We start from the raw sequence: 51,606 nt of genomic DNA, 5'->3' as shown, positions 1-51,606 counted from the left end.
CTAAGGAACCCATGGAAATCAGACGGTCTGAATAGAAGTAGACGCTGGTTCAGTGATGCAGGTGTGGGCTGAGACCACCTCACCTGTGTCGGGTCGAGTCTGGCCTGTTCCCTCTATATCCTCAGACAGCCCCCAGAGCCTGTGGTGAAATGCATGTGTTAATACAGTTTCTTTTCCATAATAATAATAAAAAGCAGTTTAAAAAGAGCAACACCTTTACCTGATTGAATAAAAGGATGTTCTTGACTGTACACTGGCTTCTGACTCATTCTTTGTATTTGTATTATGCAGTATTATTCTATTTGCATTGCATTGTGTGTTTTGATATATTAGATACAGGTTAATGGACGTTTCTAAAATGATCTGAAACAGGCAAAGGTATAATGCAGCATATATCGCATTTAGTGACTCTATAACATCTAAGAATATTTCATTTCGCCACTATTGTTTGTTTAGAATAAGACTGTATGTTGGCCTTAACTGGGATTGAGATAAATATCCAGATGACACGGTGGCACAGCGGTTAGGATTCTAGTCTCATAGCAAGAAGATGCTGGGTTTGATTTCCGGAACTGGGTCTCTCCGTGTGGCATTTGCATGTCCTCCCTGCGTTTTTCAAGATCGCCTCTCTCAGTATGAATGCATGATATTGTGCAATGCATATATTTGGTATGCCCAGCCCCCCCTGCTACCTGAATTTTACTTAATGATCTGGGATTGCTGCAGTTGGTCAAAAGTAGATTCAGCAACACTAATTTATGTGTCCAAAGAATGAGATCAGCTGACCACCTGAATGTCCTGAATGACCAGGTTATTCCATTAATAGATTTCTTCTTCTCCGATGGCACAGGCATATTCCAAGATGACAATGCCGGGATTCATCAGGCTCACATTGTGAAAGATTGATTCACGGTGGCACAGTGGTTAGTGCTCGTGCTTCACAGCTAGAACAGCGTATCTGTACACATACATACGTCAAATTTAATAGCTTTTAAAGACTTGTTTAAGATCCAGGAACCGGCAAATCTCCCTATTTCGACTGACTTCACAGAATTTTTCCCAGAATGGCGGTCAGCAGACACTGAGGAGCATGCAACTTTAAGTAGGCATGTAACGTCACGCCGCAAAAGCACATATAGAGAACATTTATATAACTTCACAATCAACTTTATGGATAAAAATAACAAGTCAATGCAAAAACAAAAATGAATACCTCAGAAAATCACTTAAAGACATTTTAATACTTATTTAATTCAAGGGTCCTCTATCATCTACTTTTTGGAGCTTTTAACCATGTTGTAATGATATTTTCCTATCAAACACACACCCACAATGGTTTTTGAGTTCATTCACGCATGCTTGAGTAATCCTCGTGAATGCTCCCTGAGCAGCTGCTCCACCCTCTCCTGGTAAAGGACTGACTTGTGCCCATTTTACATATGATTGTTAAACCAGACAGTGCCCAACGACTGAAATGTAATGCAGAATGTAAGGATGTCTTCCTTACAGCTGGATTATATTTTGTAAAACAGCTTTTTGATTATTTCTGTGCCTGACGTGTCGGCACTGCACCTGCAGAGTAGACATACACACCCAGTTTGTGTTTTTGCACCTACTCTGGACACCACCTGTACCATTTACCAACTCCTTCTAACTGCATTGTGAAGTAATTTCACTTATTGCTGCGATATTTATATTTCTACTACTGCTAATGTTGTATGGGCTGCATCAACTCGAAGAGGGGGCAGAGTTAACTGAATCCAAGTGTCTCGTTTAAATATCCCCAGAGAATACTTATATTTCTCACAAAAGTGAGTACTCCATAGTGGTAGAGGTACAATATATCAAATAAATACCTATAATTTACTTTTCCTGAAACAACTTTTTTGTTTGGAATTTTTATCAGTCAACTCCTGAACTAAAAACTCTGGAGAAACCTTAGCACCTGACAATAGATCAAGAAGGTCAGAAGGGGAGCCGGTGGGGGCAGGGGGATGAGGAGACTCTACCTTCTGAACATCCTGGGGGATGAAGAGAAGTGTCCTCAGATGGATGAGTGGGATCACCTGGGGTGGGGCGTGTCCTGATGGAGGGGAGAGAGGCACTGACTGCAGACAGCTTCCTGTAAGGAAGTAAAAACCAAGATTCATTCAGTTTAAACAGCTTTTACGTTGCCAACAGATGAATGTAGAGACACTATTTAAAGCAGAACACGCTAAAATGATACGCACCAGTTCAGTAGCAGCAACGTACTTTAAAAGTCCAAGTGAGAAGTGAACACACAGATCCTACGGTGACGTCACGTGGAAGTTGGAGATCTACATCGTGTTGTCATACCACAACGCATTATTTGATTAAGACTACAGTGATTTTTTTCCAAATAAACTAGAGGGGATTTTATAATGTAAAATCGAGTTAATGTTCACAGTACATTTGGAGGTGGACCCTAAAACATTTGGATAATCTCTATGGGAGAGCTGTTCCATGGCTCCTTTTTTTATACATATATAGTTTCTACGCTTCGTTTTTATTCTGTTATACATTTACCCGATTATTTAAGAATACAATAAAATAGAGCCTGTTCTCCCTGTGCCTGCGTAGGTTTCCTCCGGGTACTCTGGTTTCCACTACCTCTAAGAACATGTACAATAGGCCAGGGTGAATGAGTGTGTGTCTGAGAGTGCGAGTGGGGGACAACGGATGGATAGAATCCGGCGGGGCGTGTTTACATGCATGATTCCATTTATGTTCATTAACATGCACTGTCCCGACCAAGACAAATAAATGAGACATCATTGTCAGTCATGAATTGTCCAGAAACCAGATCTTAACCCCATTGAGAAGCTTTGGGATGTGCTGGAGAAGGCTTTGCACAGTGGTCACACTCCCATCATCAATACAAGAGCTTGGTGAAAACACTGGGTGGAAATAAATCTTTTGACATTGAAGAAGCTTACTGAAACAATGACACAGCAGTAATCAAAAAGCTAAGGACAGTCCAAAGAAATATTAGGGCATGTGATCTTTTTATGTGGAGACTTTTTGATCGGGCAGTGTAATACATCAATACTAACTGAATTAAAATGAAATCATAAAAGTATGTGTAGTTTGGTGCTACAATTTCACATAAGGATACCTCATTATATTTCAGTCTTGGGGCATCTATGAAGCCCTTCATTGAGTTTGAAGGACACACGGACACATGGATCACACTGATGTTTGGGCCAATGTTTGCAGGACTATGGAGTTACAGTAGCAACTGAAAACTACTCTACACCGTCTAAAAGTTATTTCCTCATCAGATTTCTGAACTCATTTTGTTTCGAAATGGTATCTCTGACCAAGCAATACACCCAACGCACACGCTTGTCTTGCATGTAATAAAATATGTGCTGGCTCACTCTTGCACTAAGAAGTCACAGTCGGAGGCCTGAAAGACTGATATTTAATGTAGCACAGCTTTATCTAAGATCATGTTGATGCTGTAGGACAGTCGGTGCAGCTCACACACATGGATTGGCTTTCACAATGAACACAATTGACATGCCATACACCCTCCCCAGTCTCAGACAAGAGTTACAGTGAGATTCTCCAAATATTCACAAACTTCTCGATGTGCCGAGGTACAGCCTTCACATGCAAATGCAATACAGATTATTTTACAGGCTGAACACTGTTAGTCATCTGGTGTTAGCGGTTTAAAGCCATCGACAGACTTAGGTGGGCAAGACTAACTCACACACACAAAAAAAAAAAACGGCACTAAAATATGGACAGCCCAACAGAACATTGAGAATAAAGTAAATAAAAATATAATGTTGCTTGCTTGGTTGATCAAACATTTTGCCCACTTCCTGCTAATGAAGCCAGCTAGTTCCCATGTCCATATAAGTGTAGAAGGAACAGTATCTTGGAGAAACAAATGGCATGCTACTATTTGGCGTTTCAATTCGATAATTCCAGGTGTTTTGTTAGGTGTGCAACTTAATTCTTTGATGTCACTTTTCACTTTTTCTTTGGCCCCAGTGAGCAGTACAATTTCTTTATTTTGTCAGTTTCTGCAGGTTGTGTATAGTTTATGTGTAATACGAACAATACTGCCATTTCAACTGGAAGATAATCAAACAGAAGCATTACTATAGGCATTTAAAGCACTGCCTGGTTTAACAGCCGTTCATACAAAATAGAAAGTTTACAAGTCAAGTCAGGTTTGCAAATAAGGAAGAACAAAACCATTTTATGTAGAGTAGGAACATGTATAATCATAGGTGTGAAATCTCTCTTTTTACCATGTTTTTTGTGTGACAAGATGTCGAGACTTTTCAGTATTAATGTTAAGCACATGAAGTCAGAAAACTGTGTTTTTCTGTGATACAGATGTGATTGAAGTGAAAAGAGAAGCAGTTGTCTTACTGGTCAAGACCATACAGTACGTTTGGATATACACAGGCAGCAGAGTCCTTCGATGACAGGGATATGATGAGGAGAATGTGCTTCTGTCCGGCTACAGCATGAACAGCCTTAGATAACGCTCAATGATTACGCTTTCAGCTTTAACTGCATTGCATCCATCAGCACAGGCACACAGACACTTGCTCTCGCTCCTCGCACCCTTTTCCCTAAGAATCACAAAGCGCGTCTAAAATCAAAGTAGAGATCTCCCCAAAACAAAGCCCACACATTCCATTGGAATTCCCGTGGATTTGACGTTTCCTCCATGATCGAGCCTTGTTGCACACAGTGTCCCTCTCCCCCTCCCCCCCACAGGCAGTGTGTGCTGGGGGCTGCAGTCTCTGAGTGGAGGAGGGAGGGCCTGGGGCTCAGTCGTCCTCCAGCCCCTGGTTCAGGAGGAAGTTGGCCGCCAGGTTCTCATTCTTCTCACAGGCGAAGTAGGCCTGGATCACCAGCGCCTCCGGGAAGCCCAGCGCTTTTAACTGTGTAGAAAGCAGACAGACAGTAAGGCAAAAGACATAAACGCCACCACCAAAACCATTTACTACAATGCAATTATCATTCAAAGTTTAGATATATCCGACACCAAGTCGAAAACCAAAAACCCTAGATGTGTCACCAGTGCATATTGTGTATTCAGTCTGCACAATGTACAGCCAAGTTATTGCAATATTAGATGACAAGAAGCCACAATATATCACAGTATCACGGAGGCCTCCGGCTTCACCGACACGAACACTGAACCAGATATTGTGCAGAATGATCTGTGAGAAGCAAAGTGTGGGCTAAGTAAAGCAGGGTGAACAGGCGTGTGTACTGACCCTCTCGATGGCCTCCTTCTCCTGAGATGTGACCTGGATGTAACTAACAGGTGCTCCCTCTTCTCCAGCTGCACCTAAGTCCCCGACCTCCGGAGCATCTCCACTTTCCCCCACCGGCTCATTCAGCATCTGGATGAACCGCTCCTGGTGCTGACTGATTTGCTAGGAAAGACAGACAGACAATCTTAGACATTCTAGATAGTTGTCCGCTAAGTCAGATATACTGTATACTAAGGTGCCTGAAATTTGTATAATTACAAACAGCACCTAAAACCAAAGTGACTAAACCTGAAAGCTGTGTGACACAAACCCAACATGGGCGAATGGTGATACTGTGGACATGCTGCAGTCCCCAGTGCAAGGGGATGTTACCTGTAGGAGCTGGGGGTTCTCGTGGCCCAGCTGCTGCAGCATTGTGGGCAGCATGGAGGGGTTCCTCTGGATGGCCTGTCTCATGTGAACAAACTGAGGCTGGGTCCGGAGGAACGCTAGCGGGTTTTCTCCTGGACACACAGCACAGACAGTTATTGTGAACGCAAGGCACGCCATTTCCACCAAGCAGCCCACTTCACTCAAATATTTTAAGAGTTCATAAGAGTTCACTCTTTACCTTCCGATGGTGCCTCTGTGGGTGCAGATGTGGGGGCCGGTGCTGGGGGGTTACTCTCCTGGACAGGGCTGCTGGGGATGCCCTGTGGACACAAAGCAAAGTTCACTGGAGGGTAGGGCATAAACCACCAATCAATTAATCTACAACTAATCAATTATTGAAATAGTAATGATCTTTTGTGTTTGTTTTTTTAAACACCATGACAATTACAAACTATTTTTTTTAAAGAGTAAGAAGAGTGTTTTTTTTATTTCATAAATATTGCCTGTTTGTGTCTCCGATCAGAAAGCAGAATTAGAAAAATCAATTCCAGCACCTGTTCCAGAACTCTGGAGGTTCTTAGCTTTCAAATGAGGAATGCCCAGTGCACTAATATATTGACACTCCAGATTAAAGGCTAAAAAGGGCATAACCCTTAACTGCGCAAAGTCAAGGAGTTACAAAATGGTACGCTATTGTCTGCGTTTTGAAACGCAAGATTGGGCCCGACGTCTGTAAAGTCTGTAAACAAACATTACATCTTTTTTCTAAAGATAGTGTTTCCTCCAACAACTCTGAGGGAAGTATTTTTAACCACGCTGGTTTTTATTCTCTGGGTTTTGCTAAGTTTGAGCTTTTGGTTTTGATTGACAAGCCCTGGAGAGCTGTGGATGCTCATTGCTGCTCCGCCTGCCCTATGAGGGGCCTGATTTTTTGCCCAATTTAGGAACATGCCCTGTATCATGAGCCCCATCATGTGCTGTTCCAGTGGCTGCCCTCTGGAAGGAGGCTTTGCTCTCTTAGAGCAGGAACTAGGAGATTCAACATGAGCTTTACCCCGCAGGCTATATACCTCATGAACACTATATTCTATATTCACTATATAAGGTGCGGCATCTTTATTTTACGCACCACATGGGCCCATCACCGTGAATGTGGAAGAATGGCCACTGTGGTTGAAAAACATGCTGGTGCTCTTTTGGTCATCAGCACTCTTTGATACCAGCACCAGAGCAGAACGTGACCATCAGGATATTCTCCCTCTCTCAGAACGGTGTGTCACTGTGGGCTAAACAAAGCAGTTTAGCCCACAGAAAGGCTGAATGAAAGTGCATGAGGATGTAGTGCAATGTTAAAGGAAGATGAGGCAGGATGAGATGAGGACATCTACTGGGAAGGGGAAAGAGAAGTGCTCTTTGTGCCTCTCCAGTGAACGCCACAGGTAAGGCGTGCATTTAACTAATTTAACTTTAGGCGACACTGATACTGTCAATCACACAGACTAAATGTAAAAAGTGTTCAGATTCAGTTGGTCAGGCCCATATGTCCCGATAGTGGTTAGGTTCTGGGTTTAGGGTTCAAACAGACGTGAAGAGGCTTAGGTTGGGTTGAATTTTTTTGGGCACTATTTATACTCTGATGTAATGTGAGTAAGGCGTACGGTGAGCAGGTACTCCACGGCTCGGTGCGGGTTGTTGAAGCTGGCCCTCAGAGCGGCCACCACTCGCTCTCGTTCATATCCCATCGACATAATCCGTGTCAGCATGGCCTCGTACTCCGCCCCCGTCACTGCATACACGCCAACAAGAACCATGTTAATAACACACAGGAAATGATATAGGAAGAAGCAGCTACATCTGATCGGTAACAAATAATGAAGTGACAATAATGGTATGCTGCTACAAGTAAAATACTTTCAAGCTTGATCTAATGAGGCTGGTTATGTAATACTGTACATGGGCACCTTTTTACCCTGTGAGCGAATTGTATGTAACAAAAAAAAGAGAAAGAGAAAAAGTGTGTGACCATATATCAGTGATCTCAACTAGTAGCTTAGGAACTAAAAGTAACTCTCCAAAAGCGTTCTATATTTCTACGCTTGATGAGTCACATTTTAGATGCATTTTCTTTACGTCCTAAACATTTTGATAATAGTCTATAGATACCTAGAAAATCATATTAAAGTGTAAAGAGAAATGTGATTTCCCCCCATGTTGAAATAAATTGAATCTTGGTGATTAAAGGCTCATCAGTGTTTGAAAGTCATATACACATGGAGCTTTCAGTCAGTCTTCTGCCTCGATCTGTCCGTGTACTCAATCAATCGCTCCGTTAACTCGGAACATATCGGAGTCATAGCAACAGAGCTATTCAAGTTCTAACTCGAAGGGCCATACCGCCTTTGCTATGCCAGATCCCGTCAGATGAGTGAGTGGTGGTGGTGGTCGGAGGGGCCGATGGCCCAGAGTAGTTGCCTCGCTTTCATTAGTCAACCCCAGTATGGAGTGAATGAATAATGATTACAGTGTAGCGCTTTGAGAAACTAGGTAATACAGGCTTGAAAAGCACAATACAAGTGTAAGCCGCCATTACTATTATTAATATTAATATTATTATTATAACCACTTGGGGCACGACTGCACACAGCTCAACAGGTGAAATACCGATCATCACTGCTTTACATTATTTTAGGCGGTGCCATATTTGTTTTGGTCACTGGGCTTCTCCGTTTTGAAACATTTTCTGACGGACTTCCAGCACCCTCTGGAGGCAACTTCCGATAACACAGACTGGGCTTTAGAAATGTGTGGAAGTGTAAATACAGCGGCGCTAACTACATTTGGAACCCATGGATCTGTTTACGAACAAAACAGTAGTATAAATGAGTCTCAACTCTCTCAAGTTTTAATACAACACAGTACTACAACCACAGTACATTATCATCGGAGTAGGAAGGTGAGGAGCTTGGACAGCAGCACCCATAGGGATAGCCCACTGCTCTTTGTGGCCGTAGAGTAATGAATAGCTCTCTTTTGTCACAGTCTAAATATAGGAGTGAGATGCATCATACAGCAGCATGTTAAGCCCTACACTCAGAGCGGAAAGGACATTTTTGGCACCAGTCTAGTGTAGCCTCACTTCATTAATAGCAGTCCAATTTGTCACAGTTAATGCACTATCCTCTTCAACCTCAGCAGCAGAATCAGTGACAACTAAGCACCATTCACTCTGTACCTACCCAGTGCTGACGAGGGGTCCATGCCCTGACTGCTGCCACTGGAGCTGCACAGACAAGACACGGTCAGAAAACACTAGGACTGAATTCTTACATGTTCATCATTTCAATGGTTTTGCTCCTATATCAAGCTTATCAACTTTTTTGAGCTTTTTATAACTGAGCTTCCTCAAAAACATGAAGCAGCATTTTGTTTCATTGCCATTTGAGTACTTCTTAAAAGTGAGGCCACAAAAGCCCATACTTTGCCCCTTAAGATTAATTCTAATTACCAATGTTTTGTTGAATTATCTCAAAAACTATAAGTACTTTTTTGTCTTTTGACTAACTACTTACTGGTAATAATCAACGGATTTTGTGGTAGGATATGTGGAGTGATAATGTCAAGTCTGTTTATAATGCACTTTTAGACAAAAATCCTTTATCCCTTATGATATGATAACCCTGTAGAAGACCTTTACCTGGCAGGTTGCTGTGGTTCTCCGGTGGCTGCAGCGCTGGGCTCCTCTTGGACCTCCTCGGTCGGAATGGGCACAGCGGCGGGGGCGGGAGCTGGAGCAGAGGCAGGCGCCGGGGCTGGGGCAGCTGTGGACGAGGACTCCTGTGATGGGGGCTTGGGCGCTTCTGAGACTGGAGGAGAGGCAGCAGCTGCGGGCTTAGTCTAGAACAGGGCACATGGGGTTAGGCTTTCGCTCACACTGAAACACAAACACTGTTCTAATGAGTAATAATGGTAAGAGCCTTACCTTAGACACCATAACGACAACAAAGTTCTTCTCGTCTATTTTGTAGTCCTTAATGGGCGTGTCATCTTGAAGAATTTTACCAGCATAAATCAGTTTCTGTCCAGATACAGGAAAGTTGTCCTTACCCCTTTCTGCTTCAATCTTCTCTTTCAATGCCTTGACCTGAAGCAAATGTTTTAGTAAATGAGCTACTGTGACAAAGTAATCTCTAAAGCAATCTATATTGTGTGATTTCATTTCAAGTACAGGTGGAAAACAATTGCCAACTACACCAATAATTACTTTGATATATGCATTGTAATACACTCATATCCAACGGAAGAACCACATACTAGCCATTGTTGCTTAAGTCTCGCAAGTGTTGTATGCATCATGTTATATGCAATAACTTCTATGAGACTATGTGACTGAGACAAATGAATGTCAGCAAAACCACACATTATAGTAACATAATAAATACAAGGAAAAAAAATTACAGCAACTGTTTCCAAATCACAACTAATTCCTCAACTTTGTGATTCACAACATTACTCCAGGCAAAATGATAGTCATGGCATATGCCAATCACATGACTGGGCATAATGACTGACATTACAATTTCCAGAGGACGGGTCTAATGTACACTTTCATGTTTTTGAACTAAATACATCGTAGATGGGTAAAAAAAAAAACACACATCAAATCACCCAAATACCAAAGACAATCAAAGCGTTAGATTGGCTTAAACTCTTGAGCTGTTTTACCTATGTAATAAGTTATTATTACAGAGCTGTTCGACCTTTTTTGTTGTTCTTTCCAAGTTTCCACACAAACCATCAAGTGGACACACCAACTCCGCTTTCTTTGCGGTCTGCTACAAATAAGGCTAATCATAATTAGCACAGTCATGCTATCAGCATTAGCAATTAGCGCATCCACCACCTACAGTTCACACAATAAAGTTATATTTCAAACAGCACAGTTCTTCAGAATTAAAAGTGGAAGTCAAACAGTGCCAACATCAGCTCAAATCAACCTTACGTGCATTTATAAGCACGTCGCATTTAGTTTACGTTGGTCGGCAGCACGCTAACATGCTAGGTTTGGAAGTTAAAGCTAAAGAAGCTCTCGCGTTATAAGCATGATATTTTTGACAAACCCTTTCAACGTATAGGCCTGCACCTTCCCGAAATGAAATAGATGAGTCAATGTCAGTGGTGGAAAACACGTCAATGTTGTCTGGGCAATGATTTATACGGCTATGTTTCATGCACTGTTGGGCTAGCTAAAGTTAGCATGTTAGCTTTTAGCCACTCACCGTTAGTTCGGGGTCTATCTCAATTTGAATTGTCTGCTGTTGCAGTGTTTTGAGTGTGATCTGCATGGTGGCGGCGACTCCCGTTTCAAATGTCAGTGAAACGAAGAGGAAACACTCGCTATGCAGTTATTTTCTTATCAAAGTTGGCAGTTCGGGTGAAATAACAAGTAGCCGAGAAATGTGTACATCCATGGGCACTCAGCAATTCGCCATCTTTGGTGACAAGTTAGTGGTGCGGCGAGAATGGGCGAGAACAGCTCCTTGGAACATGCGAGATTTTATGATCTAGGCGAGATGTTAGCGCTTACTTTGTTTTGTGTTTGTATTTTCACATTATGGGAGTGATTAAGGTTGAATAAATTACTGGTCATTTAGCAATAGAAATTTCTTTAACAGACATAAATAGCCTATTTCACTGATGTGATATTATACACACTACAATATACTAGCCTTCTGTACAATAATGGAAAGCTGCAGAACCTGTTGTCAACATATAGGCTAGTGCCTTTTTACGGTGGCTACAAAATAGTCTTGTAATAATATTATTAATATTATTCTTTATTTATACAGGTGGTGGTCTCTTGAGACTCAGTGTCTCATTTGCAAGAGAGACCTGTTAAAAACATACAATGTAGATAACAGTTAGTAATAAGGCAAAAGTAAGACAATTACAGCAACATTAACTTAATACTTAAAATACTTATAAAACTTTAAAACGAGAGCAGTCACATGGAGGATACTCCTTTACATGGGATTTAAACTGGTTAATTATCCACACTAAAAATCTTCTGTGCCCCATTCCAGACATTTGGTGCAAAGTAACAACAAAAGGCCTTCTTCACCTATTCTGTCTTTACACGGTGTGACTCAGTCAAAATGTCCTGAGACCTCAGCTGGTCACCATTTGACCTGACATTTATTAAATTTAACAAATCCTGACATTTATTCAATTTAACAAATAATCAAGCAGGACACCAAGAAGAGCTGTGAACAGCAGACAGTGCTGCTCCCTCCTTGCTTCTAGAGATTGCCATCCCACTTAAGCTTTTAATATGATCAAATCTCTGTGTTGATAAGATGTTGGTCATGTTAATATTACAGAAAGGTGCTTAAAACATTTCACCTTGCCTGTTATAACTTTGAGGACAGTTAATTGATGCCACCAGCAGAGGTCAGGGTTTGACCACTACAGTAATATAAAAGTCCAGACTGCTCAGCTCCCTCCATTCTGACAGGTTCTTCTGACTGACAGCGATGAGTAAACCTAAAATCCCTTTCCAACTACTACCCTGTTGATTTGTTTTTAGAGAACCACAGAATAAGATATTGACCTGTTAATTCACTATGGGCTATATGTTTACACGCCCTAAAAAGAAATAGCTATTTAAAAGTACAAATACCTAGCTGTATTGGTATAATGAGCATGATATGGGTTGACCAGGGAAAGTGTCCGGACATGGGGAAAACATGCACACTCTACACCAAAATGTCCACCTGTCCCAAATTGAAACAGGATCTTCTTGCTCTGAGGTAAGAGTATAACCACTCATCCACTAACACTGTCAGCGGATATGATTAACAATATGCCTAACATTTCTGATTTTGTTTGAGGTGTTTTTTACAGCCCTGAACCTGACTAGGAGGTTGAAAAGGGAGGTGCAGTCCTTTGTGTTTTAGTGGCCTGTATGTGTATTCATCTGGCTTAATTCTTTGGGACAGAACTATTAAAGATTAACAACAGAGTTCCCTAGATTTAGTAGGACTCAGCAAAGTCCCATTTTAAACACTCGTACACAAGACCAGGTTAATTTAAAATCTCAGTGTAATTTCACTATAACCTTTTATCCATGATGTTTGATTTTGTGAGAAAAGATTATGTTTATCATTGGACTTTCTGTGGCTGAAACTATCCATCTCAGAATTTCTAACATTATATAATTCCTTGGCTGTTCCTAAGAAAAAATCTGCAGCTTGGATGTACGCTTGTGGGTGCTGTGTCTATTTTTAGTCTTTCTTGTGAGCAGCCTCCAATTGTTTAAAAATAACAGCTCAACTTTCTCCGTAGAATGAACATATCTCAACAAATGTGTTTCCACCTATCACATGGCCAGCTCCATGGCTTTACATAAAGCGGTAATGACTATGTAGATATGGGATTGTGTCACTTCTTTATGTTTTTGATGAAGCTCCTCTATTCCTCATTCTCCTCCATCATGACAATCAATTATGACATCAATTATTAACATTTTGATCTTAAACTGATCCATGTACATCAGGAGTTGCTCCACTCTGAGCTCTTTCTAATATATCATTTCAGCCATTAGCAGAAATGTGTCCTCTGCATTTCACCCTTCCTTCGATGTGACTAGCAATCTGTCAGGAGCAGTGTCAGGAGCAGTGGCCCAGGGACCCATCAGTAGATTTTGCGCTATAGTTCAGGATCAAGGGTGCTTAGCTGGATAATTAGCCTATTGTGCATGTTTTGAGCTGGAGAAACCTTATAACTCCTGAAGGAAAAACACCTGAACTCACAGAAAGGCCCACACTGTCCAGGTATTGATTGTTCTTTCTTCTAGGCAAAGGTCAGATTATGGGGTGCTCCCCCAAAATGGAACTACATAAATCTGAAGTTTAGCTCATGAAGGTATATCTCTTGGCTGAGCGCTTGGCTATCCAGTGCCATGTGATGAACAGCACATGACATGCTTGCGCAGCTGAAGATGACACCCTACAGTGCGTCTGCTGGTTACCGCGGTGACATGGGCTGCTGCGACTCTCGTGGTGACAGCTACAACGTCCTGCTGGGTAAACATGAAGTCTCCAGAGAAAGGCCCAAGCAGTAATAACACCTCAGAGAAACATTCTCCAGTCAGCCAAAGAAAATCTCAGCACAGCGCTCTCCTCCCGCTTCATTTGTTTTTCTGCGTTTGAAAGACAAGGTGAAGTTCATTAATGAGAGAGAAGAGGATATAGATGGAGGCTTTTGATGAACCGGGAACCCTGAAAAGAAGCACATCAGCTTTATAGAGTCCCTCAATAAACCAATCTGGTTACACTTTAGAATACGACCTGGTAACTCCTAGTTAGTTAGTAGATACAGAAGTATATCCCTGGTACTTACAGAGATAGTTACCAAATACTTACAGTGGTACGTTTAGTTACGAGGTCGGCCCATTTGTCCGACGTCTCATTATTCCATTAGGGTTATATTTTCAGAATAATGAGATGTCGGACTAATGGGTTGTGGGACCAATGGCATGGCACCGGAGTTACCAGGCCATACCACTGTAAGTACCTGGTAGTTACCTCTGTAAGTACCAGGGATGTACCACAGTAATTACCTAGGAGTTACTGGGCCATATTATTTGGGTTGACATTATTGACATTATATTGAGAATGACAGCTCTGATGCAAGGAAGACCAGTTGAAAACACAGTGTGAACCATGCGTATTGCCTCTCATTTTAAGATGTTTAGAGAGGTCTCCTCCTGCTCCATTTGTTATTTCTATGTGTATCCTGCCCCTGACCCCTGCCACTGTACGGCGACTGCAATATTCAGCCTGATCCAGCCATAAGTGGGCCACACAAGTTCAACCTTGTCCCTGTTAGTGCATCTCTGTTTACACAGAGCTGAACACAAAGTAAATGAAAATGAAATGACTGTCGAACACTGATTATCGGCAGGCATACGTCATTGAACCTTTATTTTGTGTTCTTCCTATCCTTCCAGGAACTCGAGTTGACAGGTTTGAAGCAGTGGACAACCACAGTGGGCGACTTGACTGCCACGCCTGGTGATCTCAAGATCTTCAGCGAGGTTTGGATCCACACTTTGTTTTTCTGTTCAGCAAAGCAAAAGTAAAGCTGAAATTAGCTGCATGTGTGTGGAATCTTTGGTTACGTGTAATGGCATGGTACACAGAAGACGGCAATGTACTCATCTTCTGCTTAAGAGTGAACATGTTGAAATGGCAAAATAGCTGCACAATTATTGCATCATGATGCTAGCAGATGGATGTGACAGTAAAGGTTTTTAAAGTGGTTTTGTAGCATTTGTCGTAATGCAATAGTGCTATAGTGATCAGAACAAGTCACAAGATGGGGTGCAGACTTTAAATGAAAAGACCTTTTAATTAGAGCCATAATACAGACAGTTTTTGTCAGACTCTGCATAAAGCCTGGTACTCAAACCTGTATCTGAAATAGCATCACATACAGCGCATAAATGGTCAGGAGCTTTAAAAGTACAGTCTTCTTCTTGTGTGAACGCAGCTTGTTTGACAGTGAATGTGGATGCTAATTATCTCCACAAACAGGCCTGGGCATGCGATGGGGTGACCAGGTCTCTGCGCTGTTCACTAACTAATGATTTCACTGTGTGGCCTCATTTACGGAAATGAAGCCTGCCCCCGGAGCGACCCGCATCTCCCCTGCTTCTTCAACGAACGAGCGCCCAGGTGGGACATTAACGCTGATGTGTTCATTGCTACACGTCAGAATGAGATTGTGAGGCACGGAGGACTGTGGGATGGCTGAGATGGACCAGAGTTGTCCTTGTAAGGGCTGGAGGAGGTAGTGCTGGAAAATGGTTTTAGAGCATATGTTTGATGAAGCAGATCCCTTGTCCATATACAGCCAGACGTAGGGAACAGTCGCTGGAGGACATGGGCTGTGAGTGCCTTTTTACCAACAGAAACATAATTCACATGTTTTATTACAGACTAAAATGTATTCAGCGCATGAACAGGCAGTTTAATGTCCATAGTTGTCATATATATACAAGAAATAGTTTCTTGGCAGACAGGGTCATTATTTTTCTTTTGATATCATGGTGCAATTTCTAGGAATGTTTTGAGCTCATTAATAACGAGCCTTCACAAAAATCCATCTGTTTATTCCTTCACCAACATTTGACCATCGTCACATTGTATGGCACATTCATTTAGTATGTCACAGGAATAGAATGAACTGGACCAGGCCTGTGATGACCTGTTTTTGTGAATCTCAAAGCCATTGTGACCATCTGCTGTAGCCTACTTACATGCATTCCCCAGTTTTTGTGCGATTTGATAGAACACTTTATCCCACAGTGCCAGACAGTGATGGTCATACTTGGTAAAAATCAGATGTAGGGAGAGTGGAGGATGGAGGGGTGGAGGATTATGGAGGATTAGGAACCGCTTTTCTGTCTAGTACATGTACATATAAGGTTTGAGAATATAACGGCATAGCATTCATCTTGTGGAGCCTTCATTGTTGAAGACATGTCATTAGAATACACTTTAGATCACACATTCTAGCTGTGATCTTTGAATATAATGACTTTAGTTCCTACTTTTAAGGGTAGGGTTTGCACGATTTTAAGTAAACATTTCATGAACATTACCTATATGTCAACAGTGTTGTGACAAGTTTAGCCAGTTAAGCTGGTTAACCACACTGGCGTCCTGTCGCTGGATCCCCTGCTGGGGCCTCTGACTAAACCAGGTAGAAAGACCGGCTTCTTCCTGTGCTCCAGACGAGACCCTCACACCTCTAGACAATAGGGCCCAAATGGCCCGTCTCCTCAACATGACAAAGATCTCCTTCTGTCTCCAAACGCCACCTTGATGCATTACCATGCAAAGCGCCTTTTGGTGGCCTGCATGGACATCTCCAACTGTATTACCATTTCTATGTGTATTCTGTGCTTCCCTTGAGGTGTGCCTTTGGTGTCTTTTGTGTGTTCACCTATAAAAGGTGATGCCAAAGCTAACTAGAGCAGAGCTTACTCGCAACTTGCGTTATGTGTAACCTCTCCGCAATGCATTGTGTAATAAACTTCACATCTTGACTAGACAAACATCTCTTAAGCTTTATTAAGCAAGAAAATCCAGGTATAAGGTAAACATTCAAATCAAATATGGTTTGTAATGCTTTCGCCAATCCCCATAAAACATTGGACTTCAGAGTATGTGTACTGAAATCCATGCTTCTTTTAAATTTCATTTTTGTGGCAGACAGCTTTATTACTCTTTCTAAGTTATGAACAATTGGATGATGTATTGCCCCACAGTCAAAGTGGAAGAACTGGCGCATCTTTGCTTTTCTCAATTGTCTGAATCGCTTCACAAAGCTATCGTAAAGCGGCATTTAACGTCTTTTCATTGAAATCCTGAAAAGTACATTCATAGTAAATCCGTGTGATGCTCCTCCATGATGGATTAGTAGTGTTTTCATTTTTTGTTTTGGTTCTCAAGTCAATTGTCTAAAGAATAAAAACGAATGGGCCCAACACTGCGGGGTGCCAAACAGGCCTGTCACGATAACAAATTCGAATATCGATATATTGCTGCAGAAAAATATCGTGATAAATAATATTATTGACTCTAACAATACAATATACTGTCAACTCTAAAGCGTAAATAAACCTTTGTTAAAAAGTGCTAAAAGTGCTGAATCATATCTTAACTTATCTTATCTTGTCTTAAAGGGATATTTCATGATTCTTGACACAGAGCCTCATTTCCTTGTTATCCAGAGTGTTGCTGATTTCTGGAGATATTTTTTTTGTAATTCATTCAGTTCTTATATTTGAAGAGTTTCGTGGCGCTAGGCTAGTGCTAGGCTAGCACATTTCTATGGTAGCTAGCCTGCATTAAAAACAGTCTGACCCACTCCACAGTGCACCTGAGGCAAATCACTTATAATGCCAGACTAACAATGTAAATGTCTGTGTCGATAGAATAATATTTGGAATATAACTGACCTTGCATCACATGAATGATCGCATTTTGAGGGACTATTTTCTAGCAGATCACTCCGCCGCCACGTAGCTTAAAATGATTCTATCGACACAGACATTTATATTGTTAGTCTGGCGTTATAAGTGATTTGCCTCAGGTGCACTGTGGAGTGGGTCAGACTGTTTTTAATGCAGGCTAGCTGATACCATAGAAATACGCTAGCCTTGCACTAGCCTAGCGCCACGTAGCTCTTCAACTATAAGAACTGTTTGAATTACAAAAAAAATATTCCCAGAAATTAGCAACACTCTGGATAACTAGGCCCTATGTCAAAAATCCTGAAATATCCCTTTAATCATACCACACAGGCGGCAATAAACATGAAACTGAATGTAAACCCAATTTGCTTCAATGTACAGACGATAAATATTGAGCCCAAAAATGTATCGGTTATCTGTTATTTATTGAACGATAAGTCGATAGTTATTATCGTGACAGCCCTAGTGCCAAAGACTCTCTTCTACTTCTCTAGTCAAGTTCTAAATAGTGCTAGGGCAGGCCTGCAGTAGTTAAAGCCCAGTGGGTTCTTGGTGTTTGTTTCAGGTTCCTCATACGGCAAACCAAGCTCACTTGTAGTTTTAATGCCTTTTTTTGTGTTCAAACCAATGCATCAAACACAGCAGACCACCACCCCCTTAAACTCGTCCCTCCCCTTAGATCTGACCTCCTGATGTGATGGATATAAAGCTTATGGACGTGCACTCGGGGTCAGTATTGATCTCGGCTGTGAGCAGAGGTAATCTAGCCTCAAACGATCCGCTGTTGTTGGAATATGTCCCATTGCAGATATTGATGGGCTACAGTTACATGCTGACTAGTGCATTTGTGCAGTTATACATCACCACAAGTATCTGCGGTGGTATGAGCAGTTGTTACGAGTGTTACGAAAGTAGTAAGCAGTGATTCCCAGCAGTGTGCCGTTGATTTAGCCGCTACTTCTCCGGATTAACACTTGCTTTGTAATGAGTGTTGGATGGACCTGAGTGATCCATAATCCCACCAGTAAAACCAGCTCAATCTGCTCACTGGTGCACTCTGCGATAAAGACTTGACTGGGAACGGGCACTAAGTGTAACTGAAAGTGATATTTATAACCAAGAAAGGTTTCTAAGTGATGGTTTGACGCTATAGGTAAAGATGTGTTTGTGTACTGAAATCCATGCTTCTTTTAAATTTCAGCTTTGTTACTCTTGTTGCTACTTCTAAATTATGAACAACTGGGTAATGTTTTCCCCCGACAGCCAAAGTGGAAGAACTGGCACATTTTTGCTATTCTCAATTGTATGAATCGCTTCACAAAGCTACTATAAAGCTGTCAAAAACGGCATTTAACGTTACATTTAGGCCAGGGGTTTCATCTTTTCATTGAAATCCTGAAAAGTGCATTCATAGTAAATCCGCGTGATGCTCCTCCATGATGGATTAGTGGTGAGATTATAGGAGGCCATGTGGCGCCGCAGCAGCAGAAAGAGCAGTCACAGCGACACTGGCTGAGAGCAGACACATTCACAGATTACCACCAGCAGAGAAAGCATAAGCGATTAGCCCATAGCTTCTTTTACCATTCAAAAAGTGTCAGTGTTGTGGCTATATTCCCCTTGATAATCCTAATCCCTGAATATACTAGTAAATATGAAATGTTTCAAAGATGCTAAATGTGATATTTGTGAAATAGTCTCTGAACAGATCATTTTCAAGTGTCTTGCTCTGGAATCTTTAATTTTGTCGTTTGGCTACTCATGATTTCGCAATTTTTTGAATGAAATCCCCTTCCTGTTGCATACCGTCACACAACTGTAACTGTAATAAAGGAGGATCAGTGTCTTAAGGTACAGGACACCACAGTATCTTCTGATTTCCAAGGAGACATTTTTGTTGTTGTTTTTAGTACTTCTTAGGGTCCTTAGGGATCTTAGGGTCATCATTGAACCAATGCTGCCCCAGCCCTTACAGTCAATAACATCAATGAGACTTTATTTGGTTTGTTGTTCAGCACTGGTTCTAGTCTGTGGAAACGAAAGCTTTTACTTGACTGTACAACTTACATCTCGTGTTCAACGGATTCTATTTTTTAAATTGATTTTCCATTAAAGTGTAGGGGTGAGAATCCACATATTCAGCATGTATATAGTACAGCGAGAGATGCACACACACAATGTATATATATATATATATATATATATATATATATATATATATATATAGCGCAGATACATACTGCAAGCTCAAAGGCATGCTACCCCACCCCAACCATTCGGACCCAACTCCCGCCCCCCATCCCCCACCACCCCCTGGACCCTGACCCCATGTTTTCTATTGACAAAATTCAGAGTTGACATTCGATGGTTATTTGTACTGTCCATTTCTTACCCTTAATTGATTGAACCAAGATTAAACAGACACATAGATACTGAAATATACTAGTAAAAATTACAATGAAATCAAGGATATAGAATAGATGTTCAATGGAACATCCCAGGATTTATAGCAGTAAATACTTTGTCCTAGAAAATTATATTTTTTGATTTTGCATTATGCATTTGTGAGGCCCATTGTTCCAGTTTTGCCAAATCTAAGAAATCTCTAAGCCATTTTTGCATGGTGACCAAGTGTGGTGTCTTCCATCTACAAGCAAGTATCTGTTTGGCTGCTGTAAGACCAGCTGACCATACACGCTTCTCCATTACATTGCGGTCTAGAGTGGAGCTATCATTGAGGAGTAAAACTTCGGGAGTGCAGGGAATATTCTTTAGCAACAGGTCAGTTAGTGTTTTCAAAACACCCGTCCAAAAAGTTTTAACGTTTTGACAGTCCCAAACCATATGCATAAAAGTGCCTTGGGGTTTGAGATTGCAAAATGTACAATTAGGGGAAGGTAGCACTTTCATTTTGAATAGAATGTAGGGAGTGAAAAATGTTCTATGGATAAAATTGAAATTAATAACCTGATGATTAGGATTTCTTGACGATAACTGCATATTTTGCCAAATCATATTCCAATTTAAATGTGTAGGATGAGGAAGTTCTTCTTTCCACAGTTGGAGAACACGCATAGGCTCATCATGTACTGATTGAAATAGAGAATATAGTTTAGAAACTGTTCCGTGAGAGGTAAGTAGAGTTGAGTACAATGAGTGAGTAAGTGGACAACTGTTCCATGGGACCCCATAAGTGCGCATTGCAGTCCGCAATTGGAGATAGAAAAAAAAACTTGATTCTGGCAAATCATACCGTTGTTGTAAGTCTTCAAATGACGGATTCTATTTTTGACCATCAGTTTGTTTTACCGTGGCATATTTCCAATTGATGCTACTCAGGTTTTGCTGACGTTTTCATGCGCTCTTGCTATCAGCGATAACACGGATATTGTAATGTAGATCCTATAACGGGCCAGTGTCCTGTGATTCCTGTTCGATTACATGTCACCGTTATTGCCGATCATCATCGAGGAGACTACTGGAAATACACTTTCAAGGGGATGCAAGGAAGAGAAAACAGTAAAGATGACTGACATGACAAACAATGAAGCAATTTCCATATCACCAAATAACAAATAAAGGAGACAGAGGTCGGGTTAGAGAAGAAGAAGAAGAAAAAGAAGAAGTAGATGTAGATGAAGAAGAAGAAGCAGTAGATGAAGAAGAGGAAGAAGAAGAAGAAGAAGAAGAAGAAGAAGAAGAAGAAGAAGAAGAAGAAGAAGAAGAAGAAGAAGAAGAAGAAGAAGAAGAAGAAGAAGAAGAAGAAGAAGAAGAGGAAGAAGAAGAAGAAGAAGAAGAAGAAGAAGAAGAAGAAGAAGGAGGAGGAGGAGGAGGAGGAGGAGGAGGAGAGGAAGAGGCACTTTATAGAGTGGCCTATTTCAACTCTGGCTCCTCTTGAGGGGAGTCCTGTCATCACCCCACATATTTCCTTGAGGAACAGTATGATTTATTAGAACAGTCTTCGTTCTGGGGAGGGGCAAAACTCAGTGGTCCTTCAGTCCCATTTGCATTAACAAAGCCCTGCTGCTCCTGTGATTTGAGGAGTCTATAGAAAAGGGGGGGACAATTTACTCCTCAGCCCACATTCAGGGTCCTTTGCATTAGATGTGGTCCAATTGTTAATCCTAATCCCTAGCATGTAGCCTACATATAGACAAGGATGTTCCGCCTTTTTTCCCCGAGTGCACAGGGAGGGTGAATTGTAATCTGAGAGTGAATGGTGGGGGCAGAGGGCCATTAGGCACTGGCAGTGCATTAGGCCCTGCAGCAGACAGTCGAGTGGAGTATGTCTGTGTGCACGAGCGCTGTTGGTCTGAGGAGCATTTCAGGGGGGAAAGGACAATGGGGCTGGGGATTTGCAAGAAGAGTGAGTGGGATTGAGTGCATTACAGAGAGAGCCAGTGTGTACGAGTGTGTCTGTGCATGTGGCTGACCCATAAACAGCAGATGGGCACGGCCGGAGAAAAGTTTCATCTGAAAATTGGTCAGTTGTGGTTTTGTTGTCATCAAAAATAGCAGCGACAGTAAAGAACAACAAATGGATGCAATTCAGCGACAATCAAGGCGGCTTTGAAGGAAACGATGTACTCTCAAGATATTCTTAAGTGAAGGATCTTAATGAGCCATAGAGTGGACGGCAGGATTAATAGTTGTCAGAAAGTCCTCATAGGTCTCAGTTCTTTTTTAATTAAAACTGAAGACAAATACTGTGCAGCAACTCACCTTACAGTAAACCCAGTTTATATTAGTATCAAATATTTGTTGAATTTTAGGGTATCTCTTGTTATAGATTTTCTGTTTTTAGAAAATAAAAAAAATAAAAATCTAATGTCAGCTTTTATAAAAATATAATGTCCCCTCTAATAATAATAGTCTAATAATAGCAATAGTCCAAAAAATAAAATTCTTAGCAATATATTTATCCCAAATGTTAGGAACAAACTAGACTGAATTGTATCTAAAAGGCTTTTCAAAAGCATACCGTAGATTGCAGATGCCGTGGTTTGAGCCTCTTTTGAAGGGAAAAAAAAAAGTACCATAAATCAATTGGACCAATGAGTTGTGATAACATCAATCCCCAACCATTCGGACTGAGATTATAGCCTATACTGCAGCCAGAGTCAGAGCATATCAGGAGATGCAGAGGAGCGTATATCTCGACTGGTGCATTATTTATAAATGCAGAGATTGTAGAGAGGATGGAGGAGGACACTTTATCTTTCATTTTTCTTTCTTGGGTAACAGCACTAGTCATTGAGCCTTACTGCCTTTGTATCCCTTTTATTCCAAAAATGACTCCTATCAGGTTCAACTGACCCATAGCCTCTGTGATCTGTGATCATGGTGGTATATTAACATTTACACAATTATGAATTTGGAATTTTGAGATCTCACTGGCCCATACGTTTATTTCCAAGAGACACTGTATTTCTGTACATAAACATAGGCATATTTTAAATCTCCAAATAACCCTCTTGCACCAATAGCATTATACTACATTCACACTTCCATCTCCTCTTTTTTTGTTGGTTTGATAATAGATTAGTTCTATATCAAAATTGATGTTTCATGTAATTTTAAAATAATAATAATATACATTACTATATAGCTTTGCCAAGAGCATTGGTAATTTTGTCAGCTCTCTATGCGAAATATAAAACAAGAAACACAAAGATCCACAATGAAACAAATCCACACAGCCAGTGTCCAAAAATCCTCTAATTTATTCAATAAATGTTTGTTGTAAAACATTCAATAAAAAATGCTTCTACTTTATTGCTCATTTTCTCCATTACACTAGGACTTGCTCTGATGCATAATATTTTTCCATAGCACTCTCACAGGGAATATGCTAGTTATACGCCTTAATAGTCATAACATACATACGTAAAACACAAATTTCAGAACATATCAAAATGACATTAAAACATAAATAAATGGACTTGGGACAGGTCCGCTCTACATCCGTCAGACATAGTGCTTAAAAGTGATGGGTATTGTAAGGGTTTAGGTCAGTTATGGCACCACAAACACTGTCATTCAGCATTTTCAAGCCACTAAAAAAAGTCCCGGATCATGCATTTACAATGAAGCTCTCTTGGAATGTCACATACAATCTAATCATAAAACTACAGCTCCAGTGTTGACACTACAAACTAAACTAGTCAAATAAAATACCACAGATAAAAAGCAGGTAAAGGCCAAGTGCATATTTGCAAGAGTACAGTACTTCAAAATGCAGGCTAACAAACAGCAGGACTTGAAATGGAAATGACTAAATATTTTTAGTTGACATTATGATCTTACATTACGCAATCATTGGTCTGTGGGGATATGGGTCACGCAGAGTAAAATCTGCATAATGAAAGTGATCCGAGAGAATGAGAGGCTTCCCTGTCCCAAGTCGTTTGGAGAATCCCACATTCCCTTCACAGCTCGCCTCATACACATGCTCAGTCGGGACAAGTGTGAATGGGCTGCCTCAAATGGTGCGAAAGCTGCCTATGCGACGCAAGATAAGCCCAGTTTCCACCAACAGTCATTTAATTTATCAAGTAGGACGAATACACTTGAGCTTGAAAGATAAACATAGTCATATAAGCGGCACATTAAATGTTGCCCTTACAGTGTTGTTTCAACCAAACTGAGCAGTTTAAAATGTCTAAATATGATCTGATTTCTACAACCAGAGCACATTAACAGTCCCTTGTGGTCAAGGGAGGATTTTTCCCATAGACCTCCATTTGAAAAGAGACATCTGGTTATAGGCTGCACACACCTAGTAAAAAGCCACCCACCCACCTCATTACTGCCGACAAGCACTAGTCAAAATCACTCATTTAAGAGAAGTACTATAAGAGACAAAAAGAGCTGTTTAGTTTTTCCCACATACCGTCCCTGAATGGAAAACTGGTGTTGAGCCCGACTCTGGACGTGTTCCAAAGTGAGCAGACAAGGCTGCAACTCCTGGCACAACGCCCCTTCCCTCTCGGAGAGCGCAGAGTAGTGAAAAGCAGAACATTGGGAATTGTTTTTGATTTATATCGATGTAAAGATTCATCGCATACATTGCAGTTGTGTGGTTCTTCGATGGTGGAAACTGCGCTTGGTGCAAATCAAACACTACGTCATCTCCAAAAGAAATCAAAATCCACACTCACACAGAGCAGTTGGAGGTCAGCCGTGATGGTCATGCCACATATTTACATTCTGCTTAAGGAAACCGTGTACAAGGCAGTATATCGGACGTGACAGTGTGTGGAGTAATGTAGGAAAAAGTGAGGGGGGGGGGGGTTACAGAATGACTGCACTCACAAGCTAAAGATGTCCTCAATAAATAAATAAATATTCAATAAGTTAAAGGGCTCCGTCTGTACATGAGAGCGCTGTTGGCGTGTGTCTGTTTGCCATGTTGGTTCCGTTTGTGTTTTACAGCACACCCCTCCGGGGCTGTAGCTAAGGGAGGGACAGGAACAGTAAAAGGGACCCAACGTCAGGGGGCACCCGTGGGACCTCATTCCGACTCCCGACAACACAAACAGAGAGCTGCTAGGACACTCTCCCGGAAATACATAGTGACACACAAGCAAAACAGCGCAAGATCCCGTTGTTGTCATGAAAAAGTTGCCATAGACCATGCAGTAGTGTCGGATAAATATATATGAATGGGGGACCAGCTCGGGCCATGCAATTTAATATTAGGCTTTTCTTGTTTGGTCATTTAGAATAGACTGATGAAGTAAGAATTGAGAATGAACACCCTGTGAGCATAACAATGACAAAAAAGATAACCCTAGGCCCTTACACCACATAAGGCATACTTGGATCTTGAGGCAGTTTTAATGCATTGAATAAACTTAGTGCATTATGAGTATCCATGTCATTACATCCAGTCACTTTAAGATTAATAGTTGAACGCCGGAAAATTTCAAAACTCAAGATAGTTTTAGTTGTGTTGGACGAAGGAATTAACCAGCTTCATCCTGGCTCCTGTAATGATACATAATGTTTCTATGAAGTATTTAGGTGCTTTTTAATTAAGCATTAAGCAATTTGTCCCATCTTGCAATGCCAATACCTATAGCAGTAGGTATTGCCCATTAGGTTTTAGATTGCTGGGGACAACAGAGGAAACCCAGCCAAACATGTTTTTACAGGAAAACTCCACACAGTATGTTGAGTCAAGCCCAGGACCGAATGGTTGTGGGAACTTTGCCATTTTGATTACACGATTGTTTTAAAACTAGGATTCTCAAATCTAAGCTTGCATGATCATTGTCAAAAAGCCGGCGTAGTACCAAAACTGATCTCAAAACGTGTGCAGAAGAACCAATGACAGAATGAAGCTTCAAGTATCAAAACTTGGCGATACCTTTAGTAAAAGATTAATCTTAACTTGGCCCAAAACTTAACAATGAAATAAGACTTTTTTTTCTTTTTTACCAGTGTGTGCATAAATATCTTATAAATCCATACACCGTCATATCAACGCAAGGGTGTGTTGCCGTATCAGCAGAAGTGCCAGTGTCCATACTTTGTGTACAAGTGTTTCGAGGATAAGAACTATCAGCTGTCGTACATTCAAGGTGAAAGGTTACAGGAGGCAATGTCCCAGCAGCGACTGGGGACAGGGGTTTTGGGTGATCTGCAGGTGTGTGTGTGGGGGGGGGGGGGTCATCAGCAAGGTCTCAGGGAACTGGGGCGGAGCGTGTCCTAAAGGATGATGCACTTTCCCTTCTCCACCCAGGGGTTGTTCTTCATCAGCTCCGGGTTGAGGAAGGGATCTTCGGGGACGCCCTCCTCAATCCACTTCACCAGGCTATTTTGGGACGCACAGAGACAAACGCGTTAGAGATTTATGAAGTCGGAGCCAACAGTTCAACATCCCTGTTTTCTTTTCCATACTGGGCCAAGAAGTGAGTGGAAAATGGAAGAAGTTGCTTCAAAGTCTGCTTCTAAAAAAAGAAAGGTGTCAACTTGTGTGTGATCGCTACATTATTAAAGCTGTTCTTATAAAAAGATTTTCTTTCTTTCTTCTTTTTTATGTGGATTTTTTTTTTTGAGACAGTATTTTCTAAATTCAGGAAATGAAATGACCAATGCTCCTCTTTAGGTAAAGTTAGATTTAGGCGAGATAGCGCCAGCGGTAACATTTATGAAATGCAGTTAGATTTTTATTTTGGCTAGTAGATCTTTTTTTTTTTGCCCTCTTTTCCCTCTGATGACATGTCGGTGTTTGTTAAACATAGAATTTAAAGAAAGGATTATACAAAAGAAACGATCCGTTGAGACGACTGCAACACTGATGAGGCCTGTCTCATCAAAACACCAATTAGCTACTAATACTTGAAAGGGTCTGGCCACAATAACCAGGGAACCGCATGTTGTTGGGCCAAGCTTTTAAACTAGATGTTGTTTTACATTTGGTGATCCATATAAGAAATGCTAAAAGAAAAAGCTCCAATGTGTGGGAATATAGAGCCAAATCATTCGACGTATTCATCTTACATTCATTGAATATGCAATATTTAGAAAATTGGTAATATTATTTACAATAGCATAGGATATTTGCTGTTCATAGCTTTATCTTAAGTTGCCATGAATGAATATATTGCCAAAACAGCCATGTCTCTAAGTATCAGTAGATTGTGGGCAAACCTGTTTACCGATAAATATACAATTTCTCACCATTGTTTCCCAGTGAATATCAAGTGTCTCCTATGTTAGCAAAGCACTCACGTAATTCATAATAATGAGGCTGTGATGCGCTTTGAATCATATTGAAGTTCAGTGTGAGTTCATTCTCATGAATTGACGGTAGATGAGAGGATCAATGCTATTTTCATCATGCCCTTGAACACAAAGCTAGTCCATTCGCGGCCTCTGAGCGGTCATAATGCATCTCTATTATTGGGATGGTCAGATGAAGGCTTCATTTCTCATGTTTAAACGGGGTCTATCTTTACACATTCTAACACTGTCATTCTTAACGTTTCAATTGCAACTTATTATAATACACGGAAAATGAATAACCTAAAATGAAACATGAAATGGTCCAGTGGTTAAGGCTCTCAGAACTCTCAGTGTTTATGAAAATTAGGGGAAAATGTCATTCGTATTCACATAAACATCCCTGTCTTTCTGTCAGCATGTGTCAATTCCATAGTAGATACTGCATATCTCAATTTACTTTTTTACTTTTTTTACTTTCTCTAATGAATGTATCTGCAGAACTCACTCAGTGACTGTTTTGGAGGACTTCTCCCTCTTGAAGGCGAGCTGGTACTTGAGGCTCTCCACCTCCTTCTTCATCTGGGGCAGGTCCATCTCGTCCATGACTGCAGCTGAATGTAGGCCTCTTCCAACTTGGACACAAAGGTAAAACAATAGCATCTTTAGAACCCCACTAAAAACGACAGGGTTTTCACTGACAAAACACACAATGTGGCCAATGTATCTGGTCATAAACCAAACTCTTCCCGCAGTCATGATTTACACCGTGTCATATCGGCTACTATTGACATGCGTATGTCCTTAGTGCTGGCATGACCACAGTGGGACATATACTGATGAAGGGCCTTGATTTAAGTGCCTTATATAAGAGCTCTGACACTGAGGTCAGGTATAATTTAGTACTTCATGGATTCATGACTTTGGATTTCCAATAAACCATATAGTATAAAATAAAAAGATACACTAAAACACAATGTAGTTGCAGTCACTTCAATATGATTAGCATTCCCCTCAGACTCGCGGCATGGATGAATGTGTCGGTAATATGCACTTAACTGACCATATCCATTTCATCCACACTGCAAGTTTGTGGGAGGAAATGCAATTAGCCACAGACTGAAGCCAATCTACGGACGCAGACAATGTCAGAAGATCCTGGCTGTAAGTTTCCTTAAAGCTTGTACGTGCATCACACATCGGATAATGTGATTGCATGATAAAATAAAGTGCAGGTGAGGGAGCCTATAGAACTGAACGGAAAACTTTCAACAAAACTCTGGCTTACAAGACACTATATCTAACCCTGTGACAGTCTATTTATCAATGATTTGCAAATGACAGAAATATTACGTGGATGTGTTCCTAATGCAACTGATTTTAGCCACAAAAGTTTTCAATTTGATTTCGCCCACGCCTTGTGTTGTATCCCGTCAGTGCTCAGACTGTTCCCAGTTCCTCTGTCTCTCCTCTCTTGTTTTAAGTGTGAATGTGTGCGAGTCGGTGAGGAGCGGAGAGGTGCTCCAACACCAACAACAGTATTATTGTCAAAATTATGCAATCGTGTTTTGTGACAAAGAGCAGCAATTCTTCTGTAACATGTAAAACCAAAAAAAAAACACTGTGCAGTTATCCTACATGTCCTGGAGGAAAAACTGGAGTGCTTTTAAAGGAACAGGCCCCCCTCTTTCCATACTGAGATATGTACATGAGCTTAGATGAGTTGATGCGTACCTGTCTGGTCTTCGTGAGTGCGCCCAGTCATATTTGGCCTCTCCCAGTATATTCCTATAGCTCCAAACGGGGGTGAAGTTGGAAGTGATCAAGTTCTTCCACGGGCACACACAAAGCCCAGACAGGTACGTATCAACTCGTCTAAGCTCAGGTAAGAACATATCTCAGTATGGAAAAACGGTGGCCTGTTCCTTTAAGGCAACACATCGACTTGGGAGAGACGTTGAAAATCTGCCCACCTTTCACAGCTCACGACAGTGGAAAAACAAAACGGGATATTTTTGTTGCGTTTGCATGCATGTAAATGTTCGCTCGCTTTTCATTACAACAGCGTTTGCAGCGCGTTCGCCCGTTGCTCATTTGCATGTGGGCGTGCGCAGTCTTTTGTAAGTACAGAGGGAATCACCAGGTGCGTTACTACATGACAATACAGTACTGTGTGTTTGTGTTTGATATTGGACAGAGAGGGATGGCCGGTGTGGGGGATCAGGTTTCACAGGAGTCTGCAGCATCTCTGGGTCCGTGTTCACCATTGAGAGTAAGACTATAGTTTTAAGAAATCCCTAATCTACTGCTTCTTATTGAAACCCAAAGACTCGAAATGAAATGATCCTCTATGTAAAATGTGGTCATAGATAACGTGCTGATATAGCAAACTGCATATATGGTGAATGTTTTGTTGAACCCTGTTTTGAGGATGCTTTTGAAACAAAGGGTAAAAAAACAGTGCAATGAACCACAGTCTGCAGCCCTCTTTTATAGGTACGATATTACTGATCATTAAACAGTGTTGTCCTTTTTTGTTCTTTAGTCGTCCGTTATTGTCTGCCTGTGTCAGACTTTACAACGCTCGGGCGACGCGCTGACATCCAAAACCAAGCAATATTTTTGGATGCTTCGTGAAACTCACTTCAGCATGAATCTATTTGTACTTTGCTTTGATTAGTCGTCTTTTCCTTTGTCCTCTAAATCTCAGACGACACACTGCCATGCTGTCTAACCCTGCACATATGTCTGTTTGTCTTCTCCATCCCCGACAACATTTAATTAAAAGCTGAGCAAACCCAACTCCAGTGTCCTCTACTGTCTCCAGCAAATGGAGCAAGATGAATGGATACATGTCTGCCACTAACAGCCTGTTCAATATGGCATTCACAAAATGAGCAAAAAGAACATTTAACTGGGGTTTAATGCCAAACATGTTGCTGTAATCATATGTTGGGCATCTTACCTCCCACAGACCAAAGGGATAAACATGTTACTAGTGATATATATTTTTCCTCTGGCATTTCACCGACTGCCATTAGGAGATTTGCATCTGGCTCACAGGATGTGGAAAGGGTTAGCATTGACTGGGTTTCTACTTCAATCTGTTGGACAAATATGCTTACTCTTTTCTGTCTGAAGATTTATGTCATGCCCTGTCAAATTATCTAGTAGCATATTGTAGAAGACTATAAATGGGACATAATAGGTTATATAATATGGTATGTTTGTTGACAGCAGCCTACAACGTGTCTATAGATTTACACAACATACTTTTACATGAACAATAATGCCAGTATTTTTTGTTTTAAATATAGTGGTACATCATATGGACATTTTTGTGTGGTTTTGACGACACAATCTCTACCCTGTTCTTGAAGTGATGTTTGCGAGATGATTACGAATTACGGTGTGTATAGTTAAGTTCTGTATAAGTTTAATTCAATCAGTTGATGCACAATCATCAGCATACAATGTGATCCTGCTATTTGATTAATAGATAGAAAGGAAGCATTGGAGCTTTTATCATAGTGAAAATACAATCTTGGGGATCTGGTCGGGTTACTGGTGATGGGGTATAAAAGGGGGGGACGGGGTGTATGTAGGTCACGTGTTGATTCAGGTCAAAAGTGGCGGCAGATTAACCTTTAGCCCCTGTGCACACGTGATATAGTGTCCATGGGCTGAGCAGGTGGCTTCAGCACTTACACTTATGTCAACTGGCGACGGCACAAAGAGGAGAGAGAGGGGATATCAAAAACGTGTAAGTCTGGCTGAGCTTTCTGACTGCAACGATAACATGCGAGTACGGAGAAAATACATTTACATATCTATACGCAGGCTGATGTAGTTTGCGAAGGACAGGAGGACTTTACTGTTAAGTTATTCGCCCATCAGAGCTTTCCTTTGTGCAGCCATCTTGTTTATATTATAATGGACTGCTGTTTTATCTGTCAAAGATGCGCTCTCTTTACACCCACCAGAATGTCAAAACCTTTTGTGTAGCTGACTTTGTGAAATTTTCTTGAAACACAAAAAGTGAACAAAGTCAACTCAAAGTCCTGTGGTTAGTCTACCTTTGCCGATTGCATTTCCCATAGCAGTTCTCATTTACATCATTTACATTACACAGTCAATGGTTCAGTTAGTGCGATTGTTCCTTTGCAAGTGGTTTGGTCTGACAGGCCATAGGCACAGAATGATAGCCCTGTCTTCACCAGTCAGCCCCAGGGCAGCTGTGGTAGCACCTCCCACCCCCTGACTGTGACTGATGAGTCGAACTCTGTAAACCTGTTGCAGATTGGTGGCCATTACTCATTTTCTTTAAGCATTTTTCTCGCTTCACTGCACAACACGTTTGCCAGAACTGTGCTCACACTGAAACAGTAAAACCAACGCAAATCACGTGCTATTTTTAGACTAAAACGCTCCATCACTCACAATCACCGTCTCACCAACGGACAGCGCGAATCAGAATTACTGCGAAATGTGCCCAGTTCTCCAAAATATGTGTCTGATTGTGAACAGTGTAGAAGCATATCCAGGTGAGAAGCAGACTCCCCTGTCTCTACAGCTACTGCATTGTAAATAGAGGCTAAAAATAGCCCACTCCTCTGACCGGCTGAAAAAAAGGGAAGAAGACGGTGCTTGGTGCTGCTAATCTGAGGAGGATCGTAAACAGCAGCAACTTACATTCTTGGGGCTTTTTCAATTCTTCACTGCGCCTTTCATGTCGATAAAGTCAAGAGTCAAGTGCACCTGACCGTGCAGGCTGGAGGCGTGAGTCAAGGCAGGGTCACTGAGTTAATACAAGCGGCTTACTTTTAGAATAATGCAATCAACTTTCATTTGTGAAATCAGTTTATTCATGTCTAAGCTCTGCACTACATACTATAGGCTCTTTGGTATAGGGTAGCATCCTTTATTTTTGGGTGAAGACGGTGCAAAGATCAATCAATGAAAGCAGTATTTTTAGGCTACTCAAGAATAGATTCAACTCATGCTTAGACTAGAATAAATATGCTGAATAACTGATCTAACTCTCCTATTCTGGGCTTTTTAGGTGGACATTTCTGGGGTGATGGAAGTCTTGGCATCAGAGTGCTGCCTCCACTACCTCCTCCCGGATAAATGGAAGAAAATGGAGTACTGTAAAGTTTTAGGTCTGCATCACGATCATACAGTCATGTCAAAGAACAATGCCCCCTCCCAAACATAAATAAGTGGACCTAAATGTACATGAGAAGTTAAAGTTACACGATATGCAAAGAGAAACCGTGAAATGAATTGTTTATTCCCATATGCTGTCATACGTGTGAAGCAACCTATAGGGTTTGGACACGGTGATGCGGCGGTGAACAAACTTAGGATTGAAAATTGTTATTTGCACGATGTAGTTATTGCAGGCGGCGTATAACAGTGAGGAATATCTCACTGGGGGGAAGAAAAAAAAATCTCATTCACATTACCTCACTGATGCTGAAGGCTGTCGCTTATCTTCGTCTTATTTTGTAATTCCTAAATCGAAAAAAAAAAAAAGCACGAGCGGCAGTGTTCTGGTCGCAGTTCTCCTCCGCACGGTGCGCAACAGACGAGGGGCTCAAAAGCTGCAGTCTCCGGAGGGGAAAAAAAGCGACGTAACGAGCCGGTGTCTGTGTGACGCGGTCCGGTGTCTTTAATGTTCCAACACGCGTACCGTGCGTGGACAGGTTACTGTGCGTTCTCGCAGTCACGTCGGTAGAGAGCTCCCGCTGGTCTGTTCTGCCACTGCCCGCGTTCACAGCCTCGGATAAGAGCGCGCGCGGGAGGCAAGTGTGTGCGGGCGTGCGCGCGCGTGGAGGGGAGAGATTAGTGAAAGGAAAGACGGAGTGGTTCCCCGAGGATGCGTTGAGTGCAGGAAGCGCAGCTCAAGGGGTGGGTTGATCCGAAGAGGGATAGAGATGGAATTGAAGAGAGTATTCGAGCGTCGCAGCGGCGGGACGCACAAGTTCTGGCCTAATATGGGCACTTAGAGGAGCGTTAAGTTGATCTGATCTAAAGTGCCACATGGAAAAGGGAATAGCTACTTTTTTGATTGTATTTTTATAAAGGGTTAGAGCGGTCAGAGTAATGAACTGAGAGGCAGTTTAAAAAAAAAAAAAAAAAAAATATTTTATTAATCTCATCACTATAGAGCCAAAAACAAAACAATACAACCAAATAACGCCATATTTCATATTGCAAAGTTAAAAGAAATATTATGCTAACTGCCTACGTTGTAGCCTGCAGTACCGAGCAGTTGGCTAGTGATTTTTTTGCTAAAATATAGTACATTTCTCTAAATACTGTACCCAGCTTTCTTTAGTTTGACAGTTTTTGTTACGTTTATAATTTCATTTCCTTGTTGTACACCGACAGGAAGTGACATAGATGAAACCATAGATCAAACCATTTTAAACTGTTGCCATGTTATGTCAATGGGAAATGCTATGGAAATTTACCTTTATCTATGTCACTTTCTGTCAGCAGCTTAAAAAATGAAATTATTTTCTGCCAAACAAACAGGACAAGATCGCGAATACAGGCGGCCGAAATGAGTTTCCTTCGCAGGGTGTCTGGGCGCACCCTTCGAGATCGGGTGAGGAGCTCAGTTACCCGGGAGGAGCTCGGAGTAGAGTCGCTGCTCCTTCACGTCGAAAGGAGCCAGCTGAGGTGGCTCGGGCATCTGTTCCGGATGCCTCCTGGTCGCCTCCCGCGGGAGGTGTTCCAGGCATGTCCTAGTGGGAAGAGGCCTCATGGAAGGCCCAGGACACGCTGGTGGGACTATGTCTCCGAGCTGGCCTGGTGTCGCCTCGGGTTCCCCCCAGAACAGCTGGAGGAGGTGTGTGTGGATCGGGAAGTTTGGGCATCTCTGCTGAGACTGCTGCCCCCGCGACCCGGCCCCGGATAAAGCGGAAGAAAATGGATGGATGGATGGATGGATTTCTGCCCAACATTTCTTCATTAAAATTGCTGCTTCACTGAAATAAAATGATAATTATGCAACTGATGAACTTCTAAACTTCTAAATAAGTCCTATTTTCAAAAGCATTAAAATCTGTTACACTTCAAGGATGTGTCTGGGGAAGTTGGAGACGATCTGGAGATACATGGATGGATACTACAGGCATATATTCTGTTGAGTAAATTATATTAACAATATTGTAACACCTGGACGGAACGTTATTATTATTGTTAAATGGTCAATCCTATTCCCCCTGGGTCAGACTGCATGATGGGAGATCAGGCAGGCACACCCTTTCCTGGAGGTGTGAAATGGTGGGGAAATTGGCTGTTCTCACCTTCTGGGTAAAAAGAAGTGAAACATCTTTGTCCCTGGACACTGTGTTCTATACAAAAATAGGATGGGTGGAATTACGTTTCAAGAGGATTATAGTGACACACCCTTACAGGACATGCAGATCTGATGTTGGTCTCTGTAAATCTCATTTTACAGAAGCGTATTGACAGGACATTAGAAATATTTAACACAGGACAGGAGTCTTCAGTTTCCCCACTAGAGTCTAAGCAGTCACACTCATTTCCAATAAATCCACATACTCTTACCATCCTTGTTAATCTGAAGTCGCTTCATATTTAATGAGGAGGCCTGGATTATGAGGCCCACTGTGCTAATGTATGACAGTGTTCCAGGAGCAGATTATAGGTGCTCTATTAATGAGGAATCAAGTGCTCTCCAGGGAACAATAATAACAAGCATACAGTATTATAGATCAACAGTTCAAATATGTACTGCACACTTAATAATTGACCATGTAGAAGTAGACAAATCAAGAAAGTTGAAAAAAAAAAAAAAAATCTGAGCAGGCTTTAATCTTTACCTGGTCAGGAAAGTTCTGAGATTAGGAACTTCTTATTCAGTCCTGGATCCCGAAAAGGCATATACTGTATGTTCATATTTTTAGAGGTATAAAACCAGAGCACCTGTAAGAAACTATATGCATCTATGAGAAGAGCAGGCAAATTTGCACAGAAAGGCTGGATCTTTAAGGTAAACCAGAGCACAAGATGAAGGTGTTAACTCCACAGAAATGCTCAATAGAGGCTCTAAAGTGAACAGTGAATTCTGTTTCCTATTCCAGTGTCACCTACTGAAGGTATGCACAGGCGCATCCTTCAACTTTCCGCACTGATGGGCAAAATTAAACAATAACAAATATCCTAATTCAACAGTCCACACAAATAGATGTTATGACGTCAGGTGTATACCCTCTATTCTTATTACAAGGAGCCGCTGAACTTGTTAAATATAAAAGTCTGTGTTGTTAATATTGGTTTTGTTCATACTGCATTCCCACAGTATATGCAAAAGTATTGAAAACAATGATGTCAGTTACTCCAGACTGTGGCGTGAGTTTGCGTGCAAGAAGCTGGACTGTGTGCATAGAGCCAGTATGGTGTGGGTATACCGGCAGCACTTAGAGACTTGCCCTTACTCAGCAATCATTATTAATGCATAAATCACATTTCAGATCAGAGATTGCGGCTGTGGATTGGGCTGGATAGACAGACTTTATTTGTAAGACAGAGTAATTAATACAAGAGAGTGGACCTACATGGAACTTTCCACTTCTTCCTGACTGTAATCTAATCTAATACAACAATCGCATGTATTTCAGAACATTTTTGTACAGGGTTAGCAGCTTTTCATACATAATATGATGTGAATCATGGAAACAGGAGGTTGCAAAGGATTAAATACAATACACTATTTAGCATAACAGGAACGCTGTAGCATCATCTGAAATGCAAAACAAATCTATTCTTTCTATTTTTCACTAATGTTTTTTTATTTATTTTTTTACAAAATTCTGAAGAACAAAATATTTTCATTCCACTGAATTCTGGTATATGGCCATTCATGAACATGCATACCCCCCTTTCTCTGTCTGTAGCATGTCCCTTGTGTGTGATCTGGGCCGCTGTCTTTGTCCCCTACAGCATGTGCCTCTAATGGCAGAGTAAATGGGAGAGGTCCGGCCTGTTGTGTGGATCCAGGTCAAGAGTGTGCACACGAGCAGAAGTGAGTGGAGGCTTAAGATTAAGTTAATGCTGCTTTTGTTTACCTTCATATCTGTGTGGAACATTTGTATTGACCTAAATTTAAACACATCTTCCACAGTCCACCAAAATGTTCATGTCAATCAAGTGGATTATGGAGCATCAGCAGTGAGCGCATATGCTTCTTGTTTTAAGGCACGCCACGCAGTGTTAATTTTGACAACATATTTTATTTTAGTTTTAGTCTTAGTCTTTTGACTAAAATGTAATTTAATTTTAGTCGAGATTTAGTCAAAAAAAGCTTTTCAATTTTAGTCTAGTTTTAGTCGACTAAAATTGCATGTCAATTTAGTCGACTAAATTTAAGACTAATTTAGTCGACTTTGCATTAATAATTTTCTTTATAATCATATTTAATCAAGGTCCTCTGCTTCATGGAGCTGCTCCACATGAACAAAGCACAGACCTGTTCATTTGGCGGTGAATTTACATGATCTGAGGCTCTTTCAGACGGTCAATAGAAGTTTGGATGATTTTAGCCTCTCCTTTTCATTTTTATTTAGTCCAATTTTAGTCGTCAAAAATATCACTTTGACTAAAATTAAGACTAAATATTTTAGTCGACGAAATTAACACTGACGCCACGCAACATTTCACCAAATAAATAAATAATGCAAGCCTTTTTTATCATGGAAAAATACCTTTAAACAGCCAGGTGTGTTTGCTGAGAGTGGGACGTCTCCAGCTTGTCTACATGGAGATGTTGACTAAAGGCAGCCAAACATGAGATTTAAACAGGTTTGGTCCTTATCCAAACCCATTTGATTAGCCAATACAGTAATTGCATTTTCTGTGTCTCGCTGTTCATTAGGAGCATGTTTTGTATTGCTGACAACAGTATGCTCCAAAATGTTACGCAATGTGCCTTTAACTTTCCATTATGCTTTTTCAGGCTTTTATAAAATAATTTTGGACATCTTTGCTTCACCAGTAATTTATTTCACAACAAATATTTGTGGAAAGAAACCCTGGCCGTCTTACAGCATTGAATAAATTGTGTGAAGCTATTGTTTTTGCATGGGAATCTTGGAATAGATGTCGTTGTCTTCTTCTGGCAATGGTGGGATGTGCAGAGCCTACAATAGATAAGCTATTGCTTTTAGTAATGAGACTGATGAAATGACTAGAATTAGTCCAGTGGAGGTATATTCAATTTACAAATGCAGGAGACTTCCCAGTGCCTACACCAAGCTTTAGCCCATCCCTATTCAGAAAGAGACACTATTGTGTCACAGGAATGGGGTAAATCAACATTTTACATCGAACAGGACCTTTAAGATGGAGAGGGAGCTGAGCTTATTGTAGAGTCGCTGCTCTATTTGGATACTTCCCAGACACCTACCTGCACTGTGGGTTGGCCTGGTACTTTATTCTGAGATGGTGGAAGAAGGTAAATCTTTGCTTAGACATCTGCCTCCACAATTCCGCCTGCTTTAAACACAATCAATATTATATTATAATATATTTACTCAAATATGGCTGGGCTGAGTTTTGTGCCCACTCTCATCTGCCACATATGGGAAAACTTGCACATTTGTTAGAGCCATACACTGTCAATTGTCTTCATTTCTACCATCTCTAAAAAGTTATGATACTGTCATGCTAAAACGCCATCTGCTTGATAACTGTGAGGCTGGAGGGATAAAAGTCACGTCAACACAAAGAAGATAAAACGACTAATGGCCTGGCCCCGCTCTAATGGAACCAGCTGTGTATGTGGTGTGTGTGTATTGAGCATGTCTTATTCATAGGTACTTTCAGGCCAGTGCTATCTATGCACTTCTTCTGTCTGTGGCTCTGTGTACCAACATGTGGGGGCCCATTCACAAGTGAATACTGCCTCTGAGCATTTTTGTGCACATGCAAATACCTCAGGAAACTGCACTCGCTCTAATTTTTGACTATGCAGTATTGGAAAAAGCAAGAGAAATGTGATAACTATGTTAAATAATGCCGTATATACCTATTTTCTCTTGCAACAACCACATTGCTATTGCCATTGTTAAACAATTGTAAATGTATTGCCATAGAACACATGCGGTTGAAGATTTGTTTAGGATTCAAAAAGATTATGTTGTCTTCAGTAGCTTTCAATGTTCATATTTTTTTATTAGTCTTGTGGACATTTTACGTCCAAAAAAAATAAAGTTTTTCAATAACGTTTTGTACTATAATGGGGGATTACAGCCTTTCTGCTCTGTGGGGTAATGAGACCTATTGTTGGAAAACAGCATCCTCTTCTGGCCATAGTGAAAAATGACAGAAATCCAGTATTGGGAAAAGGGCAACTCATTCTTAAAAGAAAAAGCTATGCACTGGATAAAAGCAATGAAGAAGTAAATGTTTACACAAATAGTAATAGATTTGGAAAGGGGAGGGTCATTTTTGCGTGTAGATAATAGATACAGACTACAGAGTGATCTTAATGTTGTTTGTGTATTCATGTATGTATTCATTTATTCATTTAGAGACCCCCTCTACAAGTAGAGACCTTTGTTTTTGGGGTCTCCCTCAAATAAAATGAGTAAAGTGATAGTTTTAAAGAACTACAATTAGTTGGCTCCATTTACCAAGACCGGGTAGGAATCATTAGAGGTCTGAACATGAGGAGAATAAAAGATGTTGTAGCATCACGGTTTTGCTCGTGCAGTGATGATAACACTTTGCAGAGGTGCTCCACAGCTGTATGCTCCCCACGCAGCATGAAAGGCCTTCTTCCAGGGCTGTATTTCTCCATCACACCACCGCACACGTGCCATCCTCTAACGTGACGCTCCGTGTCGCACGATAGCTCGGTCCAACGGGGATCCAATGGAGAAGGAAAAGCGGGAGGACTGTGTATATATTTGGGAATAATTGCTCGCAGTTGGCTTGTGAAACGCACTAACAGCGCCTGGACCAATCGGCGCTCACCAGGAAGAGTGTGGGTAATGTAGTTTAACCAAAACGATAATTGTTTTGCGTAAACGGAACGCTTTTACGTCGTACTACACATCCCACAATGCAACGCGTGATTTTCGCTGTGTATGTGAAGCCGTGCGAATGAGGGGGGGGCAGAGAGAAAAGATTTGGGGAATCATCTGCAGAGTTGAAGCTGCGCTGTGGCCATAATAATGGTAGGGAGACGTTTTAATGAACAATCTCCGAAACGTTAGCGTCAGCAACGACACAACAATGATAACTTGTTCCGGTGCACGCGAGAGTTTTACCTACGTCTGTGATTGTTGTTATATATGCCACATTGGCTAACTTTAGCTAGCAAACAAGCCACTTCTACGAGCTAATTATGGGGCTTGATTGTTATTACTCGGTGTTCGTGGGCACGGATCGGCTTTACGGCGTAATACACGCTTTATAAACTTACACTGTTGTGAATATCACGTTTTGATCGCTTGGTCAACTTTGTGTGTGTGTTTGTGCGTGTGGGCGTGCTTTTACTGGAACCTCCGGAGTACGTGAGAAAAGCCAGACATTGACAGAGGATTCGTTGGTCGGTTTTTTTTCTCCGTGGACCCGGAGAAGCTCGTGAGGGGTGCACACGAGCTGACAGTCTGCATGCCTTTGAGTTGACATCAGGGTAATGTCAGGGTCAGTGCCCTCACTCCTGCCCTCAGCTTTTGTGAAGTGCCCACCCACAGTTCCGTCATTAATTGTGATAAGGCGGCAGTAAATGTCTTGGGTAAAAAAAAAAAAAAAGTGCCTTGGGTGATTTCCACACTTGCTCAACACATTTTGTAATAAACACTGTCCCAGGGTGTGTTAATTTCATAATGTCCGAGGAAACCACTTCAGCAAATGAACTTCTGTATTTGCTGAATTAACTCAATAAAAGCTACATTTAAAGAAGTGCAAATTGAAAGGATTAAAACCACACACAAAAAAAGACAATAGTATTTCCCTGACGTCCAGATTAAAGCTGTGTCTTTTTAAAACATAGTTAAAATGTCCCTCTACTCCTCATACTGTAACCTGTGTTTTTGAAACCAAAAAATGCATAATGAAAAAGAAAAAAAACATATATTATACATATATACAAGTTGCTTTGGAGTATAAGTCACACCAGCCTTGGCAACTACCTGGGCATGGAGGCGTAACTGCACCCTTGACAAAACTCTCCCGGCAGCACTTGGTTCAGGCACCCATTTGCAAACTCGTTCCTCTCACTGTCGCAATCTAGCTTTTAACTCGTGTTTAGCTTTTTTTGTTTTCTTCATTGCAGTAAGAGTAACCTCTGCTTTTCACAAGTTTCTCGCTTACTCCAAACGTTTTTTCTGCTGCTCGTTTTATTTGATTTTTTATCTTCGGTGGTACAGAAGTAGCAGATACTGGTACACAAGCCTAGAGCGCCCTCTAGCAGCTGTCAGTGTGAAAATAGCAAACATGTGAAATTATATATTTTGAAGTCGGACCCCCAGCCAAACTATGAAAAAAGTGCCACTTATAGTCCAAAAAATATGATGTATACTTGGATCTGCCTCTGCCTTTGGTCTTATCTAACTAATCTAACCTCTGTTGCTATTCTTAAGATGCGTCAATACAATTCTTTGACAGTAAAAACGTCATTTTCTAACACAGTAGCAGGGAAGTGGTTGTTTTTCGCAGCACCACCACAACAGTGTGAGCTCTGTGTGGATAATACTCCACATTGAGCAGCTCATGCTTGTGCTTTAGACCAACACTGATGTCTCTCACTCAGTCTTACTGCTTGGCTAAGATATCTGTCTGACTGTGTAGCTGCATCTGTCTCGTAGCTCTAACTTTGTTAAATAGAAATGACAATCATCTTTTTATAAGCTACTCTACAATATTTGAGGGATATCTGGCATGCCTGATTTAACAAAAGCTGTCCTGTGAATATTAGGAACTGCATATTTAATAAACAAATAGAGTAAATTATCCTGTGTTGGATCATCTGTTTGATCTTTGTTATGTAATGATCTGAACTGATTTATGGCATCCTTTTGTGTCCCAAGTTATGATCAACTTTTTAAGGAGGTTTTCCCTCCATCAAGGGTTTAAGTTTTTATTCCGTATAGTTCAGATTTGATTGATACCGGAAACTTTAAAATACAGTTTTATGAAAGGACTATAATGTGTCACAGTCTTGAATTAATTATTTTAACCCCCGCCCCCAGTGTTTGACATGAACAGGTCCTATAATGTAACATTATGAGATGTCCAACAAATACCAATTCTAACCTCAAAGAATCCGCATTACATCAAATGCACTGTCAGTGAAATCCTTAACATTACATGCGTTTTCAACTGCTTCTGCAAGTTTAACCGAGGAGAAGGTTGTCATCTTTGGATATTCTGTTTTATTGTAGAAAACTTTATTTGCGTCAAAACTTCTTGCATATAAATTTCATAACTTGTGCCTTGCATTTATTGTGTTTTGTAAAGAATAGGTCAAACTTGTAGAGTAGAATGATAGTTTGCTTGTATGGGTCATTTGAAAAACAGCAGTGTGCAGAGGCACATATTGCTCACTGCTTGGCCTCTCTTCGGGGACTCTTCACTGCATTAGCGATTCTGGCAGGCGCTGGCATTTCTCTGGCCAAGTGTAGGCGTATTTTGCTTTCTCGAACATACAGCCAGCTTAACATTATGGATTTATCCCCAGGCGCTGCTATGGCTCCGTATTTGAAATGCTTTTCTTCAGATTGTGTTGTTTGTCTCTCTTCCAGGCCTAGCGCTTTGACATGTGCCAGTGTTGTGGGTAATGAGCAGCAGTAAGACATCACACTACAACAAATACTCAGAAGAATCAGCCACACCAGCTTCAGAGCCAACGTCCTCCACCAGCCCATCCACCTGTGGAGACTCCACCAGCACGGTCAGATACTTAAAATATATTGATAATTATCAATCTGCCCTCAGCTAATAAAGACACATTCATTATGTTTCATCTCTGCAGACCAGGATGGAGGCCTCCTTTGCACCCACATTCGCGTCTGTGGCGGCTGGAGCTAAAGGTGAATGTACTTCATGTTTAAAGTCTGGCCAATATCACAATATGGGCAAAAGGAAGTGAGCAAAATGGTGACGTGTGAGACTAACCAGTGGAGCAATATCCAGTTTAGCAAAGAATCCACCCTTAATGCAGTGTTGTGTGTGTATTGATCTAAAACTACATTTCTTTTTCTTACTAATGTCATAATTATTGGGAGAATTGTTAATTTACATACAATTCATCGTTTCTTAATTTTAGCTGAAGGAACCAGCAGTTTTAAGCAGCACAGAAGAACCCCCTCCTCTTCCAGCACTCTGACCTACTCCCCACGCGACGACGACGACATGGTAGACACGCGCTCTGTCTTTGCTCTTTTTTAACACGAGATATAAATCTTAAATCTAATCTTTCTCGCCCTCTCCAGCCGCCTATTGGAACTCCTCGGAGGTCCGACTCTGCCATCTCAGTGCGGTCGCTCCACTCGGAGTCGAACATATCTTTGCGCTCCACCTTCTCTCTCCACGAAGAGGAGGAGGACACGGTACGACATGCCTCTACTCACAAATACCAGCCACCCAAAACTAGATACTTTAAGCTAATACCCACCACTTCAAAAACGGATCTTGTTTATACCACATATTTTGTACATGTGGTAATGTCTTTTTCCGTACATGATTTTAAATATCGTTATTGTCTCAAAAATATTAGGTTGGGGTTCAAAATGTATTCAAAACGCCTGAAACCAGTTGCAGTTTTGACAACGTCGCATTAATGAACAACATGAATGTACGTTTCTCCTCAAGGAAGCACAAGTGTTTGCTGAGCCGCCTTCAGTCAAACTATGTTGCCAGTTGTGCTGCAGTGTCTTCAAGGACCCCGTCATCACAACCTGTGGGGTATGTTACACAAGAAATGTATCAACTACTCTATTCTTTATCCATCTTTTCACTGTACCGGTGTGTTCAGAAAATAATCAGAAAATCACACCAATCTAAAATATATACAGTCATAATGATTTGGCTCCAGATTCACAGTAGGTTTGTGGGAACAGGACTTGATTGCTTATTGTTGTTGTCTTTTTCCAGCACACCTTCTGCAGACGATGTGCCTTGACTTCAGGTGAGGCTTTGACATAAAACCCCCCTTTATTCAATTCTACACCACTGACAGGACGTCCTACTCATGTGTGTAGCTCTTAATGTGTAATACCCTCATTACTGCACATTCAAGTTTTATCTCGTCTTTCTTGCTCATGTTTTTTCTCATTTTCTGTCTCATTTAGTCATCATCTAAACCCGACTATGTGTTACAGATAAGTGCCCGGTGGACGCGGCGAAGCTAACAGTGGTGGTGAACAACATTGCTGTGGCAGAGCAGATCGGGGAGCTGTTCATCCACTGTAAATACGGCTGCAGGGCCACGGGGAGCGCGGCCGGTGCTGTGGCCGGGAAACCTGGGACCTTCGAGGTGGACCCACTGGGCTGCCCCTTCACCATCAAATTGACCTCACGCAAGTAAGAAACACACACGTCTCTGTGTGAGCCATTCAAAGAGGAGAGATTTAAACATGCAGAGACAAAGCGAGTGAGGTGTGGTGATGGAATAATAGTCGTAGGTGGATAATAAATTATTTCTGCTGCTGAAGAAGATGATGTGCATTTGTATGACGGGTTGGAAAGGTTATTTTTATAAGGGCAAAAGTAGGAGGTTATAATGACAACAACAACAGAGGATTATCATCATCTACAGTATTTCCCTCTTTCCCTTTCTCTTTTCCTATCGCGTATGTGTGTCAGTGCGTCTGCGGCTGCACCGAGGAGAAATAGGGGAAATGGATGCTTTGAAAGCCACAATAAGTTTGAGGCATGTGGCTGCCAAACATATGTCACAAACACGTTATTATTCACAAGTCTATCTCCAGTCTCATCATTGCGAGGGTGCATAAGTCTGTCTGCCTTGTACATCTGTTTTAACACAGCACCAATGACCTTTGACATTGTTCTGCATCCTGTAATGCCTATAGAATTAAATTATGTTGTTTTGTTTTATTTTCCACATTTTGCTCAAGGCGTTTTCTGTATGTTTTCTCAGAGAACACGAGGTCAGTTGTGACTACCGGCCAGTGCGCTGTCCCAACAACCCGCTGTGCCCCCCTTTGCTCACCATGAACCTGGAGGCCCATCTCAAAGAGTGTGAGCACATCAAATGTCCCCACTCCAAATATGGGTGAGTGTTACAGGTACGTTTAGACAGGATGGTGCGTGTGGCAAAAGTCTAAGCCAAGTGTCTGTTCTGAATGGCCACAGCTGCACCTTTATCGGGAACCAGGACACTTATGAGACACATCTGGAGGTGTGCAAGTTCGAGGGCCTGAAAGAGTTCCTGCAGCAGACAGATGACAGGTTAGTTAGCCTATAGCTTATGTCGATGAGCACTGTAACGGATCTTAAGTCATACCTCGTCCTCGTTAGGTTTCATGAGATGCAGTTGACCCTGGCGCAGAAAGACCAGGACATTGCCTTCCTGCGCTCCATGTTGGGAAAACTTTCAGAGAAGCTAGACCAACTGGAAAAAAACCTGGAGCTCAAATTTGGTAAGAAACAAACTTCAGTTTACTGTTTGACATTTATGTGAAGAAAAAAAGTTATGTGCCTATAAAGCCGTCCCTGTGACAAAATACAATATTTTTCCCAGACGTGTTGGACGAGAACCAGAGCAAACTGAGTGAAGACCTGATGGAGTTCCGCAGAGATGCGTCCATGCTCAATGTATGCTTTCTTTCATTATCTACGGTGCATATGGTAATTTACACATCTAAATAAAACACTCTTGTCTCAATAGGATGAGCTCTCCCACATCAACGCCAGACTCAATATGGGAATACTGGGCTGTGAGTATCTCGTTTAATTGATGTTCAAAGTCACGATCATGAATATAAGCAGACTATATTCGTCTTGTGCGCAGCGTATGACCCGCAGCAGATCTTCAAATGTAAGGGCACGTTCGTGGGACACCAGGGTCCAGTGTGGTGTCTGTGCGTCTACTCCACCGGAGACCTGCTCTTCTCTGGCTCCTCTGACAAAACCATCAAGGTACTACTCAACTAACTGAAGAACAATTTAACATTACGTTTTTTCTCATAGCAAAGAAATAAACACTGTTGAGTAGTGAATCCTTTTTCTTGTGCTCTGCAAATAAACTTGATACTGTAGCGTACGCTCTTGTAATGTTCGTGTTCTTCAGGTTTGGGACACGTGCACCACTTACAAGTGTCAAAAAACTCTGGAGGGGCATGATGGCATCGTCCTGGCTCTGTGCATCCAGGGGTAAGAAAATACAATTACTGAGTGTAATCCATTTTATCTTCTGTTGTTGAATCCATGACTGGTCCTCTCCTCTGTCTCCATAGAAACCGCCTGTACAGTGGCTCTGCTGACTGCACCATCATTGTAAGAGTCTTCAACATGCTCTTTTATGAAACCATATATGCAATAAAGAATTGTGATCATTAGATTGACTAATATTATTCAAAGATAATATGGGTTAAAAAACTACAAAAGAAATGCATTTACAGACGTCTAACCCAGTGCTTTTGTCTCATGTGCAGGTGTGGGACATCCAGACCCTGCAGAAGGTGAACACGATCCGAGCCCACGACAACCCTGTGTGCACACTGGTCTCCTCTCACAACATGCTCTTCAGCGGCTCCCTCAAGGCCATTAAGGTACACAACGCATAACTCCATAACACCGCCAAATGTCACGCAGGAGAATGTGCAGGCTGGAAATGATTATCACCGAAGCATTCCAGCAGAATGAGAGGAGTGCTTGATTGGTCAGCTATCAGCAAGAGAAGTTACACTGACATTCCTCAAAGTAGGATATATAATAACAATATTGCTGTGATATTATACTAAACCATTTTAACTTCAGGTAAAGGTGTTTGCTTTCTTAAATGATACTAAAATAGACTAAACCGGGAAAATGAAACTGAACATTTGTATATCTTTAAGTTTATTTTAGGACGTTAGAAAAAAAAAAGACTGACATTTAAACTTTAAATCTCAGTAAATTTGCGATATATTTTAGCCACAATGACCGCAAAGAACGGCAAAACTGAATTGGGTGCATTCTTTCCCATCTCAAAAGAATTAATGTAAGTCTTATTCTTCCTCATACTCCTCTTCCTCAGGTGTGGGACATAGTGGGAACAGAGCTGAAGCTGAAGAAGGAGCTGACTGGTTTGAACCACTGGGTGAGAGCCTTGGTGGCCTCACAGAACCACCTGTACAGCGGATCCTACCAGACCATCAAGGTACACAGCTCTCTCGTCAATTTCACTCATCTGCTCTCATTTTCTGAGCTAACTTTTTTTTTACATTAGGAAATCGAAGCATGGATTTTGATGATGTTTTTCCATATTTACAAATAAATTTAAATGTAAAATCTTTATAATAGGATTGCGATATGTTAGATTGCAGTCTGAAAAATAACTAAAAAGTACCTAATAAAGTAACAAATGTATAGCACAATTATGATTGTATGGAATAGGAAATCAACAATGAAATTTTGGTTTTATTTCTTCAAAACATAAAAAAAAAATGTTTGTACTATTTTCAGTCGGGCTGAAACAATACACGGGACCCAGTATATATCACGATACAGCGGGCCCCATACGATACGTCTTGCGATATTATTCCAGTGTACAAAGTATTAAATGTGTGATTCTTTTACCCTCAAATAAATTAAATAAGAATGAAGTTTCCAAAATGTATAAATTAAAATTAGTCTCAATTAGTCTCAAATTGATTAAAACATTTTGAAAAGTCTTTGGTTTAAACCAATCGGCACCAAATCTGGTCTTATCATAGTGATCTTTCAGTCAAAAACATTTCTATATATATATATATTTTTTAGAACTAAATTGAGTATCAAAAGTATTGCAATACCTGTTTTCTGAAACAATACACGTATCACAACAAAGACGTATTGCGATATATTACAAAACAATATTTTGTTCCAGCCCTAATTTTCCGTGTATTGTTGTTTGTAGCAAAGCAAATAAAATAGAAATGGGTCTGAACATTTTCTGGACCCATTGTAGAGCTTATTTCTTCAAGCATCTGGCTGTGAAGTGGAAATCCCTCACCTGCCAAGAGCGGCTCACTCAGGCTAAACGCATGTATCGTATTGAACATTTACGGTGTGTAAATATGCCCTGGGCCCGCTGTCACTCCTGAACACTGATAATTAGCCTCAGCGCAGTGCGAGTTGCTCCAAGGCAGATAAAGGAACAAGTGTACACAGTAATTGGCTTTGTGTCCCCACTGTGCAGCACTCACAAGCGTGTGTGTATGTTTATATGTGGAATGAGAGCCAGGCACTAATGAACACCTCTGGGACTGGGACAGGCCACAGAAAAAATGTCTGAAGAAAGAGATCGTCATCCTCTGTTACTGCCAATAATGCTCCAATAAAGAAAAAGCTTCAGAATATTATTGAACCAAGAATGACTGTTACAAACGCTGCCAAAATTCACCAAAAACATGCCCTTGAAGATTGAGGGAGCGCACAAAATTATGCAAAAATGTTCAGACGGACTATTTCTTATTAACTGTAGTGTTATAAAAGACCCCATTAATTGGACCAGCGTTACCTTTCTCACATTTTGCTCCTGTCTCTCTCAGATCTGGGACATCCGCTCTCTGGAGTGTGTGCACGTCCTCCAGACCAGCGGGGGCAGCGTCTACTCCATCGCCGTCACCAACCACCACATTGTCTGCGGCACCTACGAGAACCTCATCCACGTGAGCATACAGCCGTGACTCGAAACATGTGAGAAGTCAATGTTATATGTCCTAAAGGAGGTGTGTGTGTAGGTGTGGGACATCGAGTCTAAAGAGCAGGTGCGCACGCTGACGGGGCACGTGGGGACAGTGTACGCGCTGGCTGTCATCTCCACTCCAGACCAGACCAAAGTCTTCAGCGCCTCTTATGATCGCTCACTGAGGGTAAGAGGGGCTTTTTTTTAACGTTTTACTTACTCCAAAGGCATTATTGGTTTGTTAAAGGGGCTAGATGCAAGTTAGCCATTTTATACTCACTACTGCTACCTCAGGACCTACGTGTAACTGCACCTTCTCGTGCAAGACGGCACTTCGGACCCGAATTAACACCTTTTTGAGTGACAGTGCAGGATCTTAGAGGCAGTTGAGGTGAATAGGTCTGGGCTCATTCAACACCTTAGGACATTGTTGGAACATGTAGGGGGAGGAAAATACATAATTTTGACATTTTTAAACTCTGTATAGTCCCATTAAATACTCTATGAACTGCTGTGTTGTAGGTGTGGAGCATGGACAACATGATCTGTACCCAGACGCTGCTCAGACACCAGGGCAGTGTCACAGCGCTGGCCGTCTCTAGGGGACGCCTCTTCTCCGGAGCCGTGGACAGCACTGTTAAGGTACCCGCATAAACCAACACCTTTTACATGTAATGATCCGTCTCTGTTGCATGTGTCACAGAGACCGATCAGCTGTTGAAGTGATGTGGATCACTCGAGATAAAAACTGTAGCAATATAGGGAACTTTTGTCCACTTTTATACAGACTCGATTAACATAAGCAGTTTTCAGCACCAGTTATTGACATTTGTTATTCAATACATGAGCTATTGCCCGGTCTACATGAAAGCTCCTAAAGCCATTGACAGTTCAACCGTCTATGTGTTTACTTCAGATGCTTGTATTTAATGATGTTTGTCTTTGCTTCAGGTGTGGACATGTTAAAAAGCCGCGCAGACGTCTCTACTCACATTGAATGGACCTTCTCTTCAGTTGTACCCCCGACACGCTCATGGACACTCTTGGATCTAGTGACTTTGGAAACTCGCTTGATATTGACTTTGACCTCAGAGACTAGTGGTCAGGACTAAGTGACCCTCTCAAACGGACGAGCTGCCTTACAGCCACTTGCAGTATACTACACTCGGCCTGAAGAGGACAGTTGTCAAAGACGATTATGTTGTCTTAAGTTTCAGTACTGTGTTTGATGACTGCTTTTACAATGAAAGAGAAGAGGACACTGCTCATGTTAACGCAAATCTGAACTTATTTTTTTCATTACATTTGCGGTAGTACTGACTGCATTTTTCTTTCCTTGATTAAAATATTACATATCTTGAAAAAAGTGCTCTCATAAAGTATGTACATGCAACTGCAAGTTTCCTGGAAAATGCTTCAAAGCAAAATGAAATTCATGAAGTCAAAAGATTCAATTTACAATTTTCTTCTTTTAATTCCAAATGCAGGAAAGCCTATCGTTTGAAGCATAAAGCGGTGTCCATCTCGTCCTTGTGAAAGCAGTCTCTAAATTTGTGATAAAGATTTTAAGCAGACGTCTTATATTTGTACCAGTGCCACTATATAGAGATGTATAACACTTGTGTATAATAAGAGACGGTGCCGAGTTTGGACGGTTGCCATGACGATGACTCTCTCCGGCCTATATACTGTATATATGGGAGCGGGACTGTGAACAAGGACAGCCTATAGTGAGAGTTACCGAGTGCCAAATGAGTGAGAGCTGCTCGCCTGATCTAATGACTGTCCACATGCGGATCACACTCCTGCTACATTTGCCTTTATCAATCTTTTTAAACTTTTCTTTTTGCACCTTTCATGTTTTATTATTACCTATACTAATGCGCACTTATAGGAAAGCGGGAAAGTACATGTAGTATAACCTTCATTTCTGCGCATACAAAACACCTGAGAGCAGTGAAGCAGTTCAAAGTGGACATATCATGCATTACTATGATTTAGAAACATACTTTTTTACTTCAGTAACGATATTTTTTGTATTTTAAATGGAAATGTTGGTTTGTGTCTGAATGAAGGGGGATTAATGATGCTGAAAACAAGAAGCCTTTCTTTTTAGAATATAACGGCATGCTAACATATCGATGGCACTGTGATAAACACTGTTTTGGTGCTGAATGATTGCATAGGATATTCTTTATAGTCATTGCAAAATTAATCACAACAAGATTACATTTTGTGATAGTTTGTGGACTTGCAGAAATATAGATCTGAGAGCTTCTGTTGTAAGATAAGATTGACTCAAAACTGCTTGAATGAAGCAAAATGCTACTTATTTATGTTTGTTATGTTTTTGATGAAGGAACGTTATAATGATTGAAACTCAGTTTTATTTTGCATGATATATCCTCTTTAAATAAAGTGAAACAATTGTTGCCAGCTACTTGGAAGAAATGTAGTGGAAGCAAATGAAGCACTGAATGACTACACTGAGTCTGGTGAAGGTCATTACATCAAAAGGTGGGGGGACACGTGTTTGGAGATCTTGAGAAGGAAGTCAATAAATATATAGGATTACTCAAACGCATGAGCAAAACAAAACAACTCTGGGAATGTTTTTCTTTTTTTTTTTTTTTACAGAAAAGCAACATTGTGATATGTTTTAAACTCAAATGGATCCAAACAAGCAGGAAGTGCCATCACACTTGCAACCACCCGCACTGGGCCCATATTGGGCCGGACAGGACCGGATCAGCAGCAGTGTATTATCTGTACATTTAAACAGAGCTTTCTACACATGTCGACGATGTGATATTGATTATTGGTGCACTTTGAATTGATGCATAGCCTTGTGGAGGTTGAACAACAAGTGGTCACTGTAAAGTTCTTGTATATGGTTATCATGTAAGCCTGAGTTTATCTTCGGTCAATAAAACTTTTACAGCTGTTATTGCTTTGAGTATTCCACTTCATTATTGAAGACAAAGGATAGGAGCATGGTCAACTCTGTTGCTATTGTGGATAGTTGGACAAACCTTTTCACTAGTTTCCCCAAAATGTAGTTGATGTCTTTTATTCAAATGGACTCAGATGTAACTGGGGGCAGAATGAGAGCAGAAAAATTTCCACAGACAAAAGAAATTTCGGTTATTCACGTTCATGGAAGAAAGCTATTTTAATTTGTTGATAGTAGTTTTATAAATTTAGAAACAAGGGATTTTAAAATTAAGACTGTATGATGTCCAACCTGTTTCGACTTCTTGACTAAAGTACGATCGTGTAGATTAGTGCGTATTGAGACAAGAGAGTTGTGGAAATCA

General features: G+C 41.1%; 3 protein-coding genes across 3 annotated transcripts; 1 reads left to right on the top strand and 2 right to left on the bottom strand.

The window, feature by feature from the left end:
• Positions 1 to 3,427: 3,427 nt before the first annotated feature.
• Positions 3,428 to 11,158, bottom strand: rad23aa (RAD23 homolog A, nucleotide excision repair protein a). The gene is made up of 9 exons (XM_079564309.1): positions 10,922 to 11,158; positions 9,625 to 9,786; positions 9,340 to 9,539; positions 8,882 to 8,925; positions 7,304 to 7,431; positions 5,884 to 5,965; positions 5,646 to 5,776; positions 5,274 to 5,435; positions 3,428 to 4,934 (listed from the first exon to the last, which is right to left on the bottom strand). The coding sequence occupies exons 1-9, from the start codon at positions 10,985 to 10,987 to the stop codon at positions 4,821 to 4,823; spliced, it is 1,089 nt and encodes a 362-aa protein (XP_079420435.1). The 5' UTR covers positions 10,988 to 11,158; the 3' UTR covers positions 3,428 to 4,820.
• A 14,755-nt stretch (positions 11,159 to 25,913) lies between these two features.
• gng13b (guanine nucleotide binding protein (G protein), gamma 13b) lies at positions 25,914 to 33,349 on the bottom strand. The gene is made up of 3 exons (XM_079565428.1): positions 32,883 to 33,349; positions 27,923 to 28,049; positions 25,914 to 26,503 (listed from the first exon to the last, which is right to left on the bottom strand). Exons 2-3 carry the CDS (start codon positions 28,018 to 28,020, stop codon positions 26,398 to 26,400), a joined length of 204 nt encoding a protein of 67 aa, XP_079421554.1. The 5' UTR covers positions 28,021 to 28,049; positions 32,883 to 33,349; the 3' UTR covers positions 25,914 to 26,397.
• A 6,130-nt stretch (positions 33,350 to 39,479) lies between these two features.
• On the top strand, positions 39,480 to 51,227 carry traf7 (TNF receptor-associated factor 7). The gene is made up of 22 exons (XM_079563896.1): positions 39,480 to 39,629; positions 42,201 to 42,349; positions 42,431 to 42,488; positions 42,725 to 42,813; positions 42,891 to 43,007; positions 43,270 to 43,362; positions 43,552 to 43,585; positions 43,779 to 43,980; positions 44,558 to 44,692; positions 44,773 to 44,868; positions 44,938 to 45,059; positions 45,161 to 45,234; positions 45,308 to 45,356; positions 45,431 to 45,558; positions 45,710 to 45,792; positions 45,876 to 45,915; positions 46,074 to 46,190; positions 46,658 to 46,780; positions 48,153 to 48,272; positions 48,345 to 48,476; positions 48,812 to 48,931; positions 49,241 to 51,227. Exons 2-22 carry the CDS (start codon positions 42,236 to 42,238, stop codon positions 49,253 to 49,255), a joined length of 2,061 nt encoding a protein of 686 aa, XP_079420022.1. The 5' UTR covers positions 39,480 to 39,629; positions 42,201 to 42,235; the 3' UTR covers positions 49,256 to 51,227.
• Positions 51,228 to 51,606: the final 379 nt, after the last annotated feature.

This window comes from Gobius niger (genome assembly GCF_951799975.1).
Source record: "Gobius niger genome assembly, chromosome: 10".
Lineage (NCBI taxonomy): Eukaryota > Metazoa > Chordata > Actinopteri > Gobiiformes > Gobiidae > Gobius > Gobius niger.
The sequence above is the reverse complement of the archived record's forward strand: the minus strand, read 5'-3'. Positions and strand labels throughout refer to the sequence as shown.

Bases quoted from the DNA above. Each gene is read 5' to 3' on its own strand.
- rad23aa (XM_079564309.1), bottom strand. From the start codon at position 10,987: ATGCAGATCACACTCAAAACACTGCAACAGCAGACAATTCAAATTGAG. The intron at 9,787-10,921 runs GTGAGTGGCTAA...CATTTGCTTCAG, and splicing joins AGATAGACCCCGAACTAACG to GTCAAGGCATTGAAAGAGAA. The intron at 5,777-5,883 runs GTAAAGAGTGAA...CTGTGTGTCCAG, and splicing joins CACAGAGGCACCATCGGAAG to GAGAAAACCCGCTAGCGTTC.
- traf7 (XM_079563896.1), top strand. From the start codon at position 42,236: ATGAGCAGCAGTAAGACATCACACTACAACAAATACTCAGAAGAATCA. The intron at 43,363-43,551 runs GTATGTTACACA...GTCTTTTTCCAG, and splicing joins CCGTCATCACAACCTGTGGG to CACACCTTCTGCAGACGATG. The intron at 48,273-48,344 runs GTGAGCATACAG...GTGTGTGTGTAG, and splicing joins CCTACGAGAACCTCATCCAC to GTGTGGGACATCGAGTCTAA.
- gng13b (XM_079565428.1), bottom strand. From the start codon at position 28,020: ATGGACGAGATGGACCTGCCCCAGATGAAGAAGGAGGTGGAGAGCCTC. The intron at 26,504-27,922 runs GTGAGTTCTGCA...GTCCCAAAATAG, and splicing joins TCCTCCAAAACAGTCACTGA to CCTGGTGAAGTGGATTGAGG.